Here is a 72,089-nt window from a genome sequence, read left to right as displayed (position 1 = left end):
ACATAAAGGCGAAACGGCAGTATTATCCCGCATATGAGTATCACAGCATAACATTGGACCATGACTTACGTGTGCAAGAGAAAGGTTACCAGGGGCGGTGGTAAACTGCAGTAAGACTGTTACATCTCCTATGGCTACTAATCGTGTTGTTTACTTCCTCCTAAGATGTCACTGTTCCTTTGAACGCCTTTTCGACTGTCGATGATCATTTTATAGGGCTGCTGTGAGCATATCATAATTTTCAGGTTGTAATCGGGCACGAACTTAGTATACAGTAGGTCTCATACACCTGTGGAGACCTATGTAGTGTTTGTGGTACAAAGGTGTTCTTAGCTGTGCATGGTAGCAGTTTTATCACTTGACAGTTTGTCACCATATTTTATTCTACAGAAACTTGCACGGAGGAGGTATGTCATGCACTGGGGATACGTTTCTTGCATTGGAATATTAACAGCGTTGCATTCTGTACGACTAATACGTCGGAGGCCACACCACACTAGCGTTATAGCGTTTTTTAAGTACAGAACCGTGTTGACTTAGGAATGGATGTGTTTATGTTTCACGATCATTTCTCTCTTACCAATACCTTTTTGTTACTGACCCCAGACACTAGAATAATACTTGTGAATTGATAGTGCAGTTTATTTACGCAAAATGCTTCAAATTACATCCGTCTGGAGCTCCATCATTCGTAAACCACACGTTTCTTCTACATCACCGTATGTTATGTCACAAAATCACTCTCATATCTACTATACAGCTATAAAGGACGCTAAACTCCTAGACATGAGCGCATGTGGAGAGATCTTGTGCACTTGGATGGATGTCATGAGGAAGACTGGTGCAGAACAGTGTTCACTGAAAAGCAGTTACAGACTTGGCTTGCTCTGTTCCTTCACAAGACGTGGAATGTAGTGTGCAGCAGTACATCTGCTTAGTAGGTTCTAGCTCACTTTTCATTTACTCCTGAAAATCACTCGTTTCACTTATTCTTTCCACTAGTAAATGAAAACTAGTCTAGAACCTACTAAATCGATCTACTATAATCAACTCTTCAGGTCTAACTCACTTAGAAAAATTAATAACAATAAATAATTTTCGCATAAATGTCACCAATTTTCAAAAATAATTATTTTTTCATACAGGAGGTGAACATAAGAAAATAAAATTTAATATTGGTTTATAAAATTTGTATGTAAGAAAATTAATAAAATGAATTATTATGAATTCAAGAAATCTATTAACTTTTTAATCCCTTCTTCTTGAGCAGCTATAAGATTTTTATGACATGTTGTTTGACTATGTTTTTTGAGATAAGTCTCATTTACAGTTTTACCACATTGACATGTAACTTTGATTTTCTGATGTCTCGATACACATTCCTTACAGATCCAGCAATATCCATCTTTTCAATATTTATATTTATTTAATTCATTAATATTCTTTTCCTCTATACAGTCACCACACTGCTTTAGCTATTTGGTATGCACATTTAAAGATTATAAAATTTAGTAGGAACTAGGGTTGCCATACCCCACGGATTGCACGAACAGTCCACGATTTTAGGGTAAATGAAAACGTCTGGGCCGAAAAGGCAAATGTCCGCGACATTTGCTGGATTTGAAGTCAACTTCCGGTAATTTCAAAAATTGCCGTCAAAGAAGCATCAATATGTTATCTCTTTGCCTTCACATTATATAAAATCCAAACAGAACAGAACAGCTTTCGAGACATGGAAACAATGGGCAGTCAGGCTCAGGTGTACGGTACATCCTCTTCGATTTGCGAGATTGCGAGTTGTCGATACAATGGGTTGAAAAGACATTCAAGTGGATGCATGAAAACACAAGCTATAAATTGAATGAGTCCCTTCTCTTTGACCAAGTACTGAAATTAAAGTGTGTTTTGGGGGAGGTCAAAGATGAAAGTTTTGAGAATATGATGTCACATAAGAAATGGGTGTTCATTCATAATTGTATTTCTAGTGAGCAGTATTCAGAGTTGCTGAAAATTGTGGAATTTTATTTCTCCAATCCCAGTCATAATGCCAATATAGAGAGTGTCTTTTCCCTCATGAATTCTCAGTGGACAGAAGAAAGAAATAGGTTAACAGTAAAATCAGTTAATGCAATGATGCAAATACAGAACAATATGAAAAATGTAAGTTGCAGTGAATTCCATGAACTGATTGAGAACCAGATTAAGTTCCTTTCATCTATTCAAGGTTCTGAGAAATACGATTGGTATAAGAAAAACTCAAATGATGACAATAGAACTTTGTGTACTGAATAATGTAATGCATATTCTTATTTTTTGTAATAAATGCTTTCTTAATGAAGCAGTCCTTCCTAAACTCTGGATCATTAATTAAATGCACATTTCCCTTTGCTTATGGGCATCAGGACTCCTTATTCCTCTTATTTCCTTTGATCGGCTACAGTGACCGTAAGTTTTGTCCTGGTTTTGGATTCCGAAATTATGGCAATCCTAGTAGGAACAAATACATTTTTTTACTGACTTTAATCTATGACTAAACGGGATGTCATTTTCAAATTGACATACTAAATTTTTCAGTTTTTATTTTCTCCTTCTTTCTGAAAATACTTCAAAATGAAATGCAAACAGGCTGTTAATATTTATTTAACATATTCTAATTTTTCATTCATTTATATCATTAAAAATTTTCAGTAAATATTCAATGCTGTACACCGTAAGTTAAATTTTCTTACCATACTCTAAAGTATCTGTGGGAATTTTTTCATTAAAAGTTGCACAAAGTTTCGTAGTTCTTTTCTGGGAACATACAGTATTCTTTTTACGAGTCATATTAATTTCATAGATAGGATAGTTCGTTATGAAATTATATGGAGTTATGTCAGTGTCTGATTTGAGTAGTGTAACTCGCTTAAAATCGAGAAATGTGTCGTATGCTTTGAGGAAAATATTTGGAGGAGTACTATTCCACATTTTCTGTGGGAAAATTTCGTTTCTTCCATTTGTATATAAACATATTCTGTAGATTAATGTAGTCAAATAATGAAGAGTCAAGTAACTGATTACTTTTTAAATTTGTCTGAAATGTAACAAATATGAAATATGCATATCAAAGTCCACTGAGTTGTAGTAATTTATGTTATCTAGATTGAAAATTTTCTTGCCTCTCAATCCTGCGACAACTGTAGTTCGTAGTTAATAAAAAAGATATTGGAATTTTTAGATACTTTTAGAATATTTTCTTTGTCCTAACTCGTAATTTGGTTCATTTTAACAATTGGTACACGAATTTCCACCGATTCTGTTACAATTTTTCCCTCTTTAGAAAGTGTATCTTTAATTTCAATTCCAGCTTCGTTATAATCAGGCCAATTAAGAATTGCTTCTCCAGAACTAGAAGACCTAGTAAAAATTATTGTTAAATCTCCTTCCCACATAGTTTCTTTATAATCCTTAAAAATTCCACCAGACATTGATAATGGATAAAGTACTACATTTTTCTTGATCTTTATTTTGCCTTTATTAAGAATAGCTTTCCAAGCTATATTATCAGTAACAGATGAAGTTAAATACAACATAGCTGTTGATGAAATAACATGATGTTCGATTCTAGATAAAATATTATTTCCTTTCTTTATGGTCGCAAAATAAAGCAGATTTGCCACATAATTATTGATTTATTTGTATTGGATTTTCTGTCGTATGTTGGTTAATCTTATTCCTTCCATCTGGATTAGCTATAACAGTTCTAAAGTTAATGTATAGTTATGTATGATTTGGGTGAAGCCATCCATCATCAATATTTAGTTCAGTCCCTGTAACTTGTTGGCTCCTTTTAAATTATTTTTTGTTTTCTCATTCACACTGAATGAGTAAAACTGATAACTCTCAATTTTGTTCATGATTTTCTAATGAAAAAAATTATTTGTGTCAGAAAAAGGAGACTTCAGTCTGTGACTAGGACATTTTTAAAATAACTGCTACACAAGCACCATAATTTTCATCAGTTATAGTAATTTTTAAATCTTGAATAGGATTAAAAATAGTAACATCTATAGGATAATGCGGTTCATATATTATTGGCCTTCCAAATTCAGTATTTGGTTTAAATGAAACAGTAATATTAGTCTCTCTATGAAAATGATCAGTATTTTTAACAAACATGCCATCAGCCAAAAATAACACTTTTATTAACTAATTTGAATGGAATAATTTTAGGAACATCTTTAGCACAGAAACTTCCTGGCAGATTAAAACTGTGTGCCCGACCAAGACTCGAACTCGGGACCTTTGCCTTTCGCGGGCAAGTGCTCTACCAACTGAGCTACCGAAGCACGACTCACGCCCGATACTCACAGCTTTACTTCTGCCAGTATCTCGTCTCCTACCTTCCAAACTTTACAGAAGCTGTGAGTACCGGGCATGAGTTGTGCTTCGGTAGCTGAGTTGGTAGATCACTTGCCAGCGAAAGGCAAAGGTCCCGAGTTCGAGTCTCGGTTGGGCACACAGTTTTAATCTGCCAGGAAGTTTCATATCAGCGCACACACCGCTGCAGAGTGAAAATCTCAATCTTTAGCACAGTTTTTTAGGGGGCAGTAATTTGATTATTAAATCCTAATATACTTTTATATCCATGTATAATTTTACATCAATTTCAGTAACAACTCTACTTAAAACTTCATTTGCTTTGATATGAAGTTCATTATTTTTCGATGTAATATTTAGAGTTAAAAAATCTGAATAAAAAGCAACCAATGAAACATTTCTATAAGTTTTTCTTGTTGGAACGGTTAATCTTTTTTTTTAAGAATAGCTGATTTTTTACTTGACTAAAATAATCTACCCATTTACAATTAAAAATTTATTAAATAAATGACAGACTGGAAACAAAAAATAAGAATTCCAGAATAGACATGATAAACTTTTACCAGATTCTATTTGTTGTGCAATTATTGGACCAAGTAGTCGTGGAAAAACAACACTATTGATCAACAATTGTATTCTAGCTCTAGGATCATTGAATTGGAATAAAAGCAATCATTTGTATATTTATTCAAAAAGTTTAGGACAATCAAAATATCAAGAATTTATAAAAAAAATGTGAAAAATTGAAGATTAGCACAAGGAAAAACTTACAAGGTTTATTGAAAATAATGAAGAAATTATTATATGTCTAGATAATTCAGTTGTTGTATCTGATGATTTTATTCTTAAAAATCAAGATATAGTTAGAGAATATTTTATTAGAGGAAGACATAGAGGAATAGATTGTATTTATTTAGCTCAAACTTATTCAAAAATACCAAAACAATTTGTGAGATATAATATAAATTTTATCATATTTTTAGACAAGATGACACAAATTTAAATCATATTTACCATGAGTTTGTTGGTGGTGATTTAAAGTTTGATGATTTTAAAGAAATGTGTAGTAAATATTGGAATAATCAATTTGGATTTCTTACAACAGACATGACTTGAAAATCGAATGACGGTAAGTTCAGAAATAAAATATAGAGTTTCATAACAACATAAATGTTAAACATAATCATAAACATTAAACATAAAGTTAAACAAAAACGTTAGGTGTCAAAAACGATTAATTAATGTTTTTTCATCTCTAACAAATGTTCACAAAACATGATGCAGAAATTGTTAACAAAGCTAAACAATATAGAAAAAAGCTGAAGATTTGAACAAAAAATTAAAGCTTTGGAAAAAACAACCACAAACAGAATATGAAAAATATAAAAAAGTATATCAACCAGTTGCTGATGCAATTGAACAAGATAAACAAGGAATCGAAGGATTAGGTGATAACTTTTTGAAAGCTGTTGAATAAAACAGAGAAGTTGTAAAACAAATGTTTCCTTGTCATCAATATCCTCCTTTAGAAGAATTTGAAGATCTGTCACCAATTAGAAAACTAGGAGATTGGTCTGATGATATTCCTGGTAAGTATGACTTTACATTAAGTGAATCAGAAATTCAAGCTGCATTGAAAAAATATGAAGAAGACAACAAAGGTGCCAATAAAAAAATAAAAGAGATGCAGTCTAAACACAGCTATGGCAGTCGCCAGGATGATGTCAAAAAAATAAAAGAGGATATGTTTAAAAATGTTGGTGAAAGAATCATACTGAACATCCAACTTTTAGATTATGACCTGTTGATAGATTTAAATTTGTTATGCGTTTTCCAGTTGATTTTGATGGCAATAAATTAAAAACTGGTGGAAAAGAATACAAAGACAGAAATGGTTTAAAGAATCCTTTAACTAAAAAACAGAAAAACTTGATTCCATTTATTTACCAAATTATGCAGATGTATTGTACTTTCAGGAGTATTATATTCTGAAACTAATCCAAATAAAATAAAGTCAAGTATAGGTACAAAATACAATAAACTGATAAATGAAATATTTAACATCTATTTTCCAAAAGAGTATCAAGTATCATCAGTTTCTTCAGATTATTCGGATGCAAAAACAGGTGATGGTTTAATTTAAAAAAATACAGAAAAACCACTCAAATATATTTGGATGAGTTATATTAGAGATTTAATTGATAGATTAGCAGTAACTCATGGTGAAGAAGCAGCTGGAAATAAAAATTATCATAATGAAGAAGTTGGCGTAGTTCAGATGTTAACAAATAAATTTAACGATTTCATAATCGATCATCCTAAAGTAATTCCATATTTGATTAGATTTTTGAATAATTTACCACATACATTTTAGAAAAGTGATAAATATGGTAAAGGATTAGTAAATTTGGCTTTAAATAACTTACCAGTGCCAGAGATGAATCTACCAGGATATTTGTACTGTGGACCTTTTACTGAACTAGAAGAAAGATTAGCACAGGATGATCCAGGAAAAAATAAATTAGATGAAACTTGTGAAAAACATGATATTGCTTATCATGATCATAAAGACTTAGAATCTAAACATCAAGCTGATAAAGAACTTCAATGAACTGCAAAAGAAAGAAGCTGCAAATGGAGCTTCATTAGAAGAAAAAATAGCTGCAACTGCAGTTGGTGGCATTATGTATAGAAAAAGGAAATTAGGAATGGGACACAGTCCTCATCCTGTTTCAGCTGGTGCTGTCTTGGAAGTAGACGAAAATGGTTGGGGACTGTAAAAATATTAATCCTTATAAATTTTTATCTATATAAATGAATAACTTTTCAATTGGTTATACTTTGCTACCAAGTGGCAAGAGTGACCCAAAATCAATTAAAATAAATTAAATAATGAACAATTACATAGTACTGAACCATTTTAACTCATGTACAAATGAAAGTGAAAAAACTGGTGGAAATTTACTTCTTTCATTAACTATTCCTGTTGTGAAATAGATTACTGAATACCTAACATAAAAGAAAGAAAGTAAAGGACTAACAGAACATGAAGGTAGATTTCTTCCATTACTATCAGCTGCATTACCTTATTTAGCAAATACTGGTTCACTTGCTGGTGGTTCTGCAACAATCGCAAATGCAGTTATAAATAAGAAAGAAGCTGAAGCAGAATTGGAAGAACAGGAAAGATAATTTGAAAATGGAAAAGAAAGGAAAAGGAGTAAAAAAATTTCGAAAAAATAAACAGGCAGTAAAATAATCCTTTATTTAATTTTGAGGCTGAAGAACTAGTTAAACAATTAAAAATTAATAATTTTCATAGCGTTTTATGATTCATGAATTAGCTAATGAACCAAAAAATTTAGAATGTGGAGTAGTTAATTTAGATACATCTGATCATCCTGGTACTCACTGGCCTTTTTTTATTATAAGAGTAATAATAAAAAATTTCTATTTCATTCATTTGGTGGAAATATTCTGAAATAATTGGTTAAATATCTCAGTTCAAGTGGGTTGTACTGTAATGGACAGCGAATTCAGAATTTTGATTTGGTAATATGTGGACATCTGTGTCTATTTGTTTTAAAACTATTAAGGATGAATTACAAGTTTAATGATATTTTGACTTTGATAAATGGACATCTTTTGGCAATAAGAACAGCCTGAAGGTCATCCAATTAATGGTCAGATAAATTTAGAAAACATGAAAATGAATTAGAAACAAAAAATAGGAAGTTTAATTAAACATTTCCGTAAAGAATTACATGTCATTTTTAAAGTAACAGAAGGATATATTGATTTTAATGGTAGAAGAATTGCGAATAAATATTGTCACATATAGGAAGGTGTGAGTAGATGAATGACGAACACTAACTTCACTTAATGAAGGTTTATTCAGCACTTGCACATACAAGAGCACAAAGCGTACTGCCTCTGGCCAGAACACATACAGTATATACACAGCTACAGAACATCCCAGTACAATGATTCTTGCCATTTGTGGATACTTCTAGAATGTACTCAAATCGAGTATAGAAATTAAAATATCCACAGTGCAAGTGAGTTTTTAACTCACGACCTTCGATGCAACAGTTTAGTATCATATTCACTACACCACATTGCTACTCTGCTTCTTCTGTGACATTGCTCCCTCCTTAAGCGAGCACCATCTCGGTGTTACGTCGTCCTAGTCCGGGAATGAGTCATTGGTCCTGCGTACTCCGACTCCCGATGACTGATGTTCGCCCTGGCGGTGATTTTCTTATAACTTCCCTTGCCGCTACGTTTTTGTTTCCTTTCCGCTTGTTGGCTGTCCCTGGAGCTTAAAGGGCTTCATTCGAAGGACGTGGACCGTATCTCTGATCTTTCGTCGTCTTGTGTCGGGGTCGAAATCTTCAACTTCATAAGTAACATCAGACAACTATCTTACAACCTTATAAGATCCAAAGTAGCGCCTGGGGAGCTTCTCAGAGAGACCAACGTTCCTACAGGTGTGAAGATTCAGACGAGATCACCAGGCTGGTAGACTACAGGGTGGTGGCTCGCGTCATACCTTCAGCGATCGTTTCCTTGAGCCTGCAGCGTGCGAAGTTGAGCTAACTGCCGAGCTTCCTCAGCTCTGGTTAACACCTGCCCGATGTAGTCGTCGTCCACGTCATCAGGATGTAACGGAAACACAGCGTCCATTGTCGTCGTCGCCTCACGCCCATGCACCAGGAATAATGGCGTAAGTCTCGTGGTGTCTTGTTTGGCGGTGTTGTAGGCAAACGTCACGAAAGGTAGCACCTCATCCCAGTCGCTCTGCTCAACATTGACGAATATTGACAGTATGTCGGCCAAGTTCTTATTAAGGCGTTCAGTAAGCCCGTTAGTTTGCGGATGGTCGGCAGTCGTCATGTCATGAGTAATGTTGCATCGACGGTTTATCTCTATCACAAGATTCGATTGAAAAACTTTTCCTCGATCCGTAATTGACAACCTTGGGGCACCGTGTTTTAATACAATGTCTTCTACGATGAATTTGGCTGCCTTGAATGCTTCGGCTGTTTTCACGGCTTTTGTAATGGTATAGCGCGTCAGATAATCAGTGCAAACAATAATCCATCTATTGCCACTAGCAGACGTTGGAAATCGTCCTAAGAGGTCAATCCCAACACCCTGGGAAGGCGTTTCGGCTGATGAAATTGGTATGAGTCGGCCAGGTGGTCTCTGATGAACTGCCTTTCTCCTCTGGCACTCTCGACAGTGTGACACATAGTGATGGACACTCCTAAATAAACCTAGCCAGAAAAATCTGTTGTGGATTCTATCGTATATCTTAATAAATCGTAAATGTCCGGCCTCAGGTGTGTCATGGAATTTCTGTAGAGCATCTAAGCGCATGTGTTTAGGAATCAGTGGTTTCCACCTCTTTCCAAACGGATCAAAGTTTTTCTTGCAAAGTAATCCATTAACTACCTTCAATTGTCATTTCACATCCTCTGACCGATTTAAGGCAAGCATAATTTGAGATATCTTGGCGTCCTTCTTCTGCTCAGCAGAGAGATCCTGGAGTGCAGCGAGACAGTCACTATTTTCATCGAAACCTTAATGGTCTTGCACAGGGTTTCTTGAGAGACAGTGGGCATCTTGGTGTTTTCTCCCACTTTTGTACACAATGGTAATGTCATACTCTTGAAGATGTAGCGCCCACCTGGCGAATTGTCCTGTTGGATCCTTAAGACCTGTCAACCAACAAAGTGAATGATTGTCTGTAACAACTTTGAATGGCCTTCCATAGAGATACCTTCGAAATTTGCACATGGCCCAGATCACAGCAAGACATTCTCTTTCTGTAGTTGAGTAGTTGTTCTCGGCTTTTGTAAGTGCCCTAGAAACATAGGCTATAACCTTGTCTTTTCCATCCGAAATCTGCACCAGAACAGCACCGATTCCATACCCACTGGCATCTGTGTGTAGTTCTGTAGGTGCACTCACATCATACAGACCATGTACAAGGTCAGTCGTCAGAGCTTTTCGCTGCACATTCAAAGAATCTTGTTGAGCACCACCCCAGATAAATTTGGCACCGGTTTTTAACAACCCCTTAGTGGCCTGGCTTTGATACAAAAGCCTTTGATAAAACGACAGTAGCAAGAACACAGTCTGAGGAAGCTTCTCACATCTCTAATACTTTTAGGAATAGGAAATTCCGTTATGGCACTCACCTTCTCTGGGTCTGGCCGCACACCTTCGTTTGACACAAGATGCCCTAGTATTTTGATTTCTTTTGTTCCAAAGACGCACTTTCTTGGATTAAGTTTCAGTCCAGCTCGTTGGAGACACTTAAGAATGCCCCTCAGTCTTTTTATGTGTTCATCAAATGTCTCTGAGAACACCATAATCTCATCTAAATAACAAAGACACATCGTCCACTTCAGGTGCCTTAGGAGACTATCCATCATTCGTTCACAAGTTGCTGGTGCATTACACAGACCAAACGGCATTACCGTAAACTCGAACGGGCCCTCAGGGGTGATGAATGCAGTTTTCTCATTATCAGCCTCATCTACTTCGATTTGCCAGTATCCTGAGTACATGTCCATGGTTGAGAAAAACTTAGCCCCCTTCAGACAATCTAGTGTATGGTCAATTCGTGGAAGGGGGTAAACACCCTTTTTAGTTATCATATTACGCTTCCTGTAAAATATCTGAATGGTGCGAAAAGTGGCAGTTGACCATAAATAACGAAAAGTGTGAGGTCATCCACATGAGTGCTAAAAGGAAATCGTTAAACTTCGGTTACACAATAAATCAGTCTAATCGAAAAGCTGTAGATTCAACTAAATACCTAGGTATTACAATTATGAACAACTTAAATTGGAAAGAACACATAGAAAATGTTGTGGGGAAGGCTAAACAAAGGGTGCATTTTATTGTCAGGTCACTTAGAAAATGTAACAGACCTGCTAAGGAGACTGCCTACACTACGCTTGTCCGTACTCTTTTTAGAATACTGCTGTGTTGTGTGGGATCCTTACCAGGTAGGACTGACACAGTACATCGAAAAAGTTCAAAGATAGGCAGCACGTTTTGTATTATCTCGAAATATGGGAGAGTGTGTCACAGAAATGATACAGGATTTGGGCAGGAAATCATCAAAAGAAAGGCGTTTCTCGTTACCACGGAATCTTCTCACGAAATTCCAATCACCAACTTTCTTCTCCGAATGCGAAAATATTTTGTTGACACCGACCTAATAGGGAAGAACGATCACCACGATAAAATAAGGGAAATCAGAGCTTGTACGGAAAAATATAGGTGTTCATTCTTTCCCCGCGCTATACGAGATTGGAATAAAAGCGAATTGTGAAGGTGGTTCGATGAACCCTCTGCCAGGCACTTAAATGTGATTTGCAGAGTATCCATGTAGATGTAGATGTAATCAACACAAAAGCGCCAACTATCATCCTTCTTCCTGACGAGAGCTACTGGTGACAACCATGGGCCTTGCGAAGGCTGAATGTTGTTATTCTTCATCATTTTCTCTACCTCGTCGCGAATTATTTGACGTTCCGCTGCTGACACACGATATGCTCTCTGGCTTATTGGGTGATGGTCTCCAGCGCTAATCCGGTGCTTCACCGTTGCTTTGTCTAATTTGCTCTTCACCTGTGGATTGAAGCATTCAGAGAACTCTTGAAGAATGGCAAGTAGCTTCTTCTGTTTTTCGTTAGTGAGATCTCGTGATAGTTGAGCTAGAAGATTTTGTCTTGTAGTGGTACCGCTAATTTCGCCCACAGATTCGGCATCGGATGTTTCTATGACGTTCAGCTGTTCTGCAATTAACGGCTCAGTGCTTGCTATACACATGCGTCTTGGCAGGATCTGCAGTTCTCGGTGACAGTTAACTATCCACAATTCACCGAATCCGTTCTTAAACGAGATGACAGAGGCTGGGATTACCAAGTTATTCTTCAGTGGTATGCTTCTCTTACATTCCACTACAAGATCCATGGGTTGAAGCATGACATGACACATGACAGCCAACTTTCTAGCGCTGACTGCAGGAATGACCACTTCGTCCAGCACGCATAGTCTCCACACGTTTGGATGCGCATCTTCCTGTCCACAGTATCTCATCTCGTCTAGCATAATCTTCGAGCGAACACAATCTATAATTGCTTGAGAAGCTTTCAAAAAGTCCCATCCGAGAATAACGTCATGACTATAGTCTTGTAAGATAATGAATTCTAAGGGCTGTGTATGGCCACTCATACCCACACGAATGACACATCTTGCTGTAGGTTTTACATATTTCCAATTAGCCACCTTCAGCAGAGATGTTTTGTTGTCGACGAATACGGTTTTCTGAAACTGGCGACGGTACTTCTCCGAAACGACTGAATATGATGCTCAAGAGTCCACAAGAGCTTGGGCTGGGTGGCCATCCATAAGGATTTCGACGTAGTTTCCTGTAATTTTTGTAGTGATCGATGGTGGAGGATTTTTCTCTTCGGCGGCCTCACTCCCAAGGAAGGTCACACCCTTTAGTTTTCCAGGTTGCGGAGGCTAGGTGATCGGCTGGAGCTTCTAAACGGCGATGAAGACCTTGATAGGCGTGTTGGGGACTGTCCTCTCCAGCGGCTAGCTTGCGGCGATGGTGACCTACGTCATCCTGCACCCATATCTTCTTGTTCATCTTCTTCGTCCCAGAGTTGGCGTCGGTTAAGATCGGTCTGCTGGCTTCTGGCGCGGGTGTCATCAAATATCCGCCGCCTTTCTCGACAATAGCGCACCACATGTCCTGGTCGTCCGCAGTGGAAACATACTGGTTGGCTATCCTGGGTCCTCCAGACATCACTCTTCCTTGGTGTCCAAACAGGTTCCTCATGCGGCATTGTAGGAACGTAACTTCTCCTGGATCTCGAATTTTTTACGGTTTTAAAAGGAAATGAAGGCCGAGAGATTGGGTTCAATGTTTGTTCTGCTTCCTCCCTTATGACCTCTTAAAATGGCTCGGTTTTTTGCTCGCCTTGCAATCCAAGTGCCTTCTGAACTTCCTCTCTCATTATCTGACAAAGAACCGATGCGACATTTGGAAGCCATTCAAACTTCTTGTGTGTAATTATTTTTTGATGCGTTGTCTTGATTACTGTCAACATTTTATGAAGTCGTCTGTTGTCGAAACCTCCTTCAGGAGTAGGGCTTGATACATGTACTCAGCAACACCCTTCATGAGATGTGCAACCTTATCTTCCTCCTTCATTCGAGGATCCACTATTTTACACAGCTCCAAGAAGTCTTGAATGTAGGATGCTGTCGTTCCCCCTGGACGCTGTGACCTGCACTTTAATTTATCTTCAGCCTTGCTCTTCTGTCGTTGTGTGTCGGCGAAATACTTGCGCAGTTCGCCTGGAATACTTGCCAATTTGTGAACTTCTCCTCGTTGTTCTCATACCACTACTTGGCAGTGCCCTCCAAGTAGAAAAATGCGTTAGCCAAACATACGGTGTCATCCCATTTGTTAAATTTGGCTATGCGCTCATATACCTTCAGTCACTTGTTTGGATCTTGGCCATCGTCACTAGAGAACCCGGAAGGATCTCTCATGTGGTGGCACACAGTTGCTGTCATCGTGACGTCCTCTTCTTCTTCTGTCTCCGATAGATTGCAATCTGTTGAATATGGATCGAGCTCTGGTTTCTCGCCACGTAAACGGCGGCTCTGTCGTGGCCTGATGGGAGCCACTGTGTCATCGATAATGTAAGGTATCCCAAGTTCCACTACCTGGCGCCTCCACCAGAATAATGTCACGTAGAGGAAGGTGTAAGTAGATGAATGACGAACACTAACATCACTTAACGAAGGTTTATTCAGCCCTTGCACATGCAAAAGCGCGGAGCGAACTTCCTCCGGCGAGAACACATATAATATATATACAGCAACAGAACATCCCAGTACAATGATTCTTGCTATTTGTGGATACTTCTAGAATGTACTCCAATCGAACATAGAAATTAAAACCTAACAGTCCAAGTGAGTTTCGAACTCATGACCTTCAATGCAACAGGGTATTATCATAACCACTACACCACGATGCTACTAAGGTTCTTTTGTGACAATATGATCCAGTAAATGGTTATGAGTCTGTTACTAAACAGTACTTAGAATGTTACAAAACCTGAATATACAAGTATTTTAACACAATTCAGATATTATGTCACTTCTAAGCAACTTACTGAAAAAATTAATCAATATAATAAAAATGATGTAACTAACTACTTTACAAAAAAGGAAATAGAAAAAGATTTACAAATTATTTCTCAAAGGCAGATTTAACACCATACCTAAGACTGTTAAGTAAACTTCAGAAAAGAATGTATGACAGACAAAAACTGAAATTTCTTTTTGTTAGAGTGATGAAATATTGAAATATACATTTGAATACAATATAAAAATCAAGAGAATTATTTTATGTGGGGCCAATACATATAGTGATATGTCAATTACTGATTTGAAAAATGAGATAAATTACGATGAATTACAAATTTTATATCCAACTCCAATCAATAATCCATTACATGAAATGAAAATTAAAGAAAAATTATTTATAACTCTAAATCAATCACTTAAAATTCTACCTGTTTAAGGCAAATTAATCATGTTTGGTGAACTTATTTTAGAGTTACATAATGATGATAGAATGGAACAATAATTTAAATCTTATTTAATTTTCCGCCTATATAAATGGAGAGTCATGCTATGCATCAGTCCTTCAGGATAGTAACATTTACTGTTTGAAGTGTAAAACATTTACTGAAACAAATAATCCTCATAGATTAACAACTAAACGCCCCTGTCTTTTATTTACTCGTCCTGTGTATTGTGGAAGCAGCAGCAGGATAATTTACACTGTGCGATGTCTAGTTTTCTGTGAGAGCAAATGGATGGAAATGTGTTAATTTTGTTTTAGCACCTGACAGAGACCTCGAAGTCATGGTGAAAAAACAAAATGGTGGCTATGTATGTAGCTGTAGTCATACATTGCTTGAATGTGCGACAGTAGAAAAAACACAATGTATCAAACAACAACACAGGAACCCTCTTTTGCAACTGATAGCCTGTGGGATATGGTCCTCCTACAATACAGGTGATAAAACTTTACACTGGTTTGTGGAAGTGAGTTCAATCACTAGCCACCTTTTCCAAAGAACCAATACCTGTATATTTAATACGATCGCCACATATGCTCGATGCCAGCATGCAGACGCTATTTGTTATCGATATATGTGACGAGAGGGACGCAGTAATATCCTGTCAAGTTCTCTGTGGGATGATGTTAGCGGAGTTTTTATAGTTTGTAGTTCATCTCTGTTGGATGGTATTAAACAACGATGACGGAGAATGTCTTCCTAATTTCCCTGATAAGAAACACCACTGTAACTATTTGTACTGTCTTTTATAATACCTCATGTTGCAGAGAAAGCTTCGTTTTAGCGTTGACCTTACACATCATACACTGTTGGTGGAGCTACGACAAAATGTCCCCATTTCCACCGAGTCGTCAAAACACGGTCCTGTCGCGTTAACTGAGCTAACACTGTTTCTCCATGGGTTGCAGGAGGTCTTCGATATAGCGCTGTCCGACGTCTGCCCAATTCCGACTTAAATTGGGACGATCACATGGACGAAGCTTCAGGTAGGGCGGGACACAGACTGAGGAACAGTTAAAAGACGCAGAGGGACTGTCTAAAGCCACGCTGGAGATACTTTAGAACAAGATGATTAGCTTCGAGATATAAGAGCGGCACGAATACGATTCAGCAGTGGCTGTAATCATTAAAAGACATCTCCAGTAGATCCAATGCAAGCATGTGGTTGAATAGGGAGATTTGATTTCAAATCACAGACAGAATTTCTACTAGAATGCATAACGCTGTCAGCGACTCTTGTGTGTGTCGCTAAAACCAAGACCGCTTTTTATACAGGGATAACATAGTTGTTGTAATCGTGTTTTTAATAGCGAGGTCCTTACGCGGAATGTGTGTTGACTGCCGTACAATCCTTCTGTGTTTAGCTTCAAATGACGGTTCTCAATAATGTTCCTCGGAGAGAACATCGTCTTCCGTCCAGGGATTCCTATTTGAACTATCTGCTGAATGTAATCCAATTACTGAAAAAGAAAAATTACTCGCCATGCAAAGTGACTCTCATGATCAATTTAAGTAATTAGCCTATCAATTTGATGTCAGTGACATACCGCCTGGCGGGTGGAGGCGATGTCTAGGGCACCACGGAAATGATTCGGGAGTGGGAGCGGTAATCGGGCGTTTTTTTTTTTTTTTTTATTGTGGCGATATCTTTTAGTTATATTTCTATCTCTCATCTACACAGAAACAGACGAAAATGGTAATTAAATCTGATCTATTAGGCCATATTTATAAAGTGATACATAGTATAAATCTTAAATTTACAACTTCTCTGTGCTGTTACCTTAAAAGACTTGGTATATTACAAGACATTTGGTTATCTTTAAGAGAGAGTTCGAAAATGAGGAGGTGTCCTGTGATGGAGGTAGATCTCAGCACTCCATTATGATTTAGAAATGAGTTTAATATTCTAGGTTTGTGATGTTTGACGTAACTGACAAGAAAAGATTTCTTCGTACCTGATGAGAAAATGCTTAGAGGAAATGTAGCCTATGCTATACTGTTACAGGATTTTCATAACAAGTAAAGATACTTGTAGCGATGTGAAGAAGCGTGTATGCCTCGATTTCTTCTGTCGTCGAAAATAGATCCTGTAAAAGGAAGAAATCTACATTTAACGTGAGAAATTCGAGGTATATGATCAACAACAGCGCTACCTCGGATAGAGTAAAGCAGATTTTGTAAACTGGTGGATCTACGTCGGGGTGGAGATGTTTATAACTACTGTATACGTCCAAGCTGCAGCTGCTCGTTTCGCAGTGCACCGCGGCTGGCTGCAGCGGCAGTCACAAGGATTCGGCAATCGGAAGTAACGGATTAGCTCAGCTTGTGACGAGTACAAGGAATGCGCCGACCTGTCTGATCTTGCCTGTAGCAGCCAGAGCTGGCGAAGTGACCAGTGTGCTGTAGAGGTGGGCCAAACGGCTATTCTGGAGTAACCGTTATCACAGTTCCAGTTATTCTTTGATAACCGTTTTTTTTAACGGTTATCAATAACTGCCAAGTTATTTTTCGCTACCGAATAACGAATACTCCGATGGGGTGACAGTTAAATAACGACATAGTTTGAATCCATCAGTTTAGTTATCAGTATACCTGCGAGTAGTGTGAAATGGCAGAAATGTTGTATGAATCATGTCATAACCTTAGCTATTAACTCCGGGTACATTTTAGTTGATGTTAGAACGATTAATAGTGTTTCATATTATATGTATGTAGATTATCGGTCGCTATTAGATATATTATCTTTGCAGCTGCAACAGGAAGTACGCGGAACTGCGCCAGAGCACTGTTTAAGTAAAATGTTAACAATGTGCATTTTTAAGTATGAAGTAATATGTTAACTGAATACTGTAGGTTAAATTCGAAGCTTAATTTCTTGTGCTGCTCACTTAATAGAATAAGTGTACAGCCTTGTAATACAACAAAAATATACGTAATGTGGCAGATTCGTTTACTCTTGTCCTGTACAAGATGTCCTATTGGGAAAAGTGTGAGTACGCTAAACCAAGTTTTATGTGAGATTTGGAAAACTGCTCGATTTCTCCAGCTGCAGCATATTTATAACATATGAAGACATGCAGATCGAAAAGGTTGACAGTAGTACATTTCTGGGACTACAACTCGATAGTAAATTCAGCTGGGAAGGGCATACCACACAATTGATGAAGTGCCTAAACAAATCTGTATTTGCAGTGAGAATCAGTCAGATGTAGGAGACATAAATATAGAAAAGCTTACATATTTTCATTCCATTATTTCATAAGGGATCATCTTCTGTGGTAACTCATCAAACGGAGCAGAAGTTTTTCGCATGTAAAAGCATGTAATAAAAATCGTTTGTGGTATAAATTCAAGAACATCATTTAGGAACTCGTTCGACGAACTTTGTATTATAACCACTGCTTCCTAGTATATTTATTCCTTAATTAAATTTGTTGCAAGTATTTTCAACCAATAGCTCAATACATAATATCAGTACTAAAAATAGGAACAGCAATCTACATAAAGACCTAAATTCACTTACCTTGGTCCAAAAGGGGTCCAATATTCAGGAGCATGCATTTTCAATAAACTGCTAGCAAGTCAGCAACCATTTAAAACTTGGTTTCAGATAAATCACGGTTTACAGAGTGTTTGAAAGACTTTCTGATACAGAAGCGTCTGATCCTACCCGTCTGCTTTGACCCAGGACGGCATCAATACGCCGGAAATGGCTATTTTAAGTGTGTCTATGACATCTCTACATACACATACACATGGCAAAAAAAAAAAAAAACACAATAACATCTCCCACCAAAAATACAATCAAACCTATGGGACAACCGCGGGAAGTTGGGGGATTTAGGGTGAGGACAAGCTAGTAAAAAAAACACACCATGATCCCAAAACACAAAATGAAGAACAAAAAGGAAAAAAATACAGCATTACGCTACACCAACAAAATCTGCAGGAATCGGACACTTCCCTTGAACAATATAGGCCAACCATAGGTGACCATACCAAAACACCAATACCCACAACTAGAAGTATGAAAATTGGAATCGGACATTTCCCTTGACCTACATAGGTCAACCTCAGATGACGATACCAAAACATCAACACCTACAACTATGAAAATGGGAATCGGTCATTTCTGGTGACCTATATAGGTCCACCACAATTACTGATGCCAAAAAACCAACACCTACAACTGCAAAAAATAAAACCAAAACCATAATCTCAAAAATTCACAAATCAAACATCCCTGCATAAATTAAAACACATTCAATACTCCAAAAATACACAAAACAGCACAACTAGAAAAAAAAGGCTAGTTACCTCCAGCAAATTACACACACACACACACACACACACACACACACACACCGTGCCGTAATGACATTCACACACCACAACACCTTTAGGTCAAAGCAGATGGGTGGAACCGGACGCTTCCATTCACCCCTCCTTCTACTCTTTAGACGAATATCTTAACAGAGACTGTTAGACCAACTTAAGTAAAAATTCTGTTATATTTCAGTTTTGACAACACTTGGTCGCAACAGTCAAGATCAGGTATTCTGTGTATGACAAATTTATTAAAAGTGCTTAACTGTGTTTTATTCTGACAGTGTTTCAATTCTGTAAATATTAGCAGTTACTGTAATATATTCACATATTTTAACAATCTCTTGACAAATGATGAGGATAATAATTATTATATTCAAATGTATTATGTTATACTTTCTGACATGTTATTTGTCATCCACGATGGCCAGCGGCTATTTCCAAAGCAGTACGAAAATATTTGTTCACTCCAGTAACTATCCTCTCTGGAAATATCACTGGGGTCTACGGCTGGAGTCACTGAGTCAGGAACACAGACACACAGTTATTCCATTACCAACTTCCAGGTTACCTGTAGTGTTAGCCCGATAACTGCCAGAGAACGAGAACTGTGAGCCAATAACGATAATTGCTAGAGAAAAAAATTTTTTTTTACTTTATTGAGTTTCGATTCCCCCCAAAGGGGCGGGCTGGCAGCAGCTTAGTACAACGCTCTTCAGCCCACAGAATTTGTTTTAAAAAGGTGAAGATAATAAGTAATAAAAGCAGGCGATATAATCGGTGACTTAAATGGTAAAATAGCGGAAAATCGTGGAACTTGCAACATATAAGAAAGGGTTGATGATGTTAATAAAATACATATGAAGCAGACAGATAAAAGAATAGACAGACAATTAAAAAAACACGGCGACAGTCTGGTTTCTGTTCGCAAGAGATATAAAAAGTACACCCAGTGACAGCATGGTTTCTGTTCGCTACACTTTGGAAAGACGCACAACACTGAACATTCACTTGAACACTGCACTAATAAAAAAGTGGCACAAATATGGTATACCACAGCCGAGGGCAGATGGGGGGAACCTGGACAGATGACGGGAAAGGAATGGGGGGGGGGGGTGGAGAGGAAGAAACGAAGTGGGGGGAGGGGGAAAAGAGCCAATGGAAGACAAGGACCCATAAGAGGGGGCGGGTGCTGGGCAGACACGACAGGGAGTGCGGAGAGGCTGACGAGGGGTATACAAAAGGACTCGGGGCGGGGTGGGGGGGAGGGGAGGCAGAGAGAGGTTAGGTGTGGAGAAAACAGGATGGAAGGTTGGGAAGAGGGAGCCTGGGGAAAGGACAGAGGAAAGGAGGGGGGGTGAGGATCAGAGTTGATAAGAGGGATAAATGGAGGGGCAGAGGGCATCATCCAGGAGGGGGAGTTGACGGAAGCCACCTTGGGAAGGGAGATGAAGGGTGTACAGATGGAGGGTAGGGGAGGAACATCAGTAAAGGCGTGGCAGAGGGTGGGGATTGGAGAGGAGAGGAGCAACCAGGGAGTGAGGGGGATCGAGGCTGGGGGAGGTGTAGAGGATGCGAGTATGTTAGAGGAATAGGAGCAGATGGGGGAAAGGAATGAGGTCGTAGAGGATCTGCATGGGGGACGGGAGGCATATACGGAAGGTGAGGCGGAGTGCATGGCACTCCAGGATCTGGAGGGACTTATAGAATTTGGAAGGGGGGGGGGTCGGATATCCAGGTGGGACTGGCATAACAGAGGACGGGACGGATTAAGGATTTGTAGGTGTGGAGGATGGTAGAGGGGTGCAACCCCCATGTCCGGCCAGAGAGGAGTTTGTGGAGTTGGAGGTGGTTGTGGGCTTTGGATTGGATGGAGTGGAGATGAGGGATCCAGGTGAGGTGACTGTCGATGGTGAGGCCAAGGTAGGTGAGGATGGGTGAGAGGCGGACAGGACAGGCACAGATGGTAAGGGAGAAATCCAGGAGCCAGAAGGAGCGAGTGGTATGATCTACGATGATTGCCTGGGTCTTGGAAGGATTGATTTTCAGGAGCCACTGGTTACACCATGCAGCAAAAAGGTCAAGGTGATTCTGGAGAAGGCACTGGGACCATTGCAGGGTAGGAGCGAGGGCAAGGAATGCGGTGTCATCGGCATACTGCAGGAGGTGTACTGGAGGGGGGGTTGGGGCATATCTGCCGTGTAGAGGAGGTAGAGGAGAGGGGAGAGGGGGGAGACCTGGGGCACACCTGCAGAGGGGTAGAAGGTGTGGGAATCAGCAGTATGGGTGGTAACATAGGAGGAGTGGCAGGAGGGGAAGGAGGCCATCAGACGGATGTAGTTGACAGGAAGGGCGTAGGTTTGGAGTTTAAACAGGAGACCGGGATGCCAGACACGGTCGTAGGCCTTTTCAAGGTCGAGGGACACAGAAATGGCAGAGTGACGGGAGTTAAGCTGGATGCCTCAGATGAGTGAGGCATAGGATTTGGTCATCTTCAGAGAAGGAAGGTCGAAAGCCACATTGGGTGTTGGGGAGGAGGTGGTTTCGGCGGAGGTGGTGATGGATGCGCCGGATAAGAATCGATTTCAAGAGCTTGCTGAACACTGAGGTGAGATATAGGATGATAGGAAGAGGCATCAGATGGGTGTTTTTTGGGAACATCAGGATACGAGAGGTTTTCCACAGGTTAGGGTAGAAGCCAGTGGCAAGGATGATGTTGTAGAGGATGGCAAGGACTGCAAGGAAGGAGGGAGGGCAGTGTTTGAGGTGGCGGTGAGAAAAATACCGATCTTTGTCAGTTATTTCCATAGTCGTTCGAATTCCTTGTGGTAACTCTCTTTATACTACCCGCCCAAGCTAAACTGACATATAAGGCGGTGGCTCAAGGGAACGACCGTACTTGTTAATGCCTGTACTGCAGCTGCTATCAGCCACCGCTCAGACATTAACTTTATTTAATTGTTTGTGTTAAAGTAACGGAGGCGCATGAATTAGTACACAGTTCTTATCAACAGATGACGCGCAATCTCACATTAATTCCCATGGCCTACAGAACGCCTTCCAAATCGTCTATCCCTCTCCTTCGTTCGTAGCCAGATCTCTGATGAGTTGACGCGAAAGCATAGTATGATCTTCGGTCAACAGATGGTGCGAGGCACTGTTGACACTAGACAGTTATTGAAATAACTGGCAGTATAAGAGGAACGGTTATCGCAGTAACCGTTACTTCTCAGTAACCAGTTATTCCTATCAGTTACGTTATTTTTTGCCCACTCTAGTGTGCTGGGTGAGCGCGGCAGAAGCGGACGTGTCTGTGTTGCTTGAGAGAAGGTTCGAAGTAATTGGTATTTGCACTGGATGTATTGATAATACCCGAATTCGTACCATTCCAGTCAACCTCAGACGCCCTCCCTGGCCGGGGGTGGTGTACTGTGTCATAGACACGCGTCCACGACTGCGGCTGTGATCGCAGTGGTAATGTTCACCGACCTCTGAACGTCGGTGCTGGCGGTGTATGAGGGGACGGGCACACTGCGAGTGTTTTTAGGGATCTCTGACGTCTATAACAACTACTACTACTGCTGCTATGTATTGAATTACAGTTTAAGGGTGTCGTATTTAGTGCTTCTCAATGCACCCAAGTGGACTCTTTCTTACAGTGGTATTTGCTGTTGTCTCTGTTCTGTCATGCAGTGGGCCTTCCTCCTTTCGAATGTAGCGGACAGAACCAATTTAGGTATTCTATAGTGCTTCAAACACTCAAACGCAATGTCAAATTCCGATTCATAGCGATTTATGAAATCTAGCCATGAGAACTTCTTACTGTGGATTGGATCGTCCTTTAAGTGTGTCGTTTTCAGTGCTTCTCAATACCTTCCAGTGGACTCTTTCTTGCAGCGGTATTTGTTGTTGTCTCTATCCTATCATGTGGTAGGCCCTTCCTCCTCCTTCAGAACGTTGCACAGAGGATCAGTTTATGAATTTTATAATGCTTTTAAAAACGTCAAATTCCCGATTGGTCAGTTTACTGTTTCCAATAGTTGTAATGTGACCACGCATCTGTCCAGCCCTCCCACAAATTGCTTAAGGACATAGCATGCAACTGAGGTGAAATTTGAAATTTTCAGGTACCTCCAACGTGTTGGACTTCCAGCCAAATGACCTAACTGTGTCAGTATCCACCGATAGGAGGCAGGGTGGGCAAAATCCTGTAGGGTTTGGAAACCAGGTCATTGCAGTATCGCCAAATATTCCAGTCCTGGTATCCATCATTACAAAGGAAGAAAAAATTGTCCCACACAAAGGATATCGATTTAATTAACTAGTCAGTCAATCTGATAGAGTGACAGGATATTTCCAAGACATCACAGCTGAGGGTTTACCAGGTAAATGCTGCTTTGTTTGCGGTTCGGTCTGACCACGACCGACAGAGCATGCAGCTCTGGCAGTGGTACGCATCAGGACAAGATAGAGAGAGCAGGCATTTCGACAGGAATTTCTCGGGTGTCAAAAGGGTTGTCACCACCTGATGCTTTTGTTTGGGGATTAGCTTGACATCCGGTGTGTCAGTTGCAGTGCCCAAGCAGCCACTCTTGGACACCGGCGCGTAGCACAATTGCTCACGGATACATCACTCTGTGGAACCTCAAGCGGCCTGTGTATGTGGTGGACTTAGCGTGCTTTGCAATTGAAAGTTTTTTAACAATGCAACTAGATGCAATGACTGTTTTCATGGCAGTATTCTTTACGCAATCGGAATAAAAAATGCGATCTATTTAATTACTTCTTTTTGATGTATTTTATAAGATCTGCTTCTTCCCAAACAGCAGAGAATGATGAGCAAGAGAGATCCAACGCCTGCAAATTGATTTTTTTATATATAAATAAACGGTATACCCTCTGCTATATCATTGAATTTCCTGTCATGAGATTTTTCCTCTCGTGCAACTGAGCCACCAACTTCCAAAGGTAGTGGGGAAGGTTGGGGGATTTACCAGAGGGGGAAGGGTTAATTAATTGATAAATTTAATTAAGTAGTCAATCACATTCATAGAGTGGGAAGGGGTTATTCCAATAACTCAGGTCTGAAAGCGTACCTATATCAACAAGGGGGAGGGGGAAGGGTTGGAGATTTCTGGAGTGATTGGGAGGAGGAGGTGGAGGGAAGGGGGAGGTTTCTCAGCTGAACAGATTATCCCTAGGGGACTATAATCCACTTCACAGAACAATAGGTTAAGAACCTATCAATGAAAAGAGAACAACAGGTTCATCCCTGAATGTATACTTACACCTGAATGTTGCTAACCTGCACTAGCAAAACCCTTAGAACGAACTTTGTCCCCCTACTGATGGCCTCTGGGATCAGACTGATACTTCCTAACCATGCTGCCCCTATTCACCCCTGGATGTAAAAAAAGTTACAGCATAAGTGAATATTTTATAGTTTCCACAAGAAACGCAATTGTAGTGTAAATCTCTGAGAATGTGTCTTACATATAGTAATTATATTTACCTGGAGACTTTTGAAATGATTCCACAAATGTATGTCACAAGAACAGCAAAAGTATTCCAGCCAAAATAAGTACAACAAACACAGCTGATGAGTTTGAACATGGCTGCCAGCTTCTGAAATGATTCAGAGATGATAATAACCAACCATGTCAGAGAAAGAAACTCATATGGTGGTTTTGACACCAGGTTTCATTGCAGCCACATAATTTCAAACTGAGTTAGTGACAAATAAAACTTTTTCATGAACTGCTGTCCATATTCGTCCCTGTGTCCCTATATACCCCAAAAAAGTGACTGTTAAATGCCTGTACCCTCCAGTCCCCCTACACACATCCCATAGGTTGGTGATATTTAGTATGTTGCTTACAACACTTCATGACACCAATGTACAAAAAGATGCGAATATACGGTTTTCCCCCTAATTTTCGTTCTTTGACTGGCTGTTTCTAAGGTAACGTTAGATGATGGCTGAGACCATCAGCCAGAGAACTTTATCGTTCATGCTGAAATGGGAATGGGAAATGGCTGGTTAATGGACATATCAGTATACATTAGAGCGTCAGTCTTGTTCTACACAAGACGAGAATATTGTTGATAGCATAGATGCAGTGGCGCAGTAAGGCTGGCACTGGGGGTGCGGTTCCCACCACGTACCGACACCATAGGGGTCACAAAACGTTTTTTGTTTCGTCGTTTCACTCCTGACACTCATGACAGAGAGTGCGCAACTATAGAGGTTATGGACGTAGCCTGATCCCTTTGCATGCGCGAATTTTATGGCTACAATATCGTGTACACAAAACAGTATATTTCCTTTAATTGTCTACATGTAAGGAACAGTGTAATCGGAGTCATTGTTGGTATTATTGTCTCCGGCAAACTGGCATTATTGTTTACCTCACCCAACGCGACTGCTGGCATTTCTCTATTATCACGCATGGCCGGACTTTTGCCTCTGATAGTGGAGGTTATACACTCCTGGAAATTGAAATAAGAACACCGTGAATTCATTGTCCCAGGAAGGGACACATTCCTGGGGTCAGATACATCACATGATCACACTGACAGAACCACAGGCACATAGACACAGGCAACAGAGCATGCACAATGTCGGCACTAGTACAGTGTATATCCACCTTTCGCAGCAATGCAGGCTGCTATTCTCCCATGGAGACGATCGTAGAGATGCTGGATGTAGTCCTGTGGAACGGCTTGCCATGCCATTTCCACCTGGCGCCTCAGTAGGACCAGCGTTCGTGCTGGACGTGCAGACCGCGTGAGACGACGCTTCATCCAGTCCCAAACATGCTCAATGGGGGACAGATCCGGAGATCTTGCTGGCCAGGGTAGTTGACTTACACCTTCTAGAGCACGTTGGGTGGCACGGGATACATGCGGACGTGCATTGTCCTGTTGGAACAGCAAGTTCCCTTGCCGGTCTAGGAATGGTAGAACGATGGGTTCGATGACGGTTTGGATGTACTGTGCACTATTCAGTGTCCCCTCGACGATCACCAGTGGTGTACGGCCAGTGCAGGAGATCGTACCCCACACCATGATGCCGGGTGTCGGCCCTGTGTGCCTCGGTCGTATGCAGTCCTGATTGTGGCGCTCACCTGCACGGCGCCAAACACGCATACGACCATCATTGGCACCAAGGCAGAAGCGACTCTCATCGCTGAAGACGACACGTCTCCATTCGTCCCTCCATTCACGCCTGTCGCGACACCACTGGAGGCGGGCTGCACGATGTTGGGGCGTGAGCGGAAGACGGCCTAACGGTGTGCGGGACCGTAGACCAGCTTCATGGAGACGGTTGCGAATGGTCCTCGCCGATACCCCAGGAGCAACAGTGTCCCTAATTTGCTGGGAAGTGGCGGTGCGGTCCCCTACGGCACTGCGTAGGATCCTACGGTCTTGGCGTGCATCCGTGGGTCGCTGCGGTCCAGTCCCAGGTCGACGGGCACGTGCATCTTCCGCCGACCACTGGCGACAACATCGATGTACTGTGGAGACCTCACGCCCCACGTGTTGAGCAATTCGGCGGTACGTCAACCCGGCCTCCCGCATGCCCACTATACGCCCTCGCTCAAAGTCCGTCAACTGCACATACGGTTCACGTCCACGCTGTCGCGGCATGCTACCAGTGTTAAAGACTGCGATGGAGCTCCGTATGCCACGGCAAACTGGCTGACACTGACGGCGGCGGTGCACAAATGCTGCGCAGCTAGCGCCATTCGACGGCCGACACCGCGGTTCCTGGTGTGTCCGCTGTGCCGTGCGTGTGATCATTGCTTGTACAGCCCTCTCACAGTGTCTGGAGCAAGTATGGTGGGTCTGACACACCGGTGTCAATGTGTTCTTTTTTCCATTTCCAGGAGTGTAGTTGACACAGCAGACAGTGTCAGAAGAGAGAGAATGTAGTTTCTATAGTAAAAACTGAAGCATTCTTTATAGACTCCATTATACATTTTGTCATGGTCGGCATTTAGACAAATTCAATCTCTTCTGGAATGACAGGAATTCCAATCAGATAAAATAGTAACTCTATTAACTAATCTACTGAGGAAAGAAATATTGTTGATAAATTAAAAAGGTATTAGCAGTGACTTATTACAAGTTGTATTATTCCACTTGTCTGGCATATCCTCAGCTAGTATTTTTAGGATCACCATTTCACTGTTAAAAAATTAATAAAGCATACTTCTCTAAAAAAAATTTTTTTTAAATGACATGGTGTGTGTCACTGAGAAACACTCAACCTTCATTACAAAAGTTAAGTGAATTTTGATTAATGACAGTGGCTCCAAATCACGTAACTTACATCTGTGATAAAACAGAAAGCACCTGTTAACGAATATTAATTGTTTGGATTCTACATACATAGAATGTGGCACATTTAATATGTAATGTGAAACAGAGCTGCAACAAATCACTGGAAGTGTTATTGACTGCAATGATGTTGCTGTGGCCAAAAATACTATTAGCATTTTATGGAAAATAAATTCAAATATTATTACCACTTATTGAAGGGTACAAATTAATTGAGAAAGCTAAGTGGTATGCAGCTGTGCTTAAATGAAATATCAAACCACATAACTACCAGTTGATCAGCAAGTCACACTGACGACAACAACTGTACCCAAACTAACAAGTGAATAGTGAATACCCTGAATATGAGAAAAATTTGTCTCATTCCTTAGAATTACTTCATTATCTACAGTAAAGTGGACTCACTTGCCAGTGTGAGGAATCCCAGCCTCCATCTGTTATTGTCTGCGCATAACATATTCTATGTGAAGACTAACTAGAAGTAAGATTTTCATTCATAAGTGATTTTTACATAGGATCAGATTTCCCCCCAACCCTCTTTTCCTGTATTTGAAACTGAAACTCCTTAACAGAATTGTATGTCCTTCTTTCTCCTTATAGACGTACAAATACTTTCTTTAGCTTTTCTGGATTATTTGTTTAACAAGCGTTCATGGCCTGGGTGAGTGCCGATAGGACACAGGTTAAGCATGGAAATGGATGAGATGATGAATTTGTCTAATGCTGACCTCCAACGACTAGTGTTACTGTACCAGTTAGATGTCCTCAAGAGGAAGCAGCCGAAATTGACACAACAAGAAAAAGAAAAGCAGTATATTAAATTGTGTAATGTCACAGTATAACATGGTATTTTAATAACAAAAAATATATTTCCTTAAGTACATGTTCGTTTACATTCTGCATTGAACAAGTTCCATACCCTCTTAAGGAAATAATTCCTTACAAATTTCTTTCCAATGAAACAATAACAGTAACGTATACCAGTTGGAAATGTTAAAGGTTAGATTCTTGGCAGAAACTGTTGTATATTCAAGTATCTGGCGGCAAATTGCAGCTAGAACGCTTTTTAGCATTCTGTAGCCTGTACCTTGCCTCACTATTTGCGTAATGCATCTAATGTATACTTAAAATGTTTAATGCTCGGTTTTTGTCAGAAAAACGTGTGTTTGGCCTCATATGCGTTTTGCGATGGCAGTAATGGTAATGCCATATATGCTTTCACCAGTCAAATTTTGAATGATCTGAATAACCGAACACCACCCATTGGGATTTTTTTTGAGCTCTCAAAGGCTTTTGATTGTGTAAATCATGAAATTCTGCTAGACAAGCTCAAGTATTGTGGCATGAGTGGGACAGTGCACAAATGGTTTAATTCGTACTTAACTGGAAGAGTGCAGAAAGTTGAAATAAGTAGTTCTCGTAACATGCAAAGATCAGCACATTCCTCAAACTGGGGAACTATCAAGAATGGGGTTCCAAAAGGGTCAGTCTTGGGTCCTTTGTTGTTATTATTATATATTAATGACTTGCCATTCTATATTCATGAAGAGGCAAAGTTAGTTCTCTTTGCTGATGATACTAGTAATCACACCTGACAAACAAGAATTAGCTAATGAAATTGTCAATACTGTCTTTCAGAAAATTACTAAGTGGTTCCTTGTAAACGGACTCTCACTGAATTTTGATAAGACACAGTACATACAGTTCCGTACAGGGAACGGTATGATGCCATTAATAAATATAGACCTTAATCAGAAGCATATAGCTAAGGTAGAATATTCCAAATTTTTAGGTGTGTCCATTGATGAGAGATTAAATTGGAAGAAACACATTGATGATCTGCTGAAACGTTTGAGTTCAGCTACTTATGCAATAAGGGTCATTGCAAATTTTGGTGATAAACATCTTAGTAAATTAGCTTACTACGCCTATTTTCACTGATTGCTTTCATATGGCATCATATTTTGGGGGAATTCATCACTGAGGACTAAAGTATTTATTGCACAAAAGCGTGTAATCAGAATAATAGCTGGAGTCCACCCAAGATCATCCTGCAGACATTTATTTAAGGATCTAGGGGTATTCACAGTGGCTTCTCAGTGTATATACTCTCTTATGAAATTTGTTATTAACAACCAAACCCAATTCAAAAGTAATAGCAGTGTGCATAACTACAATACTAGGAGAAAGGATGATCTTCACTATTCAAGATTAAATCTAACTTTGGCACAGAAAGGGGTGAATTATACTGGCGCTAAAGTCTTTGGTCACTTACCAAATAGTATCAAAAGTCTGACAGATAACCAACAAGTATTTAAGAAGAAATTAAAAGAATTTCTGAATGACAACTCCTTCTACTCCATAGAGGAATTTTTAGATATAAATTAAGAAAAAAAAGAAAAAAATTTAAAAAATAAAAATAAATAAAAATAAAAAATAAAGAAAAACAAAAAACACAAAAAATAAAGTTGTTATATTAACTTAAGTATGTTGTTAAAATAACCTAATTATGTCATGTATTAGAAAATTCGACTCGTTCCACATCATTACGAAATATCGTATTCATGATCCATGGAACTAGTATTAATCTAATCTAATCTATTAAAAATCTGTTGGACATTCTGTAACCAATTATTATGCAAGTATTTACTTAACAATAATCCTGTTGTCTTTTCAAGAAGAAAATTAAACAACTATGGTACCAGGAAAATATCACTCATAAGATTTGCAATATAGAGAAGAATTGTATACTCACAGCTCTAAAGAACAGGGATTGAACATGACATCAATTGGCAGAACTTTAGCTACGAGAAATGGCAAGGGTAGGAAAGCTGGCATAAACAATCTTGTAGGCATTGGCTGCAGTCATATGTGATGTCACAACCTAAATAGTTAAAATGTTTTACATGTTCTATTGTCAGTCACAATTTCACACATGCATGATGTTTTCCTTTAAAAGTAATTGACTTTGTCTTCTTTTCTGAGATCGTCAAATGACATTTTCCATGAGTCTTACCTGATAAATATATTCCCCTTTCTAAATGTAAATAACACAACAAGTGGCTTGGTTCAAATGGCTCTGAGCACTATGGGACTTAACATCTATGGTCTTCAGTCCCCTAGAACTTAGAACTACTTAAACCTAACTAACCTAAGGACATCACACACATCCATGCCCGAGGCAGGATTCGAACCTGCGACCGTAGCAGTCGCGCGGTTCCAGACTGACCGCCTAGAACCGGTAGACCATCTGGGCCTGCCACAACAAGTGGCTTTGTCGAATTTCCGTACATGTTCATGAATTTTACGGTATTGGACGGTCAAATTTCTCCAAGGAAACGTTATGTCTGTTAAATACGACATATTTGTCACGAAGTTTTAATTCTGATGTATTTCTTGTCAGTTTTGGCAGCTGACTTGCCGCAGTCGATACACCGGTTCACGTCAGATCACTGAACTTAAGCGCTGTTGGGTGTGGCCTGCACTTGGATGGATGACCGTCCGGGCCGCCATGCCCTGTTGCCGATTTTCGGGGTGCACTCAGCTTCGTGATGCCAATTGAGGAGCTGCTCGAGCGAATAATAGCGGCTCTGATCACAGAAAACCATCATAACGACCGGGAGAGCGGTGTGCTGACCTCACGCCCCTCCTATCCGCTTCCTCAGCAGAGGATGACAAGGCGGTCGATGGTCCTGATGGGCCACTTGCGGCCTGACGACGGAGTGCTTGCTTACTTTTCAGTTTTACGTCATTCCAGTGATGGTTGCTGTAGTTCGTAAGATGTATCTGCTCTTCCAAGGCGTTCAAATCATCGCCGTGGCTGCTAATTAAAGCCTTTAGACGTGATATAATTTCTTTTTTCGTTATATGTTCTCAGTTTTTGTTTCAGTATCCTCTATATTCGCAAACGTGGATCCACTGTGTTTTGTTATGCTATTTTAGACTGTTTGGTCCTGGCCATGTTTTCTTATTTATTACGGATTTATAACTTGAATATGGAAAACTGTTAACATGAACAGGTATAGTTGCATTCGTTCACGTAATGAAAACCCGAAAAAAGACAAGAAATCTGTATATGCTGAACTGGTATCGATACTAATGTGAACATGTTTTATATTTATTATACGAACAGTTCTGTTCTTACCCACATAATTACTTATTTGCGCACTACACGAAAGAAACACATGACTACGTATGAAAAGGTTTTTCAGAAACCGCTGCCCGTCATAAAACTGGTTGACATTCAAATTACTTAATGAAGTAACAAGTCTCGAGGTATTGCTTCATTAAATAATTTGAATATCAACAAATTTTATCAGTAGTTGCGGCCTCTGAAAAACATTTTACACTTTTTAAACAAATGGCTTTAGTCACACTACATTTACAATTTCTGACATCACATCCTAAAGCCCGGTCCACACGCAACGATCTGTCTGCGCAGACATCGGCGCAGATGTCTGTACAATCGCTGCAAATGTGGTGTGTTCACACGACACAAACCCCAATCTACCACTCGCCCGCCATCTGTCGGTGTAGAAAAGAAATATCAGTGGCAAGCGACTACGCTCCCCGTAAACGTCAAAAATTTAATTCAGTTATTTTGAAATATAGAGATGGAGAGTTCTGTTGTGGTCTGTGTTCGCAACTTGTGTTGGAAAAAACATTCAGACCAACCGCAGGAAACAGAGAAAGCGGTCAAAATGGTGTAGACAGTGGCTGCTAAAGCGAAAGCAGTTTTCTCACGTAAATTTACTGCGAGAGCTGCTGGGCGAACCTAACGACTGGCGAAATTATTTGCGGATGGATGTCGAAATTTATAATTATCTCTTAAAGCTTGTAACCATTCATATTATGAGAAAAAATACTTGTATGAGAAGAACAATTTCTCCACATGAACGGCTGCAAAGCAGATCAAAATATCATAGCGTTGGCTGGTATACTTGATCTACTCCTACACCAGATCTTCTAGATTTCTGAACTTTGGATAACTCTTTTCGGTAACCAGTTCGCAACGATTTTTTTTTATATATGACTGTTTCTCTGTTTGCCGAGGCGTCAACTGCCCGCAATTTTTCAATTAGAGCATTGTATGCTGCTGTCTTTTTGTCTCAGTCACTATATTCTTTACTTTTAATCTTCCACAAACATGGGTGGTTTCTATATATTTCAATGAATTCACTTAAGCCCGGTCCACACGCAACGATCTGTCTGCGCAGACATCGGCGCAGATGTCTGTACATGCAAAAGATCGCTGCAAATGTGGTGTGTTCCCACGACACAAACATCAATCTACTACTCGCCCGCCATCTGTCGGTGTAGAAAAGAAATATCAGTGGCAAACGACTACGCTCACCGTAAACGTCAAAAATTTAATTCAGTTGTTTTGAAATATAGAAATGGAGGAAGTTCTGTTGTGGTCTGTGTTCGCAGCTTGTGTTGCAAAAAACATTCAGACCAACCGCAGGAAACAGAGAAAGCGGTCAAAATGGTGTAGACAGTGGCTGCTAAAGCGAAAGCAGTTTTCTCACGTACATTTAGTGCGAGAGTTGCAGGGCGAACCTGTTTTGTTTTACATTACTTCGTGTTCCATTTCCTGGCACATTGACACTCCAATTTCATCTTCAATTGTACTCCTGCTTGGTCTTGGCGTTTCTTGATCACTAAGAAAGCCAAGCAGATCAAAATACCATAACATTGGCTGGTATACTTGATCTACTCTTACACCAGATCTTCTAGATTTCTGAACTTTGGATAACTCTTTTCGGTAAACAGTTCGCTGACAGACTTAATTTACTTGACTTGCCTTCATGGATCATCCTTCAGGAGAGCGTAAATAGCTTCAAATGTGTTGGGTATTATTTTACTCGACGCTTGTTTCGATATTGCAGTTGAAAATTCCAAATCCTTGTAGCTCCTTCCTGTTGCTAGGAATCTTAATGTTACCGCCAGCCGTTCATGAGGAGAAATTGCCCTTCTCATACAAGTATTTTTTCTCATAATATGAGGGGTTACAAGCTTTAAGAGATAATTATAAGTTTCGACATCCATCCGCAAATAATTTCGCCAGTTCGCAACGAATTTTTTTTATTACCGTTTCTCTGTTTACCGAGGCGTCAACTGCCCGCAATATTTCAATTAGAGTATTGTATGCTGCTGTCTTTTTATCTTGGTCACTATATTCTCTACTTTTAATCTTCCACAAACATGGGTGGTTTCTATATATTTCAATGAATTCACTTACAAACTCTCGAGAACACTGACGAGTATCAGCCATTTTAATGCCCTGTGCGCACAAATGCAAACCTTAGACTGAGTAAACAGCTGTTTCGCGCCAGGTTTGCGGCGATCTCCTGTACACACGCTCCAACTTGTCTGTGCAGATGTGGTTTGAACCCACAGATTTGAGAGGTTTCGCTCAAACCTCCCAACTCCAACTTCCAGGTTTGCACACACCTCAGGTTGGTGCAAATCTTCTGTGCACACGCAACGATCTGTCTGCGCAGATGTGATGTGCGCAGACATTTGCGCAGACAGATCGTAGCGTGTGGACGGGCCTTTACAAACTCTCGAGAACACTAAAGAGTATCAGCCATTTTAATGCCCTGTGCGCACAAATACAAACACTAGACTGAGCAAACAGCTGTTTCGCGCCAGATTTGCGGCGATCTCCTGTCCACACGCTCCAACTTGACTACGCAGGTGTGGTTTGAACCCACAGATTTGAGACGTTTCGCTCAAACATCCAACTCCAACTTCTAGGTTTGCACACACCTCATGTTGGTGCAAATCTTCTGTCCACACGCAACGATTTGCCTGCGCAACAGTGATGTGCGCAGACTTTTGCGCAGACAGATCGTTGCGTGTGGACGGGCCTTAACCATAATACGTAGCTAAATTTCCTACTGTATTTTGACGAATAATAAGTTCCGTTATCCGATTATTTTAGGACGAGGAAAGCTTAATCTGAAATTAAATATTTTTAGCTAGTCCCGAAATAAAAAGTATATATTAAGAGCAATTAAAAAAAACAGACCGATATTTTTGTGGGGGTAGTGGAGTATCTTTCAAGTGTAATTTTACTACGTAGGTGTCTTATCCTATGTTGGCCCGGCCGTGAACGAAAGGGGCGAGGAGGTCAAACCTGGGAAAATGTCAATGTTTCAGAGGCTTTCTTCAGTTCTGTGTAAGTATCGTGTATTTCGTCTAATACTTTATATTTGAAGCACAGGTTTTCAGTTGTTATAAGATTTATTCGCATATGGCATATGCAACATTATTGAGTTCCGCAATCCCTTGCTCTAACCGAGATTGAATGGTCGAGTAGAAAATTTTCATGGTTAACGTTAAGGTGGAGGGAATCGTATATAGTTGTGTAATAATATATCAATCTTTCAGTATTGTTTCCTAAAATCATAATTTACACGATTCGTTTAATGCCGTGAGCAGTGAGTAATATTCCCAGTTGAGCGACATGAATAGATTCAAGTATACTGTTTGAACAAGGTAAACCCCCCAATGTGTTTCAGTAATGATGCAAACACCCCCCCCCCCCCCCTCCCGACGGCCTGCGTGAGACAGAAGATTGACAACTTCCACTGTGGTATTAAATCGTTCTGAAAAAGGGGGGAGGGTGGTCGGCAGTTCGTGGGAGGAAACGAGTAAGTTGTGCATTTTATATAATGTAATTGATGTGCGGAACTCCTTTCCAAAATTTGATGAATTCGGAGTTTGATTTCTTACATTTACTCAACTGAGTAAATTGTATGTCTCAGTTCAGTTGGGCGCTGTGTTTTCAAAGGTGTGGTAATTTTCCTCGGCTGCAATATTTTTTTTGTATTTGGAGAAAGAACAACATTCCACTTGTGACGGTTCAGATATTCAGTTTTCTCTCATGGAAAATATCTAGTTACATTCTCAACCTAAGTTTTTAAATCAGCCAAGCCTGTTAGCTGTTAAATTTGTTATGCACATAAGTAAGCAACCGACCTTTTGCATTAGAAATAAAATGTGTAGTGCTAGACACAAAGGGAAAAAGGTAGTGAATATATTGACAAAAAAAGTCGTTCCCAAAATAAGTATTTTGCATGTTTGGATTGCTTTGAACGCAAAGCAATAACATGTTGTTACTTTGTATATAATGTATTTTACAGGCCAGAAGTCTCATGTACCATTATTAGCTAATGTGAGATGTGTACAGAAAGCCTCTGGACTTTTACCTGAAGCAAGAGATGATTACCCAGAGAGAGACCTAAAAAATTTTCCTCGGCCAGTGAGGGCTGAATTTCCAGGCAAAGTCCGTTTGGGATTCATCCCAGAGGAATGGTTCACTTTCTTCTACAAAAAGACTGGAGTCACAGGTAAGAGGTTAAATTCCTCTGTGTTCATTACTGGCTGGAAAATGTTAAGTGATTGTGGCTGGTTAAGGTGTTTCGTGATTTAACACTAATTGTGTTGACTGATTGCATGTTTGAATGCTGTTGTATTTGTATAGATATTGTGCTGTTTTTCTGTATCATCTTTCTCTTTAAATGACGCCACTCAGCTGATTATTTTATGACCTACAGGTAGAGTGATAGTGCCCTCAGTATTTTGATTGTGCTGGGAGAATGATAGGTTTTAACGGGAGGTCTATGGAATAGTGACCCAGGAGAAATAATGTAGGTTAGATTTGAAACTTGCATAGCTGCATGAAAATCTGTTGTATGTAATCTTCTCAGAGCATTTTCAAACAATGGAAAATCCAGGATGGGATGTAACAATATTATGAAGAGGATAGTTGCTACTCACCACGTAGTAGAGCTGGAGAGGCTGAGTCGCAGATAGTCACAACAAAAAGAATGTCAGAGGAAGTGAGCTTTTGGCTAACAAGGCCTTCGTCGAAATTTCTCTCTCTCTCTCTCTCTCTCTCTCTCTCTCTCTCTAACACACAGTTGCCAGAAACTGTGGTCATGTCTGTGTGAGTTGCATGATGCATGGTTGTGTTGTCTAATTTTGATGAAGGCCTTGTTGGCCGAAAGCCCACTTTCTGACAGTCTGTTTGTTGTGTGTATCTGTGACTCACTATCTCCATTGTATGGTGAGTAGCAACTATCATTTTCATATAATTGTCTGAGTATTTTATTGCATATTATGCACGCACGTTATAGATAAATTAGCGAAAGTACAGGGGCTTTGCACTGTGTAACGCTCATTGTACAGATTAACACGCACATCAAATTACAACATAATTTCGCATTTTTCATGCCTGCAAATAGTTGCAAGAGGTGAAATAAGCAAATAAAAAAACCATAGAAATGTCATAGTACTTAACCCTGTTCTGAGTATTTGTCATACTGACATAGCCCAAAGCCACAGTTCATGAATTGTGTAGTATTTGAAGTAAGAGTTTTGTTACTGTTGGTTGAAAGAACTGTCAGTTTTTGCATATTCACGATTACACTGATTTGATGTTAGTGAAGTGCTCAGTGACATTTGGATGGCATTAGGTGTTGGATTTGCTGTAGAATGTACTATCATTTAAACTGTGGTTGAACAGTTCAGGTATTTGCTATTAAGTTTCTTTGTAATTTATAGAAGGGGATACTGGAAGCAGAGAAAGCAAGACCAGGCCTGCATGAAAGACTGATATGAGAGCAGCGGTACAGAGAGAGAGCATGGTAGTTTCGCCCAACAGCCACTATACCCATGCTATGTGCTTTGCACATAGCATATTCCATCATCCTATACCCTCATCCTGAACTTCCTTTTCCAAGGAGTCACATAATATCTGTTGATGAACAGGAACAGTTTCATTTATTACAAGAACTATCCAAATATAACACAGCGAATTTTTGCAACCTTTACCAAAGGTGGTGTCCTCAGTCTGTAAGGTTGTCAGTGACCAAAGCATGTTTGCAACTAGCAAGAGTCTTTCTCTCTTTGAAGTGTTTAAAGTAGGATATTATGGTTGCTAAATTCATAGTAAAATAATCAGTTACCTGCTTTAAAAAATTGCTTTTAAATATCTCTGGGATTTTAAAATAATGTTCTTGTAATTATCTGGATGTATTGAATTTTGAGGAAAGCTAATTCTAAGCTTGGGGGGGGGGGGGGGGATGTACAGAAACTATTTACTTCCAGCATGCTGGATGGAAACAAGGCAGCAACTTGAAATGATTCAGCAAAATTATTGAAGTTGCATAGAATTTAATCTTCATTAACTGAGGACTAATTTCGGACCTTTGCAGTTCTTTTTCAAACCATCTGCACAAGTAAAACATCATCGAAACCTAGTCTGCAGTTAATAAAGACAAACTTCTATGCAACTTCGACAGTTTTTATAATTTTGTCGAGTTGTAACTTGAGAGAATTTAAGAAGTGACACAATGCATTGGCACCTCATATGAAATTTTGGTTTTATTCTGTTTTAAGGAAAGTAAATTTCAGATTGCTCAGTACATTTTCTTAAATTGTGCACAGTTGTTGTATATTTGGAAAGGCACAACAATTGTAGAAGTTTGAAATGTGCTGCAGTGCGGCCAAAAATAACAAATATCCCAAGTGAGTCTTTTCTCATATGCAGAAAAGATAAGTCAACAATAAAATTGTCATATTTAAAGAACATTAGAAGGGCTTCTTTCTCATCACTGTATCTAAGAAAATGTTTATTTACTCTGTGCTGTGTAAAAGAAACAATGGAAAAATATGACTTTACCATGTTGCTTTTGGTGTTTTACTATTGCTTTATGCTTTACAATGTTAGTGATGGCAGTGTATGGACTGTGAATACAGATCTGATCGTCACTGTGCAATTTCTAAAACATTTGTTTTGTGTTAATGTTTGTTGCATGAAAGATATGCTCAACAGGCAAATAGATTATAGGCTCACCGTTGGAAGCATTTGAGCGTTCAGTTCACAGCAGAGCTGCTTTTATTGCAATAATTTCAGTGAACTTCCTCTCTTTCAATAATTCAGAATATAAATTTTGTGGAAAAATGGCTTCACACAGAAAGTGCAAGTAAGATAGGGCTTAAAGTTTCTCTACTTCCACAACCAGATTTCAAAAATCTTAATTTATAACAAAACTCGATAAATAGTACCCAGCTACAGATAGTCTCTGTTCAGAATTATTTCTTGGATTTTGTACACTCGGAACCTTTGAATTTGTTTCTCCAAAGGAACGTTCTGATTTGCAATAAGAGATGTCTTAGCTGACATATTTTAATCAGATTGTGAAGGAGATCAATGTGAAGTGTGCAAGTTTTGTAAACTATCTCAACTTTCACTTGAGACTAGATCACCAATGTTTCAGCATTGAATGAGTATATTTAAATTGTGTACCATGATCCAGTGGGACACAGATTCTTAGTGGTTTATAAAAAATGTAAACTGTATTGATATGAAAATAATTAGTATTGCTGTCGTAAGTATATATGATTTAATTCAGAAAAAAATTAAAACTGAAAATAAACACGCTGAATAAATGGTATTTTTGTTAATATAAAATCAGGCATATCATTAGAATTGTTGACCTGGTAAGTTGTTATATTACTACATTAAAGGAAAAATGAGGAAAGTTACCATGCGTATTTGCAATTAAATTACTTCTCCTAGACCAGTTATAAAGATGAGATTTTAAATGTATTTATTTTTGCAGGCATTATACCAAAAAGTTTTTGGGGAGAATAAATGTGAAAAGGAGGGCCAAACAAGATGTGAACCTAAATGTTTATCATAATATTTGGTTATGTAGGGTTACTGAAAATTACTGTCTCCTCCAACTTAGGTGTATTTAACCAGTCAGTTAAACAGGGAATGCAAATGTGAATCCAGATAATGTGAATTTGTTCTTGTTTTGAACAGTTGTAGATGCAGTTAACTAAATTCTAAGAAAAATAATCATCCAGCTGAGGATCAAATTTTAAATCATCAAATAAGTGTGGACTGTTTAATGCAGTAAGGCAAAACATTATATGTAAGAAATATAGAGAGTGTAGAGTTTGCATTGGTCAGTGGACAGGCAGAGCAAGAAAGATGTTTACTTGTGCTCTCTGGAAATGGATGTGATTTTGTGCCTGAGGTTGGGCAAGAATTTGTTGTGGTGAAACTGCTTAAGTTGTGTGCTTTAATCATGAATTATTTTAAAATAAAAAATTTTATTACATGGCATGGATATAACTAATTTGTATGCTAAAAATTTCAGGCCCATATGTCTTTGGCTTGGGTTTAACAACCTATTTGTGCAGCAAAGAGATATACATCATGGAACATGAGTATTACAATGGTTTGTCATTTGCCATACTCATTATTTTTGCTGTGAAGAAGTTGGGTCCAAAAATTGCTGCATATGCAGATGCAGAAGTTGATGTAAGTACTTCTTTTTGATGGCTGCTGTTAATTTGCTGGTGAAGTAGGGAATTTCCTCTATGGGCTGCTGTTTGAACAATGAAACAATGAGAAATTTATAGTTTCAAAATGGTGAAAATGTTACATTACTGGTTGTTGAACTACACTATACTGTTGCAGTCCATTAAAAAAATTAAGGCAGTAGAGTTATGTTAAAGAAGTGGGTTTCAAATATCAGCTGCCATATCCATTTGTTTTCTGTTATTTCCTGTATACATAATGCCTTCAGGCAGATACCACAATGGTTCCTTAGAGGCCATGGCTGGTTTCCTTTCCTGTTAGTTTGTGTTCCAAGCTGGCATTCATGTTATCGTGACCCCAACAACCTCCTTCCGTCCTGATTGTTACCTAAAATTGGTAAGCAATATGTGTGTAATATAATTTAAAAAATGGTGAGTCATTCACTGAATAGCACTTCACCTTGTTTCCAGCAACAAGTAGAGGTAATGTGTGACTGCCACTCAGTGACAGTAGTAAGTCCATTATATGAAATAAAGTGACTATCATAGTAAGGGAGACCAGTCTTTGGTATTGGCAACTCAGTAGTGTTTTTTCATTCATTACCTATTTCTTTTGTTACCTAGTGATGGCTGGAAGCCAGCCGATTAAGGACTGCACAAGCCACGATTCCACAATTAGAAAATAATGTGTGAAATGTAACAGTTCCCAGCATGTGACTGGTGCTGTTATTTCGCTTTTTTATTAATTCATTTTTATTTCATTTGAAACCATGTGCAATGGAATGTTTCGAGGAAGCCAAACGTGTAAAATGTAACAGAGGAAGAAAAGCATAACATAACAAAGCCCGTGAATTTGGTATTCACTGAGGAACTTCTTTGGGAAAGAAGAGGGCAAAAAGTGAGCCGTTATTTCCTGTTGCTCAGTTTGTAAAGAGGTGTGCAACAGCTTTGAAAGTAAGCAAAGGACAGTGTTGTAGTAATTCGGAAATACCAGTACAATATAAATTGTGGTGAGACTGGCGCAACAAGACTGCAAACACCAGGAAAAAAGTGGTAGAGGGTGAAGCAAGTGACAGCTTAGGATGACTTCCAGAAAAACACTATTCCAGGAAAGGCAACATCCCATGTTATTGAAATTGCTAACCACTCCAAAAAGGCTACGTTTCTGAAGGCAGCAAATGTTTGAACAGTTCTAAAAGATGTAGCCTTCCATTACTTAATTAGTGATGGAAAGGACAGATGTTGGATTGTGGTGCAGAGTCCCATGAAGGAGAACACAAAGGTGTGACATTCGAAAGTATTGTGTGGCTAGGTGAAACCTGGATTAATGCCAGTTATTAATTACATTGAGGGTGGAGTGACATAAACCCCAGGAAGTTCAGTGCAAGGGTCTGTAAGAAAAAGAGGGCAAATTCTTTTACACATAGGAGCATTGAATGGCTTCATGCCAAACTGTCAATGTTTCGGTAACAAAAAAAAGTGAGTACTGTGGAGAGATGGATAGTTATTGAGAAATAATTTGTAAAGTCATTTACTACAAATATGACAAAGCCTCCATTGTTTTGGATAATGCCTCGTATTATTCACCTGTTCATAAGAAAGCAACTTTGGCAACACGGAAAGAAAATTAATCAACAGATCTACATCTTTATACGTACTCCGCAAGCCACTATACTGTGCGTGGCAGGGTGTACCCTGTACCTCTGCTGGTCATTTCCTTTCCTGTTCCACTTGCAAGTAGAGCGACGAAGTGAGTGTTTATGTGTGTCTGTGTGAGCCCTGATTTCTCATATCTTACCTTTGTGGTCCTTACACGAAATGTATGTTGGTTGCAGTAGAATCATTCTGCAGTCAGCTGCAAATGTTGCCTTACCTCCAGGAATTCCCCTTAAGAGCTCCCAAAGCATCACTGTAATACCTGAGTGTTGTTCAAATCTACTAGTAACAAATCTGGCAGCCCAACTCCGAATTGGTTCGATGTCTTCCTTTATTCTGACCTGGTACGGATCCCAAACACCCGAGCAGTACTTTGAATAGGACGCATTAGTGTCCTATATGCAGTATCCCTTACAGATGAACAACACGTTCCCAAAATTCTCTCAATAAACTAAGTTGACCATTCACCTCCCTCCGACAATCTTTACATGCTCGTTTCATTACATATCACTGTATCATTATGGCCAGATATTTGAATGATGTGACTGTATCAATTGGGGCACTACTAATGCTGTCCCCTAACATTAAGGGGGTTTGTTTTTCCTACTGATCAACTCACATTTTCCTACATCACACCAACTAGAAATGTTATCTGTCTCCTTGGCAGCAAAAAGAAATGTAAGTACATATCTAAGAGGCTGCTGTGATTGCTCTAGTGGTGCAGAAGAAAATGATCCAAAATCAGATTGTGACAAGTGATGTGTGGTGTTTCTCCATTACTTTAGCTGCAGCACTTACAGAATTGAAGTGGAGAGCATGCCACTGAGTGATCATCACATTCAGTATTTCCTTAAGATTACAACTGTTAAATTATTGATAAATCATTCTGTCACTCATTGTAAAGAAAATTAATAATCCAAATTTTTAGTAACAAACAAACTAAATATTAAATGATGATGCAAAAGTAGTTTGCAATTGTATTGTGAAGTGTGTGACAAATAAGTTCTCTTCAGTTTTTAGAGTTCATGTATTGGAATACTGTTCACTGCCCCCCCCCCCCCCCAAAAAAAAAAAAAAATCTGTGATTTTCACAAAATTCATCCTCTTCCTGTATAAAAAATGTAACTCTCAGGGTGAGTTTACTAATATTCGTAATTGTTATTGAATCGTGAAATATCATCGTGCCTTTTTCTTCACGAAGGCAGATATTTGTGTACAATCTTACAATGAGTGTTTTTCCTGAGTAACAAACTATGTGTCAAAAATAGCACCGAATTGGAGAAAACGAATTTGATAATAAACATACCAAATTTGGTAAAGAACAAACTGAAATTTACAAAAAAGCAGTGACATTGGAAAGAACAAATTTGGCAAAAAAGACACTGATGCTGGCAGATAAAGAACAAATCTGGAAAAATTTAACTCTGGATGTGACAAAAAGAGTAACATTAAATCTAGTAGGTTGAAAAGTAGCAACAAATTTGGCACAAAGTTGTACTGAGTTCAGCAAACTGCCAAGGAATAACACCAAAATTGCCTTGGAATAACAAAAAAATGCTAAAAAAATCGCGAAATTACCCATAAAATAAAATGATTTTTACTTGTCCCTAATTATACAACTTACTGTTGTGTGCTTTAAGCTGCTAAGGACTAGAACAAAAAAAATTATACTCCCTAGAGGCATTTTCTGACAAGATTGTAATACATCTTCAGGTTCTCAGTCAATGTATTAGATTGTAAATCCTGTTCATATTCTTAGGATTACTTGTAATTTAAACTTGTGCCTGAAATTTTTATTTTTCTGTAGTAATGCTTCTTTCACATTCAAGGAAATAAAACAGCCTATTCTTTAGCTCAAGGAAAGTGTTCCTTGTTCCCAGGCAATAGTGTAGTATGAACTTCATAATGTGCAAAAACAATGATAGTGTGACTAAACTAATGGTGAGTCATGCAAAAAACTCATTTTTAATGTTTGTTTATTCTGGAGTATACCGTAACTCAGAATCCAGAATATGCAGGTAACATTATCGAATGTTACTTGACATTACTTAGTTGTTCATAACAAGGTTGTTACAGTTTTCATTTCATCATGTGTTAGCATGGAACAATGGGAGTCCAACTGCCAATATATGTGGAAAATAGGCTGGTTGTTTGACTGCATGGGTTTTCTGAGTCTGACGTGATGATGTGGGTGAATGGTGATACTTTGATCTTCGATAGTTTTCATGTTGAATGTGGTGGTGTGGAATACTGGTTGACTGACAGCTGCAGACATTTTATAGGTAGGGTGTCACAATTACAGAACAGTGTTCTTCTGTCTTTGAGTAATGAGGTTTACTAAAGAGTAATTCCAGTTTTCTTTTTTCTGCCAAGTATTTTATGTGAAAATCATGATTCTGAAATATGAATTTAACTTGGAGAAGAAAGTCTGTTGCATAAATATTCTCTTAATATGTAATTAGGTTCTCAGGTACTTAAATGTTCAGAAAATTGTGTAAATCCGCATTTGGTCATCCAGTTTCAGATTTTCATAATGTTACTAAATCCTAGTGTCCCTCCCTATCCTTCCCCAAATAGTTGGAACTAAATCTCTAATAAGTTTGTGAACAGGACATTAAACTCTGGTCTTAGTGCCTTTAATCTTCTGCAACTAAATGTTTCTGTTGCTAAAGATTAGCAACACTTTTTATCTAAAAGCTGGATAGATGATTACGGTGCTTATTAGAATGGATTATTTTCCCAATGAACTGTGATTTCAACACTAGGGTAGCATTTGATAAGTTCTTTCCCAAGTTATCTCTTGTTAATTCTACTTGCGTTTTTCCAGAAAGAAGAAGCAGAATGGAAGGAAGCAAGAAATTCTGGTATAAGAACATATGAAGAAGCAATTGAAGAGGAAAAGAAGGCTCAATGGCGTGCAGAGGGGCAGACACTTCTTATGCAGGCAAAGAAAGACAATGTTGCTTTGCAGTTGGAGGCTGCTTTCAGAGAACGACAAATGATGGTCTACAATGAGGTAAGTTTATATTTGTGTTAGCTGTCACCATTAAGAACTACATACTGCCGTAAGTTGAGTGCCAGGAAGCAGAGAAAGCACTTCAAATTAGTGCACAATAGTTCGTAGAAATTGTAATTAGGTGTGCATTTTGAACTATGTGATTGGGGAGTTGGATCAGCAGATTTAACTTTGAGAAGAGGTTTCATTCAGAAATTGCTTGGGTAAATTTTATGTGGTGTTCGTGTCAATGTAAAGTAGTGGTACACGAATGTTGTGCAATAATCTGTCCTGATAACTGTTAAAATTGAGCTGCCCCCTCAATGACTTGCACAATTGCTACTTCTGGACATAAAAATTCATTTTCAGTTCTTCCTGGATCACAAGAAATTGCTACTTACAGCCATGTCTGCAATGGAGGTAAAAGTAAATCTACATTGTCTGTGCAGTTTAGTAGAGTGCACTGTCTTTTCAATTGTGAACAGAGCAGTGCAGATTATCTACACATTTCAGATTAACGTGCGTTGAAGGTCATGTCAAGCTTAAACAGCATGTGCAGTGTCACTTAATGGGAAGAAGGGTTTACTGCAACTGCCCTCACAAGTAATTTTGGCCTCGATGTGTTATAGACCAAAGGCCCCAGTGCTGTGGTATGTGCAGTAGATGAACAGGGACACCTGGAATGAAAAAGTTTTTCCTCAAATGACTGCAATATTTTTGTAATATGATGATTGCAGAAGAATGTAGAAGCTGTGAGATGAGTGTATCTCAGGCATGTAGTTCCAAATGTTTGCAGTGTGGAGGTGGGTCTGTCATGGTTTGTGCTGGTATCATTCATGGGGCTTTGGGCGTATCTCATCAATATTTGGGGATGTAAGTTTAGGGACAAGATACTCAGCCCTTCAGTAAACATTTTGGTGATAAAATTGTCTTTAAAAATGACACTGCTCAAGTGCAACTTGAGCAACTTAAGACTAGCTGCCTCCAGGAGGCAGGAATGCATAAAATGTAATAGCTTGTGGAATCTGCTAACATGAACCCAAATGAGCATGTTTGAGACAAGTTGAAATTTGCAGTGCATTGTTGCAAGAAGGCTTCACACTGGATGATCTGACGAGTACTTCTATTAGACGGTGTGATAAGTACGAAAATACATCCATTGTTGTGATGTTGTGCAGAGCATGCTAAGAGATATCAAAGCATGTTACAAATTACAGATTGCAGCAATATGGTATGAAATGTTTCTCAGCAGTATATTTTGATTTTGCTGATGTACACCACTGGATAACTCGCCTCTCTTTTGCCCACAGAAAAATTAATCTAGTTTCATAAGACTTATTTCATGGCCTGTTCCTCTTGAAGTTACATCCCCACACTTTCGCAAGCATGCAAGTGATGGAAATACTCATTTGAGTACTTCATATTATACCCACTGGCATTCAATACAAAGATAAATTTCAAAACAAAAGGAACAAGACTGATGGCACACATATGGTATAATTTGATGAAAAAAGTGCATTAAATGGAGTAATGAGATGCGTGTTCAATTCTGCTGGCTGTTGAACACATTGTCTTCATATAAATATAAGTGGGTGATATTGGACTTGCCAACTTTGAGAGATTTGGATGGCACAAACACACAAAAATTGAAGATTCTAAATATAAGTGTACAACTTATCTAAATATAAGTGTACAAATTATCTAGTGGGCGATCACTTTGTTGAGATTTTAGTAACCAAGGAACGAACAGGTTATTAACAATATTATTCTTGAAAGACTAGATGATTATTTTTCCATGGCCATAGGATTTTGCATATTTTGTGTGTGTGTGTGCGTGTAGGCCAATATGTATTTGGAGGTAGTTACCTTGAAATTACGGTAGTTGGTCCACTCCTGGTCAAATTAGCATTCATTAAGGGAAAGGAGAGGAAACCAAGTTTGTACTGAGGAATTGAGAAATAAGCTACGGAAAAAGAAAATTGAATAATTACAGTGAAGTGTTCAGTGAAATCTGTTCTTATTTCTGAATGAATGTGAAGTAATGAATGCTTGTGAAGCCATTTCAGATGATAAACATTTATACAGGGTGAACAGTGTGTGTGCACCTTCTGTGGAAACACATGTTTATTAAACATGTGCAATATATAGTGCAAAATGTATCATGACACAACCACAAATCAGTATTTCTCAATGTAATTGTCCTCCAAGTTTGGACATAGCTCTCAGTGCTATTTCACAGATTGAAACACTGTGCAACACACCTGGTACTTCATACATAGTGCATTGTCAAGCAAGCATGGTTCATCCATACCTCTATGCTAAACTTAGTCACTTTAAGTTGCCGGTGCCCTATACTGGACAGTACTCTCTTCAGTGCATTAGTCATACTTCTGCCAGGAGATTCATCTGAACATGGCTATTGACACATTGGGATATTAGTGGAATGTAACCACAAGATGGTGATTGGTACAAATTTATGTTGAATGCAAAAAACAGTGGATGAAAGCACTGTTTGAACAATTTATCATAATCAAAGCAAAGACTGGAACATCGTGCAGGAAAGCTATTTTACCTGCAACACTAGTGGTGCAATTTGATTTAGATTGATTCATACTAACGAGCACAGTTCTGCCTATTGGGTCAGGCATACAGCACTGAAATCATTCAAATGTCGAGTATCTACAGATAATGTTCCACTCTCTCAGATGACATTGTAAAGATGTGAAGAAAAACCACGGGCCTGTGGTCTTAGCTATTCATGACCACCTTGCTGATCTTTGTTCTGTTGCCTGCTGAGTTGTCTTTCTTTGGGTCCCAAGTTGTGTGGATATCCTGAGGAATGAACTAGCAGACTGGCTAGAGGAGCTTCTACTTGCTCCCAGCTGTGGATTTGCAGGTGCAAATGAGATCTCTGCTTACTCATAAATAGATTATTATTTGGTGGCTTACTGGCTCATCTGATCACTGCACAATTAAGGAGAGCACTGCTGCATTGTGCTCTTCCTTCCACTGCTCCCAGAAGGAACCTATAGTCCTATGACATCACTGCATCAGTCACACCAGTTTAACCCATTGTTCTGTTTTGTATAATGAGGCCCCTCTCCCCATTTTGGTTGTGGAGCCTTACAGACAATGGCTCATATCTTAGTAGAATGCCCTCTTCTTTTGGTCCTTGATGCTAAGTAAGGCTTTCTGGGCTGATTGCCTCCAATAGTGGTCAACGATTCATAGTTGGTGACCTGCTTCCTAGTTTTCCTTGAATGTGGTTTTTATTCTCAGTTGGCATGTTTTAATCTACTTTCTCCAATTTGTGGTTGGTTGATACAGCAACTAGTGACATTTGTTTTAAAGAGATACAGTCTCGGCTGCAAAACACACTCTTATTTTATATTTTGCCAATAACGTGTTTCACCTTGGTTAAGGCATCTCCAGATTGACTGGCACGATAGGTGTTAAACCCACAAATCGCCATCAGTGCAAATGTCTTAGCAGGCAAACACCATTGTCAATATTTTAAGATCATTGTGTGGTGTCCTGAGATAAAATAATATTGAGAGCACATGAGAATCCATGTTTAAAATACATATAATACCTCAGTAGACAGTTGCCCTTGTTCTACATCTACATTTATACTCCACAAGCCACCCAATGGTGTGTGGCGGAGGGCACTTTATGTGCCACTGTTATTACCTGCCTTTCCTGTTCCAGTCGTGTATGGTTCGCGGGAAGAACGCCTGCCGGAACGCCCAATCTGGTACGGATCCCACACTGACGAGCAATACTCTAGTATAGGTCGAACGAGTGTTTTGTAAGCCACCTCCTTTGTTGATGGACTACATTTTCTAAAGACTCTCCCAATGAATCTTAACCTGGTACCCGCCTTACCAACAATTAATTTTATATGATCATACCACTTAAGATTGTTCCGTACGCATACTCCCAGATATTTTACAGATGTAACTGCTACCAGTGTTTGTTCCGCTATCATATAATCATACAATAAAGGATCCTTCTTTCTATGTATTCGCAATACATTACATTTGTCTGTGTTAAGGGTCAGTTGCCACTCCCTGCACCAAGTGCCTATCCGCTGCAGATCTTCCTGCATTTCGCTACAATTTTCTAATGCTGCAACTTCTCTGTATACTACAGCATCATCCGCGGAAAGCCGCATGGAACTTCCGACACTATCTACTAGGTCATTTATATATATTGTGAAAAGCAATGGTCCCATAACACTCCCCTGTGGCATGCCAGTGGTTACTTTAACGTCTGTAGACGTCTCTCCATTGAGAACAACATGCTGTGTTCTGTTAGCTAAAAACTCTTCAATCCGGCCACACAACTGGTCTGATATTCCATAGGCTCTTACTTTATCAGGTGACAGGGTGGAACTGTATCGAACGTCTTCCGGAAGTCAAGGAAAATAGCATCTACCTGGAAGCCTGTATCTAATATTTTCTGGGTCTCATGAACAATTAAAGCGAGTTGGGTCTCACATGATCGCTGTTTCTGGAATCCATGTTGGTTCCTGCAGAGTAGATTCTGGGTTTCCAGAAACATTTTACGCGAGCAAAAAACATGTTCTAAAATTGTACAACAGATCAACGTCAGAGATATGGGTCTATAGTTTTGTGCTTCTGCTCGAAGACCCTTCTTGAAGACTAGGACTACCTGTGCTCTTCTCCAATCATTTGGAACCTTCTGTTCCTCTAGAGACTGGCGGTACACGGCTGGTAGAAGGGGGGGCAAGTTCTTTCGCGTACTCTGTGTAGAATCGAATTGGTATCCCGTCGGGTCCACTGGACTTTCCTCTGTTGAGTGATTCCAGTTGCTTTTATATTCCTTGGACACTTATTTCGATGTCAGCCATTTTTTTGTTTGTGCGAGGATTTAGAGAAGGAAATGCAGTGTGGTCTTCCTCTGCGAAACAGCTTTGGAAAAAGGTGTTCAGTATTTCAGCTTTACGCGTGTCATCCTCTGTTTCAATGCCATCAGCCTGGAGTGTCTGGATATGATGTTTCGAGCCACTTACTGATTTAACATAAGACCACAACTTCCTAGGATTTTCTGTCAAGTCAGTACATAGAATTTTACTTTTGAATTAACTGAATGCTTCACGCATAGCCCTCCTTAAGCTAACTTTGACATCGTTTAGCTTCTGTTTGTCTGAAAGGTTTTGGCTGTGTTTAAACTTGTGGTGAAGCTCTCTGTGCTTTCGCAGTAGTTTCCTAACTTTGTTGTTTTTCCTGTCCCTCACAGTTTTACTCGGCATTTACCTGTCTAAAATGCATTTTACGATTGCCTTGAACTTTTCCATAAACACTCAACATTGTCAGTGTCAGAACAGAAATTTTCGTTTTGATCTGTTAGGTAGTCTGAAATCTGCCTTCTATTACTCTTGCTAAACAGATAAACCTTCCTCCCTTTTTTATATTCCTATTAACTTCCATATTCAGGGATGCAGCAACGGCCTTATGGTCACCGATTCCCTGTTCTGCACTTACTGAGGTAAAAAGTTCGGGTCTGTTTGTTATCAGTAGGTCCAAGAAGTTATCTCCACGAGTCAGTTCTCTGTTTAATTGCTTGAGCTAATTTTCGGATAGTGCACTCAGTATAGTGTGTCTCAATGCTCTGTCCCTACCACCCATCCTAAACATCTGAGTGTCCCAGCCTATATCTGGTAAAATGAAATCTCCACCTAAGACTATAACATGCTGAGGAAATTTATGTGAAATGTATTCCAGATTTTCTCTGTTGTTCTGCCACTAATGCTGCTGAGTCGGGAGGTCGGTAAAAGGAGCTAATTATTAACCTAGCTCGGTTGTTGAGTGTAACCTCCACCCGTAATAATTCACAGGAACTATCCACTTCTACTTCACTACGGGATACACCACTACTGACAGCGACAAACACGCCACCACCGATTGCATGCAATCTATCCTTTCTAAACACCGTCTGTGCCTTTGTAAAAATTTCAGCAGAATTTCTCTCTGGCTTCAGCCAGCTTCTGTACCTATAACGATTTCAGCTTCAGTGCTTTCTATCAGCTCTTGAAGTTCCGGTACTTTACCAATGCAGCTTCGACAGTTTACAATTAAGATACTGATTGCTGCTTGGTCCCCGCATGTCCTGACTTTGCCCCACACCCTTTGAGGCTGTTGCCCTTCCTGTACTTGCCAGAGGCCATCTAACCTAAAAAAAACCGACCAGTGCATGCCACACAACCCCTGCTACCCGTGTAGCCGCCTGCTGTGTGTAGTGGACTCCTGACCTATCCAGCGGAACCCGAAACCCCACCACCCTGTTGCGCAAGTCGAGGAATCTGCAGCCTACACGGTTGCAGAACCGTCTCAGCCTCTGATTCAGACCCTCCACTCGGCTCTGTACCAAAGGTCCGCAGTCAGTCCTGTCGATGATGCTGCAGATGGTGAGGTCTGCTTTCATCCTGCTAGTGAAACTGGCAGTCTTCACCAAGTCATATAACTGCCACAAGCCAGAGAGGATTTCCTCCGATCCATAGTGACACAAATCATTGGTGCCGACATGAGCGACCACCTGCAGATGGGTGCACCCTGTACCCTTCATGGCATCCGGAAGGACCCTTTCCACATCAGGAATGACTCCCCCCAGTATGCACATGGAGTGCACGCTGGTTTTCTTCCCCTCTCTTGCTGCCATATCCCTAAGGGACCACATTACGCACCTGACGTTGGAGCTCCCAACTACCAGTAAGCCCACCCTCTGCGACCGCCCGGATGTTGCAGACTGAGGGGCAACCTCTGGAACAGGACAAGCAGCCATGTCTGGCCGAAGATCAGTATCAGCCGGAGACAGAGCCTGAAACCGGTTCATCAGACAAATTGGAGAGGCCTTCTGTTGAGTTTTGAGACTTCGTGCAGTGGCCTTGTAGAGCATATAGCATAATCCAAAGGATACCAAAAATGGAATCAGGCCTACAGAAATGCTTCACAAAAAGTAAACATGTGAGAAATGCTGTTGTACATGTGCCACAATTATTTTAATATATTGGCAATGGTGTTTGCCTACGAAGACATTTGTGGATGGCAGCTTATGTGTTCTGCAGCTGTTGTCACCCAATCTGAAGGTGCCTTAAACAAGGTGAAAAGTGTTATTGGCAAAATATAAAAAATAAAGCCTGTTTTGTAGCCAAGACTGTTTCAGCCAGCCTCCAGAGAAGGAGCCGGAGCAGGGTGGTTAAGGATGGGGTCTCTCGCACTATATCACTAGGTCTGTGACCTCCTGACCCCAGTTCTTTGACTTTGCTACCCTTTCATCCCTCTTTTACTCTGTTCAGCCATTTTTGATTCAGTTTCCCTCCTTGTTGAACTCAATTCACTACACTAGGCGTTTCACTCTTTTTGAACAATGGACACTTGTGACTGTAATGGATCAGGACGTGGGACTGCTGTGAGTGGCATATCGCCTGTCACATGCAGAGCCCTGGGGACGCCCTTCTGCTGACTTCCCTATTTCCTTCATCTTGCTTTTATTATTCACGATGGAAAAGATGTCCTTCATGTTTTAGCTTTATTACTGTTACTGTTATGAATCTCCTGACTAGATGAGAAATTTCAAGTAGTAAAGGGTACATAAATAAGACACAGTAATGTTTATTGCATATCTACATTTTGTCACTGTGTGGCCATCTTCACTGCAAAAAAAGTGGGAAGAACCGATTAAAATATGGCATCATCTCATATTAAATTTATAGGTGCATAGTCATTAGATTAGAGTCGGTCATAAAATACATGCCAATAAATGTAAGTTAAAAAAACTTCTAAGAAAAGACAGCTTGCTACTTACCATAAAGATTACATATTAGGTTGCAGAAAGGCACAGTTACTATGCGTACACAAAGCTTTCAGCCACAACCTTTGTCAGAAAAAGAGAAACACACACCATTCATTCACATGAGCAAGTGCAAGTGTGCGCGCACACGCACCATAGCTATCTCTGGAATTGGTCGGAATGCATTTATCATGTGAGAATTCATTTATCGTGCGGGATGGAAGCAGCAATTTGGAGGAGGTGGGGAAGGGGAAGAGATAGGAGTATATGTGTGGGAGGAGAGAGGAGTGCTGTCTGGCAGTGTGGAGGACTAGAATGCCAACAACTGTGACATCAAGAGGCTGTGGGGTAGTGTGGTGGGGAAAACGGAGTGAAAAAGGGGGGAGTGGGGAAAGACTGGCAGGTGTGTTGTCAAAGGACAGCAAACAGAGGGTGGGAGATGAAAATGCTGAGGTGGTGATAAGATAGGTGGTGGAAGCTGCCAGTTGGAGTGTGTGGGGACAGTATGTAACTGTAGGTTGAGGTTGGGATAGTTATGGGAGTGGAGAATGTGTTGCAAGGATGACTCCCATCTGCACAGTTAAGCTGGTGTTGGAGGGGAGGGCCCAGATGGCTCAGGTACAGCAGCAGCCATTGAAATCGAGCATTGTATGTTCAACTGCATGTTATGGTACAGGGTGGTCTACTTCACTCTAGGCCACAGTTTGGTGGTGGCTGTTCATCCTGGTGGATGGCTAGTTAGTAGTGATACCAATATAAAAAGTTGTTTTGTGATTGCAGCCCAATCCACCCACCCAGCACTTTCTATTCCAGTCTTGTCACAAGTTTATCATATCCCATCAGGGGGAGGGCCACACAACTTTTTATGTTGGTATCACTACCAACCAGCTATCCACCAGTATGAACAGTCACCACCAAACTGTGACCAAGAGCAAAGTAGACCACTCTGTGCCATAACATGCAGGTGAACATAACATGTCTGATCTCAGTGGCTGCTTCCCTACCTGAGCCATCTGGATCCTCCCCTCCACCACCAGCTTTCCTGGACTGTGCAGATGGGAGTCATCTTAAAAACACATTCTCCACTCCCATAATTACCCCAACCTCAGCCTACGGTAACACACCATTCACACATCTCCATCCAGCAGTTTCCACCCTCTGTTCTATCACCATCTCACCATTCTCATATTCCACCATCTTTGTTTGCTGCCCTCTGCCAACACCCATGTCCGTTTTACCCCCTCCTCTCCTTTTTCACTCTGTTTTTCCCACCACCCTGCCTCACAACCTTCTGATGCTGTGCCTGTTGGAATTCTAGTCCCTGCACACTCAACCAGACACTGCCCCCCCCCCCCCCCCCTGTCCATCTGTCTGTACACTGCTAGCCCTTCCCTCCCCCCTCCAGATTGCTGCTTCTACCTCACACATGATAGATGCATTCTGGCCCAAGCTGCCAGAGTTAGCGGTCGTGTGTGTGTGTGTGTGTGTGTGTGTGTGTGTGTGTGTGTGTGTGTGCGCGCGCGCGTGCGTGTGTGCGCGTGCGCGCGCGGTGTGCTTGCTCGTGTGAATGAATGGTGTGTTTCTCTTTTTCTGAAGTAGGTTGTGGCTGAAAGCTTTGTGTAAGTGTCTTTCGATTGTGCATGTATGCAACTTAATGTGTCACCTTTAAGGTAAGCAGCACTCTATCTATTCCCACACTGTTGATCATCCTACCTGCAGTTTCCAGTGTTTAAAAGTATTTGTATATGCACACAGTCCCAACTGGGCTATTCATGTCAGAGGTTGAGTCCACACTTAGGCCACTGTTCAATTGCAACACAGCTGGCTTCAGTGTACATCATACCATTCTAAAGTGCCGTCCTTACATGTATGATACTTCGGCAGCGTTACTTTATTTTATACTTCTATAAATGTGGGTACATAAAACAAATCAGATGGTTGTAACTAAAAGTAGTGACAAATGTTTTATAGTTACTTGCTGGTAACTGTGTGAACTAGCTTTTGTCAGTTACTGCTGCATGTTTTATAGCTGAACACAATTTTTTAAATGTGTTGTAACTATAAACAGTGGCCATAGTCTGAACTCAGCCTCTGATCTGAATAGTCCCATTGGGACTGTGTGAAAATATGTTTTTTTAATCCTTTAACTTAAATTTGCTGGTATGTATTTTATGATCGCATTTAAAGCTTACACAACTTTACATTTAATAAAACGTACATGTTTACTTATTGTTACTGGTTCCTCCCATATTTTTTAACTCTGAAGATGGTCCCAAAGTGACCAAAATGTAGATATGCAATAGATGTCAGATTGATGTATCCTTTACTGTTTGAAATGAATATAGTTGTTGGGCACAACTGTTCCCTTATAGGATCAAGCCTGATGAGAAAAGGTTTTTGCTGGACTTACCTGCCTACTTCAGGATGCATTACTCTTGGATTGAGGGACTTGATAACTTTGTTGTTTGGTCCATTATTGCACCTCCTCTCACCCCCCCCCCCTCTCACTCCCCACCCTATCAGCCAGCCAGCCAACCAGCCAGCCAGCCAACCAACCAACCAACCAACCAACAAAGAACCATAGCAGAATGAAGTTGTGATAAGTATTTTTGGACTGGATGAATATGTTTAACTAGATACATGCGATAGTCAGGATTATTTCTGGTAGATGCTGCAGGTCACTGATAAGTGCTGTATTAAATCAAATATATCTTGTACCATCTGGAGATGTTGTAATTGTCCTGTTATGACCACCACAAATCAGAATACAGCTATCGACCACAGGTTGGAGTGTTAGTGAGGGGCAATTGGGACTACAGTTTCATCAATTCTGAATATACAGTGAAGCCCCACTTTTACACTTTTCAAGGGACTTCAAAGAATGGTGTAAAATTTGGAAAGTGTGAAATGTGGGAAGTAACACTTTAAACTGTAAAAGTTACGTATAGGATACCCCTTTGCATTTTTTGCACTGTGTATATGTACATGATAGGCATCAAAATACTTGTTAGTGACTTGCTTATTATCTGATAAAGATTTATTATCTAATAAAAACCACTGGTGGAATGGAACTGAAAACCATTGGGAAGTAGAAAAGTGTGACTTAATTTCATAATCGATGTTTTTGGCAAGCCTGCAGCTGTTATTATTTAAATGATGAAACACTGTACCAGTTACGTATTTTTTTCATGCTTAGCTTGACGTGTTTCAAGAACTTCTTCTCGTTGTCCAATGCGTGTATGTACATAAGTATTTTGTGTGGCATTTGCGTGTGTTGTTCTGCATCTCTTGCACTATATTTGTCTTTTTGGGGTTATCAGGTAGTGTGCCGCCTCAGTTATGTACATAAGTCTCACAACACACAAACTCTCACTGTGCTTCTGCATTTAAACCAGAAACATATGAGCAATGCAGAGTGAGTGAAGGTGTCAATTAGTGTTTAGAGGCAAAATGACAAAACACACTAAATATGATTAGACAAAGGTGTGATGGACAATCACAACAGTCACGAAACTGCACATGCACAGTAGAGACAATTTGGAAATGGTTGTGATTGGTCTTGATATCTTTATTGTAGCAAACCTCGACCACCCAGAAGCGATATTAGGACATTGGTTTACAGAGCTTGGTAGCGGCAGGAGATATGGCACGAATTGTGTAAACTTCACACGTTTACTGCACCACATCCTCTGAGCAGAGCACCCTGGTGTTAAGAAGTTAACCATGTAATGTTTGTAAACACGACTTGATGGCCAACAGTCATTTTGTCAGATTTTTTTTTCTCCACAAACATTTTTTCAGAAGTTTAAATCGCGGGAAAATTAAAAATATGGTGATGCAAAATGACATTTCGAACATAGGAAATTTGACAGGAGTTAAAAAAATGTCGTAAGTGGTGGGAGTACGCTAATTCCTGGAACGTAAAATTGGGGTTATACTGTAGTTAAATTTTCACAATGAGGTGCTGAATTTGCCTCATGAAAATGTCACTGGAAACACCCAAACTGGTGCAGCATATTATAGTTTGTAAAATATACAAAGAGAAAAATGGTTCTACATTTTTATAATCAAATGTGGCTGCCTGGTAACTTTCACAACTTGAGATGTAGGCAATCTCTTTCCAAATCGCAGGAAGTATTCTATATTGCCCAGTAATTTAGTGTTGCCTTCACTAACTCAGTATGAAAGCCTGGGATGAGAGGTTGACTGGTGTGGCCAGCATATTACAATCCAGTAAGCACCTCAGTCACTGCATTCTCGATTCAGGAGGTGTTACTTTACCCCTGAATTATAAGAAGCCATAACATTTAATTATCATTCTTCATCCATTCATCATCATCATCATTTGTCCACAGTCGTCGTCGTCATTCATCTGTAGGATTCCTATAACACTACTTAAGGGCTTTGTTTCCCCAGTTACATAAATTCCTAACGAAGTATGCCAGCTTCATATGGTCATTCCCTTTAGTTTTAACATTGTTGGTGCTGTCACACACATTTGCAAAAGTGATGTCCCATGATTTTTTAACGACAGCAATATTACATAGTCCATAGTATGCTTCCCATGTCACTAATCACTGTATATAGATGCTTTTCCTCCAATTTGTAGCAGTTACCTGTTTGTTGAATTTGACAGTGAGTGGGTAGAATTAATGTTCAATTTTCATCCAACAAATTTGTGGATGTATAAATGCAGATTAAATTCAAAGGCTGGTCAAGACTTGCCTACAGGAAGTATTCTTCCTAGTACTGCCAGTGGAGACATTAAAACTGAAGACAGCATTCATAGCATTCAATAGCTTCCTTTTTCAGAGAGTAAAGAGGACCTGGTGAAGTTTGAAAATGGGTGCAATTCATTGACCCTATGGTAAGAATAACCCTCTTGTTACAAGGAAGAGAGGGGTCAAAGATTACAGAAAAGGCTTTCAAGAGAATACCACATCAGAGTTAATAAGCACTTGTTAGCTCCAGTAGAGTTATAGTAGAAGGCACAGACTGAGAACTGTAGATGAATTAGAGGAATAGAAAATGAAAAATGGCGATACTAGTGTAGTGAAAGAATATGAAGAGGGTGTGATGATACACAACTAATAAAATTTTAAGAGGCATTATGTGAGAAAAGGAATGGGGTAGTTGAAGCTTGGGTTGAGGAGGGTGGTGGGGTGACAGTGTTAAAACGAAAGTTCCCATTTCTGGAGTCCAGGGAAATTAGTGCCAGGTGAGAAGCTCAAAAATTATGTATTGGGTGTAGGAGGTATATGTCTCATTTCAAAGTGTGTTCATTCACTAGGATACTGCACATCCCTGAGGTACAGTTCTTCGTTGATTCATGTTTTACACAATTTTGGTTATGTTCATCCTTATATAGAAAGCTGTGCCATGACCACATTCCTGTTAAGAAGCAGTAGTAGTTTGTTACCCCACTTTGTGTTTCATGATCTGCCATTGGTGGGGATGGACTAGATGACAGAGGATGAGTGCATGGTGCTGGTTTTACAGTGAGGATGGTTGCAGGGGTTACAGCCTTGGAGTAGGAATGGTGGTCTAAGAGAATATCATGTAGATTGACAGGGACATTGTGAAGCTGAGAAGGGTGGTTGAAGGAAACAATAAAAGGTTTGGTATGCCTATGGGGAAGATCTTATTTCATAGCTTGATAGTTCAACCTTGAGATCTGTTTATTCATTTAAGACCTGGGTGGTGCTAAGTAATTATGAACTGCATCTGATTTGGAAGTAGGCACAATGTTGGTCAGAGGGAGATAGGAGACATGACAGAAAATTTGTTTGTGGATGAGGTTAGTGAGGCAGTTACAGAAGAGGAGAGCCTAAGTGGCTGTTAGTATAAGTGTGAGGTATTTTCATTTTCTTTGCAAGGTAAATATATCTGGTACTGCACGAAACTGCTAAACTTGTGCACTAAAACCCTTGCATATTTCCACCTAATCAAACTATCTTGGAATATTTCCCACAAATGGATCTGCTTGGCAGTCTCCTCCTTCGTCATTCCAACTAGCATAGCTTCTAATTAATCAACACCACCCTCTCATTGCCCATGTCTTTAAGTCTCAAGAGATTGCTCCACCACGTTACCAGCTTTCTTAAGACAGCCTTCTAACCTTCACAACATTGTCAAACCATACCACATTTCTCAGATCACAAATGTTACCTCAGGGTTGCTGCTCTACAACTAAACCCACTATAAAACCTACCCTATGCAACCACACTGTACCTCCTTCTCCAGCCCCATCACTCATAGTTTGTATGTGATTAGAGGCAGAGCAACTTTTGAAAATACTCGTGTTTATTAGCTGGTGCTTTCATTACATGACTTTCAGTATATGGAGGAGTATAACTGAAATAGTGTGATCTGTTAATGGACACACAAGAAATATCAGCTTTAAATTGCTTCAGTATTATCTGTAACATAACTTAAGACTTTAATGCCTGCTATAGCACAGAGGTCATTTAGATCCTCCCACTTAACGCTAGTCCCTTGAGCTTTGTGGATGACATCTTTCTTTCAAACATATTTTCGTGTCCTAATCTGTCACACTAGCCCTACCTCTATTTCTTATATAGTGTTAGAATTTTGTAGTAGTTTCTACACATTTACTGTATTCTTGTATGCACAACCTTCCTCCTTTCTATTTTTTCTGCATTCATGTTATTTAATTGTAGGATCATTTGTGCTATTAATTCCCTTCTATTTCTAATTCAGCTTTACTTTCATCCAGTCGATCATATTTGAACTAAAAGTGGCTAGTTATTACTTATGGACTATCATACATCTCCATTCTCTAATTTGTATCTTCTTGTCTTTGCCTCCATTACTTCATGTAGCAAGTGGGTCTGGTGGTTTGTCTCCCATCAACCTGTCCGCACACATTGATGTGTACACAGACGACATAACCCACGTCACGACACACGGCCCTGTCGGCACACACCACGAGTTGCTTAACGTGATTTATCACTATCCAGCTGCAGGTGTTGGGTTTATTTGGCTCACAAACTGTACAGTTTTTACGTTAGCTCTATTAAAATACACCTTTCCTTTCTTGACCATATGCTAGTTGTGTTGTTCTGTCTGTGGTATACATAAATAAAAACTTCAAACATCACGGAACATGTAATGTGACAAATGTGAAAGATATGTGACCACTCAGGAAGATCATCACCTTAAAAAAGTTCACCTGATCAAACTAACCCCTGACAGAAAGCACACTTAAATTTTCATAACATCAAATATTAGAGAAATTGATTCTGTCAGTTTCGTAGGAAACTCCCACAATATTTCAGAAAATGTGAATTTTCTACTATTCCAGACTCGGTTCCAGATCATGGTGCTTCACCCAGCTACGCTGCGCTAACAACACGTATCTTCACAGATCTTATATTAGACTGTTCCAAAAGCTTCAATTGCCAAAATTGTATTGATATTCAAGTATAACAAATGCTAGTAAGAATGACATTCTCATGAAACTTCCTTTAATGTGCTGTTGCCTTAAAACGGCTCTCTCTCATAACACTTGAATTATAACATGAATGTAACTAAATACGAAAATTCAGATACTAATATGATGTTTTCCATCATTTTATTACAACAAATCATACGAGTAGTGATTCGTTCTCAGGACATTCCATGTGCTGGTGCTTAGAAACAGCACATATTCATAGCATTTAATGTATAACAAAAACCCACAGAAAATGTGCTGCTTCTGAACATGACAAATACGGTATGTCATCTTGCTTTGTGCTTGTGACGTAGAGAGCGTTCTCGCATCCTTTTGTTCTACTTTACCTTGCATGTTGCCAAAATATCGGAGAACTCATTTCGTGTTTCACGTGATGAAATGGCTGCTCAACAAGAAATATCAGTAAGACACATAAGAAAACTCGCAGGGTGCCATGTCAATGTTAGCTGACTCGTTCTGTGTGCTGATGGCTTGAGGTTTTTTAGCAGATTATAGATTCACATTTTGGAATTGCCTTTCAACATGGTGGCAATTTGAGCATAGATAGTTTATGAAATTAAAGTATTTGCTGTAGATAGATTTGTAAAACCTTAGCTTTGAAATGTATTTTTGTTTTATGGAAGGAGAAAAGTGTGGTGAAGATAAGGATATCTAAAAAGAACAGCTCAGATAAAACTAAGAATGAGAGTTCTTCTAAGTGAAGCAGCTTTTGTGAGGCAATATGCAGTCATTCATATGTATAAAAGTGAGACAAAAAGTAAGGTCTCCAATTGCTTTGTAAATAACGAAGTTTAAGTGAAAAATTTGAATTTGGCACTATTCCGCAAAGCTCGTTCTCCAATCCACTGAAGAAGTAACTTTGTGTTAACAGATGCCAGTACTGCAATTGCTTCAGATGCCAGTACTGCAGTTGCTTGCAAAGTGGTCCACATTGCTGTTTATATTAGATTGCATTCTGTGATTGAGTACTTGATTGCAGAAGGTGAAGCACCCTTTTGCATTCAAGATAGACTGAAAAATGTGTTGGGATGCAACAGTGGATATTAGCACTGTTAGACAACAGGCCTTTCGTAACAAAGCTTAAGAGAAAACAGCATGGGATGACGAAATGTGGAACAGCAGACTGTTGTCTGTAGTGACTCCACACAACATTCAGTCAATGATGTCATTCGTGGTGACCACCGGGTGGCTGCAGAGAATTTGTGTCACATTACCTACCCAAGTAAAGGCAGTGTGGTGATCATTCCACAACTTGCATATGAAAGGTTTGTTCAACTTGCATACCAAGAATGTTAATCAACCAGAATAGAGAGACAAAGAAAAGCAATTCCCTTCCAGGTCTTGCAGTGTTTCCATTTGGAGGGGGGGGGGGGGGGGAGTTACTGGGAGAAAGGAATAATAATAATAATAATAATAATAATAATAAAACCCGTGGAGGCCCGTAAAAAGAATAGGCCTCCGGTATGTTCTGCCAGTCGTAAAAGGCGACGAAAAGAATAAACCACTAATAGGGCTAACCCCCCTTTTAGTGTGATTAGTTGGTTCAGGACAGAACTAAAGAAGCCTCGGACACGCGCCGTCATGGTCGGGGACGACGCTTGAACCCTATGCCCGCCCACAATGGTAACGACACTGCTAGCCAACTGTTTTGCAGGGTATGCTTCCTGCAACCACCCTAGAAGGAAAACAAAGGCACAGGATGAGATGGTCAGATGAAGTTAATCGACACCTCATGTCCTGTTATTACCAAGCAACAAACCTAGGAACCGACACAACTGGATACAGATCACAAGTATGCACAACATTTATTACAAGATACCCAGAATTAAAATTTTTAACAGAACAACGACTAGCTGATCAGATTCGTGTAATCAAAAATAACAGGATACCCCAGTCAGAATTAGAAAACATCAAACAACAAGTACAACAGATACTGGAACAAAATAATGTGCAATCAGAAGAAGAACAAGAAGAAGAAGACGAAGAAGAAGAAAATACAGTAATGGACTTAAACATCCCAGAGCAAACAAACAAAGAACAACACACATCAATTAAACAATCAGAGCAAAACGACATCTTAAGGCAGCCACCAGAACAAGCACAAATAGAACACGAAGTGACACACATGTTAGATATAGAAGAAAAATTTTGGCTGACATATATATAGAATACAAAGACACAAATACAGACATTAGACCATTCTTGCATAGACCGCCAAATAACCCACAAGTCGAAACAACAATAAAAATATCAACACAACCACACACAACAAAATAAATGAAAACACAACTATGGAAGAGTTACAACTACTTGTTTATATAGGAGCACTCACTACACTAAATATACACACTAGGCAGAGATCAGAACCAATCAACACACAGAAGAAACCCACAAAACCAGCATGGCAACACAGGCTACAGATCAGAATAGAAAAACTGAGAAAAGACATCGGACAGCTAACACAATTTATAAGAAATGAAACGTCAGAAAAAAAGAAAAAGGTTAGGTAAAATCTCACAACAAGAAGCGATAGAGCAATTAGATGAAAAGAAGCAGAAATTACAAGCATTGGCCAAACGACTTAGAAGGTACAAAAAAAGTGAAAATAGAAGGAAACAAAACCAAACATTCAACACAAACCAAAAGAAATTTTTCCAGACGATAGATAACACACACATTAAAATAGACAATCCACCAAACATAAGACGTGGAACACTTCTGGAGCAACATATGGTCAAACCCGGTACAACATAACAGGCATGCACGGTGGATACAAGCAGAAACAGACACATACAAGATGATACCACAAATGCCTGAAGTGATAATTTTGCAATTAATTCTACTCACAATTGGAAAGCCCCTGGAAAAGATAAAATAGCAAATTTCTGGCTAAAGTAGTTCACCTCAACACATTCACATCTAACTAAATTATTTAACAGTTACATTGCAGACCCATACACATTCCCTGATGCACTTACACATGGAATAACTTATCTGAAACCTATAGATCAAGCAGACACAGCAAACCCAGCTAAATATCACCCCATAACTTGCCTACCAACAATATACAAAATATTAACTTCAGTCATTACACAGAAATTAATGACACATACAACACAGAACAAAATTATAAATGAAGAACAAAAAGGCTGTTGCAAAGGAGCACGAGGATGTAAAGAGCAACTGATAATAGATGCAGAGGTGACATATCAAGCTAAAACTAAACAAAGGTCGTTACACTACACATACATTGATTACCAAAAAGCTTTTGATAGTGTACCCCACTCATGGTTACTACAAATGTTGGAAATATACAAAGTAGATCCTAAATTGATACAGTTCCTAAACATAGTAATGAAAAATTGGAAAACCACTCTTAATATCCAAACAAATTCAGATAATATCACATCACAGCCAATACAGATTAAGTGTGGAATATACCAAGGAGACTCATTAAGTCCTTTCTGGTTCTGCCTTGCTCTGAACCCACTATCCAACATGCTAAATAATATAAATTGTGGATACAATATTACTGGAACATACCCACACAAAATCACACATTTGCTATACATGGATGATCTAAAACTACTGGCAGCAACAAATCAACAACTCAACCAATTACTAACGATAACAGAAGTATTCAGCAATGATATAAATATGGCTTTTGGAACAGACAAATGTAAGAAAAATAGCATTGTCAAGGGAAAACACACTAAACCAGAAGATTACATATTGGAGAACCACAGCAACTGCATAGAAGTGATGGAAAAAACAAATGCCTATAAATATCTAGGATACAGACAAAAAATAGGAATAGATAATACAAATATTAAAGAAGAACCAAAAGAAAAATATAGGCAAAGACTAACAAAAATACTGAAAACAGAATTGACAGCAAGAAACAAGACAAAAGCTATAAATACTTATGCTATACCAATATTGACCTACTCATTTGGAGTAGTGAAATGGAGTAATACAGACCTAGAAGCACTCAATACACTTACACGATCACAATGCCACAAATATAGAATACATCACATACATTCAGCAACAGAAAGATTCACATTAAGCAGAAAGGAAGGAGGAAGAGGATTTATTGATATAAAAAACCTACATTACGGACAGGTAGACAATTTAAGAAAATTCTTTCTAGAACGAGCAGAAATGAGCAAAATACACAAAGCAATCACTCATATAAATACATCGGCTACACCACTGCAATTTCATAACCACTTCTACAACCCTTTAGATCACATAACATCAACAGATACGAAGAAAGTAAATTGGAAAAAGAAAACACTACATGGCCAGCACCCGTATCGTCTAACACAGCCACACATCGATCAAGACGCATCCAACACATGGCTAGGAAAAGGCAGTATATACAGTGAGACGGAAGGATTCATGATTGCAATACAGGATCAAACAATAAACACCAGATATTACAGCAAGCATATTATTAAAGATCCCAATACCACAACAGATAAATGCAGACTTTGCAAACAACAAATAGAAACAGTAGATCACATCACAAACGGATGTACAATATTAGCAAATACAGAATACCCCAGAAGACATGACAATGTAGCAAAAATAATTCACCAACCACTTGCCATACAATATAAACTAATAAAACAACACATTCCCACATACAAGTATGCACCACAAAATGTACTGGTGAATGATGAATACAAATTATACTGGAACAGAACCATTATAACAGATAAACAGATAACAGAAAAAACACCACCACATAACAAACCTGACATCATACTCTCCAATAAAAAGAAGAAATTAACACAACTAATCGAAAAATCCATACCCAATACAACAAATATACAAAAGAAAACAGGAGAAAAAATTGAAAAATACATCCAACTGGCTGAGGAAGTCAAGGACATGTGGCATCAGGATAAAGTTGACATTATACCAATTATACTATCAACTACAGGAGTCATACCACACAATATCCACCAGTACATCAATGCAATACAGCTACATCCAAACTTATATATACAACTACAGAAATATGTAATTATTAACACTTGTTCAATTACCCGAAAGTTCCTAAATGCAATGTAACATATACTGTACAGTTAAAAGGAAGTCACGCTTGATCCATTTTTAACCAGACATAACGTCTGAGACAAGAAAGAAATAATAATAATAATAATGACCAGAGAAGAAATGTGTGTTCACATTTTGAACTGAAATGAGGCAATCAGTGAAACGGCATCACAGAAACTCACTGAAGGAGTTATTGCTATGGTATTCTGGGCTGCAGAGGTTGTGATTATGGTTAATTTTTTGGAGCAGGAATGGACAATAAATTATCAAATACATTAGAACCCTTAAACAGCTTAGATTGCCTCTTCAGCAAGTTCACTCCTATTCTTCTGCTTGATAGTGTAAGGCCTCATGCCAACTGTCACACCACTTGAAAAGATTATGGAAATTGGATAGAAAGTACTACATAATCCTCCATACAGTCCTGACCTAACACTATCAGACTTCCATCTGTTTGGACCACTACGAACAGCTCATCACAGGATTCACTTTGAAGATTCGAAGGTCTTTAAAAGTCCGTGTGTCAGTGGCTGCAGAAGCAGAACTGTGCATTTTACCACACTGGAACACATGCGGTTGTTAAAAGGCAGACCAAAATTGTGGAAATGGATGATCATATTGAGAAGTTGTAAATGAATAGTCAGTGTTGCAGTTTTCAGCCTATGTGGTTGCATTTGAAATTATTCTTCTTCCTCTTTTTTTTTTTTTAAAAAAAGTCTGTCGAGGACTCAGCTCTTCCACTGCATTATTTACATTCTGCAAGAACTTGTACTACATTTAAACAACTGTATTTCTTAAAGAGCTGAAGTTTGAATGACCTTGAATAGAGCACATATTTTTGTACTTATGGCATTGCACTGTGCTGTCAGTTGGAAAGCAAACACGGATTAAACAGTCTATCTTGTCAACTGACTCTAATGTCTTGTTAGAATTGTGTGTCCAGTTATATCAAGACAATTGAAAATGAATACATTATTAGTTTTTGAATAAGTTTTAGGGAAATAAATTGTTGTGGAGTTACTGTAAGCAACTAGACAGCTGTGATGAAACTATTAAAATGTATCCAATTTGTGGTGTCAGTAAAATGTGTTTCAAAAGAAAAGGCAATTTTTGTTGACAAGATTTTAAGCAAATAATCAAAAACAGATTGAAGAAATAGAGGAGGATGATATGGGGAGAAATATTCCACAATGCCAAAGATGTTAAAAGTAAGGGAATAAATTAGTAAGTGTTGATAGAAAAGGTAAAACATTGGGTTTAAAACCATATCACTTACTAAATGTGCGGACTAGAAAGAGACTGGAAGTGACCAAAGAAAGAATGGTAATCCTACAGTAGTGGGCTGTTCTGTTGAGTCAGCTTTGTTGACTACAGTTTTACATTGTCATCTACTACTTATTCACATGTTTCCTATAGTGCTGTCAAAAGTTACTCACTATGCACCAGCATACAGAAACAAAAAAAAAAAAAAAAAAAAAAAGTTTGCTGCTGCTAGCTTAGGTTCCTAGTATACCTGTTCTATTACTCACACAGTGTTCACTTCATGTGTTAAATATCACTGCATCCGTAATTACTTATCATTTCATGATCTTTTTTTACTAGGTGAAGAGACGGCTGGACTACCAGGTGGAAAAAGATGCAGTAGACCGGAGGATTGCCCAGCGTCATATGGTCAGCTGGATTGTCAGCAATGTCCTTAAATCAATAACACCTGAACAGGAGAAGCAATCTTTAAGGAAGTGCATTGCAGATCTTAAAGCATTGTCTGTGCGACAGTAGGTGCTTACAGGAAAATAAGTATGCATTGTTGGTATTAAAAACATCAGAACTATGTTCTGCATTAATGTAAATTCCTTTTTGGTAATTTATAAATTTATGCCTGTGAGAGAACAGGTATAGTTAAATTATAGACCAGGATATTATGGTTGTAGTGTCAGACAAATCACATATGTATATTGAATTTGAGTTTTAACATAAGGTGAATAATGAGAAAATAAATTTTGTATGATGGGTAATATTCATGTACTGTATATGAAAACATCCTCTAAAATTGTATGTTAATAATGAAGTTAATTATTGTTTGATAATTAGTTTAGTCTCTGGAATGAAAATTAAGGCTGCATATCATGAACTTCGGCTAATTGTTTGCCTTATACATGGTGCTGCATTATATCATTCTCAATTTGAAAAAAAGAGTATGTTTATACTTTTTATTTTGTTGCTTTATTTTTAACCATGAAAAATTATTTTTGAGAAGTATCTGATTCTAACAGTAGTTTTTTCTTCGTCAGAATAAAAATGGAACTTGTAAGTGTATCATGGAAAATTGTTCACCTGTATGCTTCACTCAAATAAACCTGTTGTACATAACTAGAAGCATCATTGAAATCAGAAGCTTACTTATGTAATGTTGTGTGTAGTATTAAACTTCAAGTAATAATGAAAGTTCACTTGAGATCAGAGTTCGTTGTGGTATGCAGTGCAGTTAGCAGTTCCCAGTAGCGAATGTTTCATAGTATTAGGAGGCACAATAGCTTCTTTGTACACTTCTATTACATATAAAAAAACATATGAAACAAGACTGAATATTGAATATTGCAACAAGCCCTGGTGAATGGTTTTGCTTCCTTACTCTCTACAACAAATCTAACATTTTTGTGGTAGGAGTATTTTTGAGGTGAATTTCCTTTCTCTGCATAGTATGCTGGATAAATCATTAATAAGGAAAAATATTCTGAAGATCCCAGGATGCTATGCACTTAGTCATCAACCTACATCTATACTTCACAAGCCACCTTTGAGTATGTGGCAGAGGGTGCTTTGTTTGGTTGACACTTCTAGGAACGTACATTCTCGGAGCCTCAACAGTAGACTATACTGTGATGCAGAATGCGTCTTTCGCAGAAACTGACACTGGAGTTGGTTGAGCATCTCCATGACGCTTTCGCACTTAATTAAAATGAACGTGTAATGAAACACACTGCTCTTCTTGATCTTCTCCATTTCATCTAATCAGTCCTATCTCATATAGATTCCATATCAATGAGCAAGTGTTCTGTAAGCTACTTCCTGTGTTGGACCAATTTCCTGAGGATTCTTCCAATGAATCTGTCTGGCATCTGCCTTACTTGCCATTAATTTTATGCTGTTGTTCCACTTCAAATCTCACTCCTTACACATACTCTTAGATACTTTATGGAGGTAACTGCTTCCACTGATTGTTCTGCAATTATATAACTATACAATAAATAGGCTCTCTGTTTTCACTAAGCGTCAATCCTCTGCAGGTCTTCTGTTGTCTTCTCTGTATAAAAAAATCATCTGCAAAAAACCCCATGCAATTTCAACATTATCTACCAGGTCATAATTTTGTAAAAAGTAATGGTCCTATAACATTCCTCAGGGCATGCTCCCTAAGTTACTTTTACATCTGAAGACTTCTCCCTGCCCAGAGTGACATGATGTGCTCTGTTTGGAAACTCTTCAACCCAATCTCACAGTTTGTCCAACACTCCATATGCTTGTTTCGTTAATTAGGTTTCAGTGCAAGATTGTGTTGAATAATTTCCAGAAGTCAAGGAAGATGGCATCTATCTGGATATCTGTATCTAGTGCTTTCTGGGTCTTGTGGATGAACAGAGCGAGCTGGGTTTCACGCAGTCACTGTTCTTGGAACACATGTTGGTTCATATAGAGGCTATTTTTATTCTCCAGAAATGTCAGGTGGAAGAAGAAAATATGTTCAAAAAATCTGCAACAGACTTACGTCAGAGATACAAGCATACAGTTTTATGCATATGTCCAATGACTTTTTGAAAACGGGAATGTCCAGTGCTATTTTTTTTTATTTTTCCAATCGTTAGGATCACTTTGCTCTATAGCCCTACAGTACACTGTTGCTAAAAGGAGATGGCGGTGGTGAGTTCTTTCACATTCTCTGTAGAATTAGATTGGTGTCCCCTCAGGTCCATTGGCCTTTCTCTGTTGAAAGATTTTGGTCATGTATTTCGGTCTCGCATCATTTTGTTGTTAGTGCGACCATTTGGAGGAGGAGCTACATCGCAATCTTCCACCGTGAGTGATTCGGATGGACTTTTAGTATTTCAGCCTTTCACAACATTCTCTGTTTGCAGTTGTGGTCAGTGTGTCTGGACAGATTCTATTGATCCATTTATTGATTTAATGTAGGACCAGAATTTCTTAGGATTTTTTGTCAAGTTGGTAGACTGCTTTACTTTTGTATTCAGTGAATGCTTCCCACATTGTCTTCCTTAAACTAATTTTTCACTTCATTAACTTTGTCTGTGAGGATTTGGATATATTTAAATTTGCAGTGAAGTTTTGTGCTTTTGTAGCAGCTTCCTAACAGTGTTGCCAAACCATAGTGGGTCTTTCCTACTCCTCACAATTTTGCTTGGTACTTACTTGTATTGTACAATGCTCTTGAACTTTGTCCATTGATGCTAGACATTGTCAGTGCTGGAGATGAAATTTTCATGTTGACCTGTAAGGTAATCTGAATCCTGTTTTGCTCTTGCTGAGCAGAACAATCTTCCTGACTTTCTTTGTATACCTATGTATTGGTGCATTCAGTGATGCTGTAATGAGCTTATGATCATAAATTCTGTATTCTATGCCGAGTTGAAAAGTTCCAGTCTGTTTGTCACCAACAAGTCTTCACGAGTAGGTTTTCTGATTATCTATTCAAGATAATTTGCAGAAATGACACTTACAATAATTTCCCGTGACTGTCTGTCCCTACTACCTATCCTAATCACTTGACCCTTTCTGTCTCGTAGCCTATAGCTAGTATGTCAGAATATCCACCTAAAACTATAACACGACCAGAAAATTTATATGAAATATTCTCCATATTTCCCCTCAACTGTTCTGGCACTCCTGCTACTGAGGGAGGGGTCTATAAAAGCATATGATGTCAATGTTTGATCCACCTTCAACAATTTGCCCAAATTATTTTTCATTCTGAATCTGTACTAATTTCACTAGATATTATCGTATGTTTTTTGTTATAAACATGCCTCCACCACTAATGTTCAACCTATCTTTGCAATAAACATTCCTGTCAGAGCTTAAAATTTCATTGTTATCCTCTGGCTTCAGCCAGCTTTCTGTCCCTAATAGTATGAGGGCAATGTTACTGTTAATAAATGAGATTTGTTCTGGAATCTTTCCTGCAGTTAACAAATACTACATTAACGTTCTCTTTCTCCAGTCTCCTATGAAAAATGCTACTCTGTCTGGACTCGGAAGGCATCATAGTTAGCCTGTGGATGGATTTCTCTAGGCCAAGAAACACACACACACACACACACACACACACACACACACACACACACACACACACACACACACCTACACCTACCTGTACCCTAATAGCAGATGTGAGCCCTGATCCCCGATGCCATTGCGCCTACAGCCTACAGATTATTAAGTCCTAGCTGGTTGACAGTTGCTTGTCGGCAGTTGGCAAACAGTGCCAGGATCGTGAATCTCTGCGTAGAAGGGGAAAAGGGATACTGGTTGTGAGATCTGAAACATGCTCACTTCTAAAATTACATGTGGGACAGCATGGGATGCCTCACCTGTTGTGACTGGTTGATGTTCCTGGGAGATGTGGACAAGCAGAGGGTGAGACAGTGTCATTGGAAGCTCCAATGCTAAACAGGTGATAAGTCTCCCAAGAATATTGCAGGCTGGTAGGATAGCAGATAAGCATCCACTCTGCTTGCTAAGAAGGGGAAGGTGGGGGTACTCTTCAAAGATGTGGAGGCTCTACTGGCTGCGATTGAGCACTACTTGGTGCACCTGGCTGCAAATCGTGGCTCCAGTTGGCATGAATGACACTTGCTGCACGAGTCAGAAGCTGTCCTCAGTTCTTACAGGCAGCTGACGGACTTGAAGACATCTAGCCTCAGTCCCGGGGTGGAAGTAGAGCTATCATTTTGTAACATTGATCCCATAACCGATCGCAGTCCTCTGATTTAGAGCAGAGTCGAAGGCTTAAACCAGGTGCTTAGGACAATTCTGTGATATTTGATGTTTATTTTTCTACCTCTGATATCGGATGGAGAAACTTTAGGAGCCCCTTAGAAAATCAGGGGTGCACTACATGCATGAAGTGGCTATTAGGGTAGCAGAGGGTGTGGTGTTGTGCAGAGGTGCCAAAGCATTGAATGAATAAGTGCAAGCTCCTGTACGAACTAACGCGCATAGCACACAGGCAGACAACAAACAATTACTTCTCCTCTTCAAGGGGGGGGGGGGGGGGAGGATTAGCATGCATGCCTGAGTGCCTCACATGAGCAGAGTTCTTGGCTGTCCCTGATTTAGAAAGTGCCTTTTGAAATCTGGTCAGATGACATATTCCTACAGCTATAAGGCCGTCTTCAGCCCTTGACACTTTGTCAAGTGCCTGGTAGAGGGTACTTCTCATTGTACCAGTTATTAGAACTGCTTTCTGTTTGATTCAAGTATAGAGCACGGAATGATAGATTTTTTAAACACCTCTGTGTGCGCTGTCATGAGTCTCATCTTGTCTTTGCAACCCGTTCCAGAGCTGTACATATGAGGCTATACTATATTTGTACTTTCATTACTTAAATAAAAGTAAAAATTCGTAAGGAAGGTCTTGATAGGATGGCTAGGATGTGTGCAGACGCAGGAGGAGCTGGCCGCAGTTCGTGAACAGCTGACGTGCTTCGGGCTACGGTCAGTCACCTTCACACTGCTGCCTCAGGCTGCAGCAGTGGTGGAGAATCTGGCATGTCACATGGAACACAGGTGTCGCTTGTTTTGCCCATGGGCTCTGCTTCCGAGGCACCACCTAGTGCACTGGACGCTGCCCACACAGCAGTGAGTGGCTGGTGGTAATGTGTTTGCATTGCTTGAGGTGGACAGCCATATGGAGACTGGCCGCCTGGCCTCATCCATTCACCATGTGAGTGGACACATGACCATTTCTTTAGTGGGGTCCAAGCAGGAACATCAGGTGGGGGGG

The 72,089-nt window shown here is 39.4% G+C and overlaps 1 protein-coding gene across 1 annotated transcript; it reads left to right on the top strand.

Moving 5' to 3' along the window:
* Positions 1-34,750: 34,750 nt before the first annotated feature.
* LOC126470260 (ATP synthase subunit b, mitochondrial-like) lies at positions 34,751-67,441 on the top strand. Its single transcript, XM_050097990.1, has 5 exons — positions 34,751-34,905; positions 35,873-36,079; positions 39,905-40,068; positions 44,551-44,739; positions 66,674-67,441. Exons 1-5 carry the CDS (start codon positions 34,872-34,874, stop codon positions 66,848-66,850), a joined length of 771 nt encoding a protein of 256 aa, XP_049953947.1. The 5' UTR covers positions 34,751-34,871; the 3' UTR covers positions 66,851-67,441.
* Positions 67,442-72,089: the final 4,648 nt, after the last annotated feature.

The sequence above is a fragment of the Schistocerca serialis genome, chromosome 3 (assembly GCF_023864345.2).
Source record: "Schistocerca serialis cubense isolate TAMUIC-IGC-003099 chromosome 3, iqSchSeri2.2, whole genome shotgun sequence".
Lineage (NCBI taxonomy): Eukaryota > Metazoa > Arthropoda > Insecta > Orthoptera > Acrididae > Schistocerca > Schistocerca serialis.
The sequence above is the reverse complement of the archived record's forward strand: the minus strand, read 5'-3'. Positions and strand labels throughout refer to the sequence as shown.

What these genes read in the sequence shown, in the direction of transcription:
- LOC126470260 (XM_050097990.1), top strand. Translation starts at nt 34,872, where the DNA reads ATGTCAATGTTTCAGAGGCTTTCTTCAGTTCTGT. An exon ending in GAGGCTTTCTTCAGTTCTGT is followed by an intron (nt 34,906 to 35,872) that starts GTAAGTATCGTG and finishes TGTATTTTACAG; the next exon opens with GCCAGAAGTCTCATGTACCA. An exon ending in AAATGATGGTCTACAATGAG is followed by an intron (nt 44,740 to 66,673) that starts GTAAGTTTATAT and finishes TTTTTTTACTAG; the next exon opens with GTGAAGAGACGGCTGGACTA.